This window comes from Triturus cristatus, chromosome 8 (genome assembly GCF_964204655.1).
Source record: "Triturus cristatus chromosome 8, aTriCri1.1, whole genome shotgun sequence".
In the NCBI taxonomy this organism is placed as follows: Eukaryota; Metazoa; Chordata; class Amphibia; order Caudata; family Salamandridae; genus Triturus; species Triturus cristatus.
Genome location: NC_140591.1, coordinates 570,421,719 through 570,493,807, shown reverse-complemented (window position 1 = coordinate 570,493,807; position 72,089 = coordinate 570,421,719).

Sequence of the window (72,089 nt, the reverse complement as noted above, 5' to 3'; positions counted from 1 at the left end):
TGATGTTCTTCCATTTCAGGCGCCTACCACAGTTGGATGGACACACTTCATGTGTTAATTTCCACACATGTGGGATTGGAGGAGGGGAGCTATCCTTCCACAAAGGGGACAAGGACAGAGATAGAGGGTTGTGGTCACTGTCAATGGATGGGCAGACCTCCATGTCCACTAGGAAAGACCACAAACGAAAGTTCAACATAATGTAGTCAATCCTGGTGGAATGGCCTATTATATTGAACGTGTGTGCCCCCTTTGGGTCTGATTTAGATCTGCCGTTGGTTGCTCTAAGACCATGCTCCAGACAGAGGACATTAAAATCAATTGCATTTTGGGTCCATCTCCTAATTGGAGCAATGGACAACGGCAGAATGCCTCTCCTTGCATCATCTTCCCTCGTGCCCAGGACATCATCCGCAGCAAGCGGTTCGAATGTGCAGTTAAAATCCCCAGCTAATAAGACGAGGGAATCTGGACCACAACTCTTGAGTTCCTCGTCAATACCGGTTGAGGAAAGAGTGGATGGACCACCCCTAGTACCTCTAACATATATATTAAATATTTCGAGCACTCTTCCTCCAGACGGGCCTCTCATAGATAGTCTCTGGAGGTCCGGTGAGTTAGTGGCTATACATTTGATGGAGTATCGCAGGGAGATGTTTACCCAAATGTTTACCCAAATTAACAAACCTCCAGAGGGATACGCGCGGGGATACGCCGGTAGGCGTCACCATGCGCTCTACAAACCCCTTTATTATTAGGGACGCCCCTTGCCTCCGTTCGGACGAACCGCTGGTACAAAGTAGGTGGTATAACCCAACTTATGCTGTGGTTCCAAACACCAAGTTTCCTGGAGTAAGCAAATTCCAAAAGATTCGATAAATGTGTTCCAATCGGGGATACTTATATTCCGAGCTAGACCGGCTATATTCCAGCTAGCTACCTTCAGAGGCGTGCTGGGAACCCTTCCCTGCCCCACTATTAAAGCCCTTTTAGCAGGGGTATTATCAATGGCAATGTCCATTTCGGCGACAGGTGTTGCCGCAGCATGAGAGGTTTGAAGGCCTCCAACAGGCAAGTCCCTACTAGGCTGAGGCAGCACCTGTACGCGTCCCCTAGAAGTGAATAAAGAGGAAAGGGTGGTAATGGAAGGGCTCACCTGCTGTTCTCTAGGGGGTGAGCTGTCAGTTTGGAACTCCCCGGAGGCTACAATATACAGCTTCCGTACAGGACAAATTTCCTGTCAACAACCTTGCCAAGATCGACCCTGCAGCTGGCTTGGGATATTGTTAAATAGACTAAATTTAGAGATACAACCGCGAGTTCTGCCATCCCAACCCTCCCACATATCGTTTCCGGCTTGCCTTGCAGGGGGAATTTGGGGATTAAAATAACTAAGGTCACAAGTGCCAATTGAACCCCTGCTATCTATTGAACTATGATTGTTCATAGGTCCTGTACATATATAGCTAACGATCCTTGGATCTTCGAAGTTCACTATAATACAATCCCCACTTATAGATTTTGGCCTGGTGCCAATCCATACGACTCTACGTACGTGGATGATCCGGCCTGCCCAAAACTCAGGCAAAGGTCTGTTCTCTTTGAGCCAAAATAGAGTCTTGTTAATCAATTCAATATAAGTCTCACACTTGCCTGTGCTAAGGACAGGTACCCCAGTCAACACAACTACATAGGGCTGACAATCAGGGGGGAGATTTATATTATTTTCCCTCCCACGAATAAGGCCCTCATCTGACTGCAATGCGTGGACCTTTGCAGTTTCGGCTGATTTAAAAGTTGGGATCTCAAGTGCACTATGGGCTGCTGGAGGGATGGCTATTGTAGTAGGATTTTCCTCGCTTGTAGAGACCGGGGCGGGGGGGCATGCCTTCTTTTTGCTTGGATTGTTGGTGGTGGTCTTAGGGGTTTTAGGATTCTCTGCAGGTTTAGAAAAAGAGTGAGCAGGGTTACTTAAAGTACCTACCGCCAGCACAGTGGAGTGCAAGCTCCGAATAGTCGCTTCTAATGCAACTGTTGGATTATCAACTATGGTGGCTGAACTGTTCTGGACGGTAGGCGTTACCCTGCTAGCTAGTCCACCCCCTAGATCATCATCCCTCGTTTTTAGCTGCAGTTTTATAAATGATTTTAAAGAGAAGAAATTATCTAGAGTTGTCTGCTCCATTTTGTCTACTCGCTCAGTTAGCCCTCTAATTTTATCTATTACTGGAGGAGCAGAGATTTCATCAGATTCTCCATTTTTGTAATTAGGTGAGAATCCGCGGAAAGAATCGCTACACTATCAGCAGTCTGATTATTAGGAACAGAGGTCACAAGCCCCTCAGTAGTGCCCTCTTCTTCCTCTTCCTGCACTAGGCTAGAGTCCCCCCCTGCTGCATTATTAAAATCATCCCTCTTGACACCCGGCTGCCCCTGATATTTTTTAGGCAGTCTGCGTTTCCGTATTGTGGCAGATCTTCTCCTCTTTGGGGGGGCTGGATGGATTTCCGCCTGCAACACAAAAGCCGGCGGGGAGGGCGGCATTGGGTGAGTAATAAGGTCAGGCGGATGCGAAGTAGAAATGGCTGACTTGGTTGCTCCTGGGACAGGGGCCACATGATTTTGGCCATTGAGTGCCGTAGCCATCAAATTCTCCAGCCCTTCTATGTTAGCTCTCAAGGCCACCACACAAGGGTGATCCAAGGAGGGGGAGACAGGGATGAGCGGGTCCAATGCTCGCTCCGGAGAGGGTATCAAGGCTATCGGGCCCATTGAAGATCGTCTATCACCAAATGGGTTTTGAGATAGCCGCCGCTCGGCCATGGAGATTTCTTTATCGATGACGTTGGCCACACGGGTAATAAACTGGTCCATAGTGCCAGCCATTCCCCCCTCCCTCCCCCTCAGACTTTTACCTGAGCGAGTTGACATCGTTGGTACAGGACCAGGCCATTAGAGAAATCAGACCAACCCCCTGACAGAAAATAGGGCAACAAGTTACGAAGGATACTATAAAATAAGAATAAGAAATAAACAAATATCAAAAGGGGGTCCCAGCCACAGGCAGGCGAAAAATGAATAGGGCAGCAACCGCAAACGATGTCCAGATTAGGTCCACTATACGAAAACACAGTCCAAGTCCACAACATTAAGCAATGAGCGACATAAATTAACAACAATACCTGGTATGGGGCAGGTGCACTGGTGCCAAATTTAAGAGGGAGGGCCCGGCCCAGACTCTGCCAGCCCCGGACGGCCACAGACGGCCCGCCCTTTGCCCGGACTTAGCCCGGCGCTGCCCGCGCGCGGTCCCGCGATGCGGACGGCGGGATTATTTTTCAAGCGCCTTCGGGGGCGAAATGCCGGGTGTCCGGTTCCGGTCTCTGCAGTGGGGGAGCCTGGGTAATGAAGTCCACCAATCCTTCCACCCAGCGGTCGCAGTGTATGCCTCTGCGACAGCGGGAAGGAAAAAGCAAGTGCCGCAATGAGAACTCGCCAGCCCCTGTTTAGAGTCACCAGGTACGGGAAAAACCCTTTATAAACAAGAGGCATGTGAACTGCATGGAAGCCCTGCCCGTTTGGCCCCGGCCCACACACCAGCGGTGTGCAATGTCTTCCCGCCCATTCCTCACTATGATGGACAGCTCACTCGAGGGACCCCGGCGCCCGTCGGCGCGGTGGCAGCCTTACAGACACACATGGTCACTGTAGACACCTCCTCTGGCCCTTTACGTAGCTGTAGTGAAGGAAAAGCACTATACATTTACCCAACGAGGTAGCACTTACTGATTAGCCAGCAGAATGTACTCCAGTTGAGTAGAGGTATTGCACAAAACGGGGGCATCTTCTTGGGTAAATATGCAGGGCAGTATTCACTCTGGCACGATGCTCCTGTCACATAAATTAAACCTCAACAGGAAGCACTTACAGATTTAAATAAAGCAGGTGCCCGAGTTAAAACTCAAATTCAGTAACACATTAAAATCAGCCCAAAATCTCCACGAACACGCGAAATATCGCGTGTTCGCGGAGATTTTTTGCCGTTTCGCGATATTTTGCAAAAGGCAATTTCGCAAATTCCACCCACCCTTACATACAACACAACAGCAAATCTGCTGCACCCCATCAATCTGTTAACTTTTATGGCCAAGTATTAAATCTTATCTCTATTCGGGAAATTAATCAAATCAATTGCACCATTTACTAACCCTTCCGCAATATTTAAATTTGGTTGCAAAGTCACTCAATAATTTTTGATCATGTGACTTTTCTAATCCTGCAGTTTTGGATACAGGCTTCTCCAAAACATGCAATTTTGTTTGTAGAAAATCTGTGAGTAGTATTAAGATTTCCCGATGTTCCATTTTATAAATAGCTGTAATTTCTATTATATCTTCTTTCTCCAAGTGTAGTAATTGTTCAATGAAGTTTGAGCACTCTTGAAGTTTTGGCATTAAACAAACTATAGATTTCTGTTATTTAATGAAATTGTACATTAGTTCAGCGGCTGTAATATTAGATGGAAATAGATTTTTGATAAGGCGAGTGTGAGAAGTTGGCCTGGTATATGCTGTCCACTAATTAAAGTGGGCACCTTGGCTTGTACCAGTCCAAACAACCCTTATTGATGATTAGGTTAAAGACAACCTTCATAGAAAGCTATCCTAGTGGTAGCTGTGGAGAGCAGCCTTCAGGCTAAGTCTCGAAGGAATGTAAAGCAGCTTGTTTTACCAGATCAGAACCTCCTGAATGACCAAATGAAAGGAGAACCACACAAGAGATTTATAAAATATATGTATTTATTACTAAACACTCTCTATTAACCTCTTTATGAGATTAGAGCACAAGATACACAATACTGAATCAATAGAACAATAGTAAATAGCACAATACACTGCGGGCTGTAGGGGGAGACCGGACCATATACTAAAAAAAATGGAATAATAACAACGACTTTACTAGACACAGTGCCTAGAGCATGTAGAATAGCTGGGACCCCAAGGAACCACCCAAAGTAGTAACACAGGGGACCCACGGAAGACAGGTGCAGTATGAGAACACAGACGCGAGCTTCGTACAACTCTATGGGAAAGTTGTGGTTGGAAAATTACAGTTTAAGGACACTTTGGAGAGGACTTAAAGCAAACCCTTTGGAACATAGAAGGTTCTAAGGCCATCACCCTTGTGAGTACCGAGGTACCCATGTTACCTATCCCAGAGGTGCCGGGTGCATTGGGGTCAAGTGGTGTTGTAAATTCTAGTTTTCAATGTTTTGATGTGAAGAAGTGCTGCTGCCGGGAAGATGAAAATTGTCCGGTGGAGTCCAAGCCTGGATCCGAGGTGAGAAGAACCTGAAAGCAGAGGGGACAGATTCTGGGTCACTGCAGGGTGACCAGGGGCTCAGTAGACTAATGCCCACCGATGTCGGGTGCTTCAGGTGAGAAGATTGGATGCTTGACTCTGCAGCCACGGGGACCAGGAGACGACGCCGACAACCAAAGTCCAGAGGTGAACTGTCCCACGAAGGAAGTCGAGTGCTCGGGGGTCAGTGTCCGGATCAAACACCAACAAGCCTTGGCAAAGGCAACCCACGTGTGCAGAGAAAACAGGTTACGTAAGGACCAGCAAGGTCCTGGGCACTCCCCAAGCAATGGAGGGTCAGGGCATGTCTGGATCAACCAGGCAAGCCCAAGGAAAGTCAAAGTTACCTTCACAGGGACCCACAGGCCAACGGACCAGGGATCGCAATGGGACCTCTCGCTGAATCACGAAATACCAGCACACAAAACACTCGTGGAGTGCAGGCTGAAAATCTTTTGTGGAAAACCTGCTCGGGGTCAGGACTACACGTAGTTCAAAGCACAGTCTCAGGGAGCACCAAAAATCATATGCTGCTGCAAAAGTACACGTTGAACAGGGGTTCGGTTGCATTGTCCCCACGAGGGATACTGGTCTCAGAATTGCTGAGAGAGCAGATCGACCTCAGAGATACTCGGGAACCCACCTCTTGTGTTGCAGAAATCTTTGGAGTCCTCAGGAGCTTGGGAGATGCAAACTGGTCGGATGCGTTAAGGTTCCTGCTGCTGCAGGGGAGTAACTCCTTTACTCCAAGGGAGATTCTTCTGTCGTCCAGTGAAGTGTAGATCATTGAAGTACTTGGTTTCTGCTTGCAGAGTTTAGTCCAGGTAAAATCTAAAGTCCTGTAGTCAGGGTTCCTACTTTATACACAAGGAAGGGGTTGGGTCAGGACAGAGGGGTGGCTATACCCCTGTCCTTTGTCCAGTTTCATGCCAGAGCAGGAGCAAATGGCTTCTGCAACCGGTTTGAGCTGGACTATGCACAGGGATACCAAATGTGCCCCTGGTGCAGACTTTCAGACACTCTCAGAGTGCACCCACCCAGCCCCAATACACTAAATCCTGTCTGGGAGGTGGTTGCACCTCCCAGTGACAGGAAACCTATTGTCAAGCCTTCCCCTGCTCGAGCTTAGCTCAGCAGCAGGAGGGCAGACTCGTGTCTGTGGCTGGCAGATGTCCAGGTCGAGAAAGCTGGTACCGGGTGTACAGGTGTTTCACATAAGTTACTCTAGAAGGGTGGAATCATACCTCCCCTGACAGTTACTGGTGGGGAGGTATGATTCCAAGGTGTTTGAGAGCAAACATGACATGTTTCTATGCAGCCGTTTTAAAGTTAGCATTTACCGCAAGGATATAATCACTTAAATATATATGGTTGGCTGCATCACAGACAACCCCGGAAAATAGGTTCCGAAGGCTGCAGAGGGGCTCTGCTCATGCAGGGGCACCCTCTCACATAAAACCCAGCACCCTGCCTTCAGTATTGATAAGGCCTGCCATAGGGGTGTCTGATAGGGTTGTGTGTGCAGTGATTTAGACTAGATATAGTTAACCTGTATCTAAGTAAGGGGTGGATGCACTACCTTACACAGGCTGCAGTAGCAGACCTGTGGTGCCATTTTGAATGGTCTCTCAGGGGTGGCATAATACATGTTGCAGCCCCTGGGAGGCTTCTGGGCTACCTCTGCCCTGGGTACATGGTGTACCCTATACTAGGGACTGATAAAGGTACCCCAGTGTCCAATCTGGAGTGTACCTAAAGTATATGCAATCAATTTAGAGGAGAAAGCAGATAGACTGGGTCCTGAATAGTAGGATCCCAGTCAGTCTAAGTCGAAAACAGTTATACATCAGCAAAAAGTGGGGGTAACCATAAGAAGCAGATCCTACTCTCCTACAGCGAGGTTCCAAACAATTTTCCCCTCTTTTGCATATTTTTTACTCATTCCTTGTGCTCGAAGTTTAACAAAATATTCCCATTGTCAATACTCCCCAGAATTTCTATTGTCTTTCATTATGCACAAGTATTTTGAAGACAGGTTGTCCTTTTATGGGGGTAAGTTGAGGTAGGTCACCAATTACAATATATGCTTTCCACTAAAGAACACATTGTATTTTATTCTTAAAATCTGCTTCATTATTAAGTGTATCAAAGAAAGCATTAGGTTGGATACCATGCTCACCTCATCAATGTTTAAAAGCTTCAGTTTCTTCAATACTCTTGAAACCTCATGGCAAGCTTCAACAGATAGTTTCTGGTATTGTAGTTTATTGTCTTGTTCAACAGGAAGCATTAGTAAGCATTAATAGGTGATGTAAAGGAACATATTTATTGTTATGTGCAACTAATCCTAATGGTGCTATCACTACAGATGACAAATTTGATTCTGTATACCTTCTCTACATAACCACTGAGAACTTTAATTAGGAATCTTTTTCTAGTGCAAGCGTGTCCTCTGATGTATAGTAATATTGGTTTATATGAAGAACTTTCACATGTTTCTTCTCATGGAGAAACCCACGCTATAGTTTTCCTTTAACTTCATTGTAAATTTATTTCTGTTCCCTGTTCAGTTGTTCTACTAAGGGTTCAACATCTACAATGTCCCCTCTTGATTGCTGTATTGCAGTCTCCACCTCATTCATAGCTATAGTTAGGTTTATTTTGAATAATTGGTTCTCCCAGAGGATCTTGACTCGCTGGTGCAGAACTTTAGCTGCTTTATGAACTCTCCTTGGCTATCTCAGCAGCGATATTTTATTCCTGTCCAATCTCACCTTTCAATGTTTGCAAGTAGATTGGAAAGACAACATTCATTGCTGTCTTTTACAGTGTTGAAATAGTCTTCGTAACAGTCATACTGTCCTAGTAAATCTGACTCAGCATGCCATGGCTTGCACAACTATAAAAGTGCCAAGTAGAAAAACTCTGTTTTCTCTGGAGTTTGGCAACTAAGATTTTGGTAGTTAATTAGATTCCTTTGTTGTGTCTTACAAAAAAAAGTCACATTCAAGTATTTTATATCTTCCTTCTATGTTTTCAGTTAGATTTCTCTTCTATGTGTAGTACTGAAGAACTTCACAATGAGACATGTTTTGAAGATGAGGACTCCTATATTGGTAGCATGTATCCAGCATGTTAGTTTTTAGAATGTCTCAACTTTTGGGATCAAATTCAGAAAGGTACTGTATTGCTGGGAAAGACTTTAATACTTTATTTCAACTGCTTGCAAGGCCTAGGCTTACCCACACAATTCCTCTTGACATGGAGAAACTAGCCGAGCTCAACCTGTTGGAGCATTCATAGGATCCTATTTTGCTGTGGGAAAGCATTTTCAAACTGAAACTGTCCAACTTTTTGGTAATACATCTTTCTACAGAAATCTCCTCTCACATCTCTTTCATTTCTGTCTTCTCTGATTTTGTTATATTTATAAAGTGACATAGGGGCATATTTACCACGAGGCGATAAAAAATTATCGCCGCTTTAGCGGCCGTTTTTGGCCGAAAAGAGGCAATAATTTTATCGCTATATTAGCAAGGTCACTCTAACGCGTGAAACCTTGCTTTAGCGTGGGGATTTCTAACGCCCAGCTTTGCATCTCTAATGAGATGCAAAGTGGACGTTCCTGACCTGACATGATAGGAGAAATGTCGCTAAGCGGCATTTCTCCTATCATCAAGCCCCACGCCATGAAGCATAGCGTCAGGAAAAGTAGCGATAACACCTGTTATCGCTACTTTCCTAACACCTGCTTCAGGACTGACTTAGCCATGATATCCCATGGAAGGAGGATATCATGGCTAAGTTTGTTTGTCCCTATCAACAAGCTAACGTGAGATAATCTCACGTTAGCCAGTTAGCGTGAGGATTTGTATCGCTATTGAGATAAGCGTTGCTAATAGCACGCTATCTCAGCGATAAAAATCCACGCTAGCCGGCGATAATTATCCTAGCGCTAAGTGCGCTTTGCGATAATTATCGCCGGTTGTTGTTGATATGCCCCTTAGCGAGTAACAGAGATTGAGTTGTCTGCTACAAATTGAAGCTCCATATTTGCATTACACCTCTTCAGAATCGCAGGGTTGCAATCATTGATATACTTGGAAGCATCTGTTCTTCTCAGATTGTATGTATTTTTTTGCGATTTTCGTGTCAGAGTATATCTGACTGCAGACAAAAAGGTGTTGCTGAGAAGACAGGTCGTGGGAACCCAAATTGACATCTTATGTAAAATTTCCCTTCGCATCTGTTATTTCAACAACAGTATTTCCCACATCTATGAGTTTGAAACTGTAGAACTTGTTGTCTCAAGGCCTTCGTCACCACTGTGTTTATGGATGGTGCATGTCACATAATGTTGTATGAAAGACAAGACAGAATCATCATTGTCTGCTTCAAATGGTGGGGCTTCTTTTACCCATAATACCATGTGAACATGTGGGGCACCTCTAGCTTGATACTCTTTGAGCCCAAAGGAATTCGTTACTTGGCCAAGAGGAGGATTAGCTTTGTTGTAGATGAAAGCCATCATCACTTGAAAACTGTGGTTAAAATATCAACAATCATTTGCTGAGTCCAGAGAGCAAAGTTCTCCTGGGTCCATAATATGGACGTGTCCTGTAGGGCACACTTGGCGTTTGTGCCCTCTTGGTGCACCCCCTGGGCACTTTGGTATTACAGAAGGGGCCGCAGACACTTGTGCGTCCCTTTCTCCCCTTCTGTAACGGAGGTAGCACTGGCGCACATAAAGTACCAGCACTATCATCAGAGGGTATTCCATATCCTTAACCCAGGACTCCTCATCTCTTCACAACCAGGATTAAGGTACTGTGTTCAGCAGGCCTAAGTGGGTCCCTGTAGCCGGCCCAAGCTCCATTTCAGCCAGCCTGCACTTTTGACTTTGTCCTGATCCAGCATGAACAGATAACCACACTAGTGCTGTATGCTTTTGGGTGCTATATTCCCTAAAATCTTTAAATTTGCTTATCTCTGTTTGTAGTGATTGAATTTTTCCTATTTTTGCATGATTTGTTTTTAAAATGTACAAATTTGGTGTTGGATTCTTCTTTTGTGTTGTTTTCACATTAATACTGTTTGAAATGTTGCACACAAACTTTACAAATTGCCTCTAAGTTAAGCCTGACTGCTCTATGCCAAGCTATCAGAGGGTGGATCACAGGTTAATTTGGGGTTAGCTTGTGATGACTGCACCCTGGAAGCTTGAATTTCTGCGAGCCTACTTTACGAGATCCAGCTTGGAACCGGGGAAGTTGCTGGCGCCCTCCCCTCCTACCTTTAGCCTCACCGCTGGTCACTTGGGCCCCTCTGCTGAGCGCCACCCTGCTGTCGCCGCAATCATCATCTCGCGGCCCTGTAGCGGGGGTACTACATCTCCCAGGTGCCCCAGCGCCCCGTGACGTCATCCACGCGCCCGGAGGCGCTTAAAAGAACGACGCTCCCTCGGTGGAGCGGGAAGCTTGAATTTCTGCGAGCCTACTTTACGAGATCCAGCTTGGAACCGGGGAAGTTGCTGGCGCCCTCCCCTCCTACCTTTAGCCTCACCGCTGGTCACTTGGGCCCCTCTGCTGAGCGCCACCCTGCTGTCGCCGCAATCATCATCTCGTGGCCCTGTAGCGGGGGTACTACATCTCCCAGGTGCCCTAGCGCCCCGTGACATCATCCACGCGCCCGGAGGCGCTTAAAAGAACGACGCTCCCTCCGCGTCGCGGGACGCGCGCGGGCGGACGCCGGGCTAAGCCCGGGCAAAGGGCGGGCTGTCGGTGGCCGTCCGGGGCAGGAGGAGGCAGGGCTGGGCCACACCCCTTGGCCGGACCATCGACTTCGTGTGCCGTGCTAGGATCAGTAAGTGCCCCTGAGGAATTGGTCCGTTTCATGTTATTGTTTCTGCTTCCACTGTAATTTTGCGGCCTTCTATGATGGGCAAGTCAAAATCTGCCCCCTCACACAATGTCCAGCAATCTAATAGTACTGTCCACACCTCCATCCCCACTTTGACAGCTATCGACCGAATGCTGCAAAAGACCATTGGGGGGGTTTCTTCAGCCATTGAAAGTACTGAAAGGCGCTCGTCGCTTCCTGCTGGTACGCTCCCTCCTTTCTCCACTAATATTGCTTCGCTGTTAACATCTAATTTACAGGAGTCACTATTAATTCCATCATTTATTGGGCTCCCTGAATCTCGCTCCTTGCAAAGATCGGGGGACATTTCAAAATCCCCTTCGTTGGTACAACCTGAGCCCATTTTCACGGAATCTAGACTATCTTTGTCCCCTGCTATGTTTCCTAGCGAACAACTTTCTGACCATCTTTTGGAGAACTCTATGGCTGCTGTGGGAGAAGTACCATCTACCAGTCCTATTATAATTTCTGGCTGTGAACAGACTATTAATAACGATGCAACTCGTATGACAACTAGGGGGCAAAAAGCGAAACGGAAGCAAAATCATTGTATCAAGGAGGGGAAAAACTTAACTAATACAAAGGGGAAGGGCTCCGCAAAATCATGTAATGCTACTACCAAACTTATAGGAAAAGCGAAGAAGGTCACTAATAACACATTAGTTACCCCCCATACTACCAATATTTGTGACTCATCAATGGGGGAAGGCTTTTGGATAAAAATGGAGAATTTGATAATGTCCATCGTAGAACCCATTATGGTGAAACTGTCAAACATTCAGGGTAGGATTATCCATATAGAGGGATTAAATAAAGTAGAACCACTCCCGAAGAGGCCAAACGATTCTGTTTCTCTCAACCAGCCATCCGTGGTGAGAGACGATCCTCCTATTATTTCACAGGTGGATGAAATTTGTGCACAGCAGGATCCTGTTAGATTGGAAGTCTCCAATACGCTAGGACAACAGGTATTGGGACCCCATCTATCTGCGCAAAATAATCTTCCATCTGTTTTAGGGGCAGTTGTTGATGTTAGGGAGACCGCTCTTATTTCAACTCCTAGGCTCCCCACCATAAACTTGCCCCCAGAAGCCTTACCTTACACTGTGGTACTAGCTAATGTCCCTCCCCTTCCTCCAAATGTTCAAGAGCATTGGTCAAATTTGAGAAATAAAGCTCTATACTTTTTATCAGTCAAATTTGGGTCAAATGCTGCACTTTTCTCCAACTTTAAGATGGCCAGAAGAGTAGGCTGGATTGGTTCATCTACCAAAACTTTCAGAGGGGATTGTGTGATACTTTCATTTCGATCACCCCCCCTGGTAAACGATATTTTGGGGAAATGTTACTCTGGCCAACTTTTTAATGATCATGTTAACATTGTCCCACTCGCCTATTTTTATTCTTCGCCATGGCAGGAAAGGACGCGAGGTTTTCGCCCTCTATTCCCTAATCAGGGCTATTTTGAGGAAGGGAGATTTGCTGTTCCAACTTTTAATCGATATGATACTCTCAGTGGTTTGGACAACAATGACTGACAGCAAATGAGAGCTTCACCAAATATTGGGATACCCCTATCAACCACTACTCCACTTCTTGACCACCTGGCTCCCATTAATGGTGAAATTAGTATAGCTAGTTTGCCCTCTAGAACCGATGGTAAACTGAATAACGAGGAAATGCTGGTTGATCATACTGAGGATATGAGAGGGAAGGGTCCATCCTCTTTGAGGACAGATCTCATTTCAGATCGTACCTTAGATCCCCTTATTTGCCCCGCGAGTAACACCTTGGTTTGTAATATATGTTCTTGGAATATTGCTGGTATTAAATCTAAAATTGATAACCCTTTGTGGCAAAATTTTATATACCAGCATGAACTTATTTGTTTCCAAGAAACATGGTCAGAGGACCCAGTTCATATTAATGGGTTTATAACATTCCACACTCCAGCAGTGAACTCTCCCCACGGCAGAGCTAAAGGAGGCTTGACGACCTATGTATCCAACAATCTGCTTTTATTAAAGATACTGGAGCCAGTTAAAGACCCCTACTTCCAAATTCTGATCTTGGTCTTCACCATAGCTACCCCGATTGTCCTTATCAATTTTTATAATAATTTTGTTTTGGAGGATGCCGCTAAAATACTAAATAAATTGATGACAATGGTGGCTCAACAAGAAAAAGCTTATGGACAAAATGTAATGATCCTCCTGTTGGGCGACTTTAATTGCACCCTGTGTCCTATGGCGATTGATAAGCGATGTACCGTGGGGCGTGAAGTCGGAGTGAATTTTCTACATTTTAATCACTCCCACTTAGGAGATCTATATAATGAATTCTTGGGCCACTTTGATTTGGGTTTCTTAAATGAAACTTCTAATAACCCCTTCCCTCTCCTACCAACTTTTAACGGTCGTGGTTGTTCCTCGACCATTGATTTTGCACTTTCCTCTAATAGGCATGTCGAAAGGTTTTCTGATTTTAGTATTTCTGATATGGCGCTAAGCGATCACTTTCCCCTGTGCCTAACTATGTCTATACCCAAGACGACGATTGCTAAAGATAATGACAGGGACATATTGTGGGAGAATTTGACTATTGGTAATATCAACGGGTATTCCCTCAAATGGGAGCACGTTGATCAACCTAAAGTATTAACTTCCGTTATAAACAAGTGTGCCCCAGAGTTGTCAATTTGTCTATCGGAGGATGCTGCCCCTGATAAAATTCTTGCTTCTTTTTCCTTAATTTGTGACCAAATAAAATCTGCTCCGACGAGGAAATGTAAAAACAATAGAGCACCGAGGGAAGGTTGGTTTAACTCTAGTTGCACTAGAGCATATTCATATTTAAAGAAAACACTTGCTAGCCACCCTAGGTGTATAGAGGATATACGCAAAGCAAGGTTAACATATAAACTAGCTTTAAAAGAGAGGAAAAACGAGCTAAGGAAAGAATCTTGGGAAGCGTTGCATCAGGCTTCGATTGATAATGACTGTGCAAAGTTTTGGAAAATTATCAGAAATCCCTTCCTTAGTGAAGAAGCTTCCCTTTCTATTGAGATAGCCATACCAGAGGACAAATGGATTGATTATTTCTCCAAAGTCTATGAGGGAGAGACAATGTTCTATTCTCCATGCAAACCCACGGACCATCCTCCATTGAGTAACATGCAGTTCTCTCTAAAGGAGGTTGAAAAAGCTATATCTATGAGTAAGGGAGGTAAGGCTCCTGGGCCCGACGGTGTACCTATAGATGTGTTTAAATCTTTACCGTCCTTATGGGCTCCTCTCCTGGTCCAGGTGTTAAATGCTAGTTGTAGGACGGACTTACTACCTTCTTGGGTGGAGTCGATAATAGTTCCAATTTTTAAAAAGGGGGATAGGCATGACCCGGGTTGTTATAGACCTATCTCCCTTTTAGACTCCTATACCAAAATAGTAGGACGTGTAATTTTGGACCGCCTACTTTTATGGGTCGAAAATAACTCTGTCCTATCTGATCTACAATACGGTTTCCGTTCTGGTCTAGGAACAGTAGAACAGGGTCTTAATTTTTTGATGCTGACCGGGAAGTACACCAGGGCTAAGAGGGAGAATCTGTTTGTGGCTTTTGTCGACCTCTCAGCCGCCTTTGATTGTGTGGTTCATTCTAAATTATGGACACTTCTGGAACAAATTGAGGTTGAAGATAATATTAATTATTTTCTTAAATGTTTTTATAACGAGGCATCCGCTCGCGTTCGCTATGGGCGCAAAGGACAACGCATGGGTAAAATCCCAATCAGGAGTGGTGTCAGGCAGGGATGTGTACTGGCACCACTCCTTTTTAATTTATATATCAATGGATTAGAGAAGGCCCTGTGCAGTTTAAGATCTGACCCTCCGCACGTAGCGGGTCGTCCAATACCGCTATTAATGTATGCGGATGACGCTGTGCTAATGTCTCGTACACAAGTGGGTTTACAGCGCACGGTGGAAAGTTTTGCCCTCTTCTTGAAGGATTTTGGCCTTCGAACTAACATTTCAAAAACCTTCATCATGCGCTGTGGCAGACGCCCCAAAATTAAAAAGCCTGTATATATTGAGGGTCAGCAACTATTGTGCACGAAACAATTTTCTTACCTGGGCATTTTATTTACTGAGAAGGATGCCTGGGGTGAGGCCATTTCGGCTCAAAAATTGGTTATGAACTGTACAATTGCCGCCCTTAGATCCTTCACTAGGAAACTAGGAACCAGACCCCCTACTGAATTAATTAAGATATATAAAGCAAAATGCGTCTCTGGCGCAATGTACGGCAGTGGGATCTGGGGATTTGCCGATACTTCACAGCTTCAGGTACTTGAAAATTGTTTCCTTAAATTTATGCTTGCAGTTCCGAGGAGTTCCTCTAACTATAATTGTCACTCGGAATTAGGACTCCATTTTATTTCCGATCTTATCAAGTTGGAACCGATATTGCTCTGGCATAGGGTATGGACAAATGAGGAACCCAAACTCAACAGAGACATACTGGCTGACGCTCTTAAACTTGACGGATACTTAAGGATACCATGGCTGAATTATGTACGTAAATTCTTAACTGATATTGGCAAATTGGATTATTTTTTGAAACCACAAACCATGCCTGCTATTTCTCGGAAAGAGCTTAAAAAAGAGGGTATACTCTTCCTAGAATCTTTAAGAATTACTACAGAGATTGTAAAACCCACTGTTTTAAATCATCAAATAATTTTAACATCTTTTAACATTCAACCCTATTTGATCCATGTCCTGGGTAATTATGATAGATTTTTATTAACCCGCCTAAGGTTGGGACTGTTCCACAGACTGGTTAGGTTCCCATCAGTTAATAATTGGTCTCACATATTACCGCCCTGTCCGTGCGATGGAAGCTCTCCCCAAAGTACAATACATGTTGTCCTATTCTGTAAATTTTATCATCAAATGAGGTCTGCACAATTATTGCCTTTCCTAAGAGAGCTTGGGCATCGGCAATGCCGCCCGGCTATGTATGACATTCAACGTCTAAATAATCATCTTTGTGTTGCAATAATTACAGTGTACTTAAAGAAAGTGATCTCTATTAGGAAAAGAATAACTGTATAAAAGGTAGTTCCCTCTACTAACTATGATTATGTGCTTCTTAATGATTGTGATGTTATGATGTATTTTAATGAATTGTATTGTTTTGTTATTTATACACTTTTATGATTGTTTTTACCTTACAATCGAATAAAGTTCTTTTGACTTTGACTTTGACTTTGACTGCACCGTGACAAGGATTGTAATTGCCGCTTGAGTAGAGTTTCACCTCCCTCAACCAGTAATCTAATTCCTTACACTGTCAAATCATGCAAGATTTTCAAACCCCATTTTTCATCCCATTCATGTGGGCATTCAGTGCTAAAAAAATTGAAGTGTCACAGAATCTAAAATTTCCCCTATCCTGTTTTTCATTTGCTGTTTTCCGCCACTCCATCCTTAACTGAGTACATGTAGCTCCTCATCTTAATTCAGCCCCCATGGGGTCATTGATCTTAGTTCTAAGATGTGTTTGGATTCTAGTTGGCGAAGTGCTTGCTTCCAGTCGCCACCTCCTGGTGACTTAGGGGCATTATCAATCGCATAACATTTTGTTAACTTCCAGTTACTGCTATGTTTACTCTCTATGGGACCATTTCACAAAGGTAAAACTTAGACCTGGAGACTGAGGGCCTGATTCGCAATGGTAAAGTCAGATGGAAAGTCAAAATTAGATCAAAAGTCTAACTTATCTACTTTTCTGTATTCGCAAAGTTACACCAAAAGTCAAACTTACACCAAAAGTCTAACTTTACTTGTAATAACTAACTTTGTGAATACCGCAAATTAGTAAAGTTAGACTTTTGGTCTAAGTTAGAATTTTGGTCTAACTTAACCTTAGAGAAAGACAAAGTAAGACCAAAAGTCTAACTTAGGCAAAAGTCTAACTTTACTAACTTTTAGAATTCACAGAGGTGAAGCTAGACCAAAAGTCTAACTTAAACCAAAAGTCTAATTTTACTTGTAGTAACATACCATTGTGAATACCGAAAAGTAGAAAACTTAGACTTTTGGTCTAAGTTATACTTTTGGTCTAACTTTACCTTTTCAATTCAGACACTACGTTTAGATCTGAAGTCTACGTTTAGACCTGAAGTATAAGGGCCCAATTCACAAAGGTAAACTTCCATCTGACGTCTAGGTTTAGACCTAGAGTCTAAGGTTAGACCTGAAGTCTAAGGGCCCAGGTAAACTTAGACTTCATTTAAAGTTAATCAGCTGAAAGCTTTCTGCATGGGGTGTCTGAGTTGGTTGATGTAGGTTTCCTGTGTAATGTAGTTTGTATCACATTATCCTTGATGCAGATCTCTGTATCCAGAACAACTGCACGGTGGGGACTGATGTTGTATGTGAATCATATATTACACAAATTGTTTCAAAATCATACTGAGAGCATTTCCATAGTACAAATAGGTCATCAACGATTCTCAAACACATGATTACTTTTTCCACAAAGTGTACATTTGTTGCTGATCGTGTCACTTTTTGTTCCCAGCAGCCTATCATGAGGTTAGCATAACTATGAGAAAAGGAAAACCCCTACCTGTGCTCTTCCGTTGTCTGTATATTTTCTTTTTTCTCAAAGACCAAGATATCATTTTATAGGCACCTTGCAATTATTTCCAAATGTATCTGATTATGTTCACTGAATTGGGTATTTCAGGAAGTTTTCACAAGCCTTTATTCCAAACCCATGTTAATTGCTGGTGTACAGAGCTATAACATCAGTGGTTACCAATCTATATATAACTTTCCAGGGAACATTTTGCAAATTCCTTACAAGATCTCCTGTATCCTGAGGAGATTAACTTAGATTTCTCACTAAAAGTGCTACAAAATCAATATAGCTGGACATAAGTTCAAAGAGAGATCCCTTAACTGATATTATGGGCCTCCCAGGTGGTCTATGGGCATCTTTGTGTATCTTTGGTAGAAAGTAGATCATTGGCATAATGCGATGGTCCACTGTCAGGTATTACATTTAATCTTCAGATTTAACTCTAGCCAATACCTAACTTGTCTTTGAAGGGGGCTAGCAATTCATCAGTGGGGTTTCCTTCAAGTGTTAAATAACATTCTGGGTCATCCAGTTGTCTTACAGCTTCCTTAATGTAATCTGTTGTATTTGAAATTGTGATGTTTCCCCCTTTATCAGCCGTTTTTTATCTCAATTGATGTATATTCCTGCAATGATGTGAGGGCTTGCTCTTCTTCCTTTCTTGTGAATGATTTTAATGTGCCCCAAATCCTTACTGACTTAGGTGCGCATGCAGCAACATTCCGAAAAGCGATTCCTTAATAGCGATAAATAAAGAATCGGTCGTAAGGAATCGCATTTCGGAATGCATGAACAGATTCGGTAAGTCTCAGCGATTCCTTAAAAATCGCTAATATTTACCGAATACTTAATAGCGATTTCTGAAAATAACGAATAGCAATTACCGAATTCGGTATTACCGAATTCGGTATTAGCGAGTTCGGTATAGGCGAATTCGCTAAAAACGGGTCGCTCTAGAAGCGGGCTGATGACATCACAACCAGGAAGTCAACCAGCCCCACCCTCATTCACTGCCCTGAGGCGCTCACAGGAGGAGGCAGAGCACACAGGCTGAGGCAAGAGAATTCACCCACTGAAACCATCCACCCTACCTTCATCCAGGATGGACAAGGATGCACCAGCCACTGCAGACACACCCAGGAAGAGGAAGAGAAAGTTCTCTGACAGGGAACTTGAGCACTTGATCGAGGGGGTGAGCAGCAAGCATGACAAGCTGTTTAGCAAGCTGTCACTCAAGGTGCCCGAAGCTGAGAAGAGGATTTGGCTTCTCATCAGGGAGAGGGTGAATGCTGTGGGAGTGACGCACCGCAGCATCGACGACCTAAAGAAGAGGTGGTATGACCTCAGGAAGAGAGCAAAGGAAAGAATTGCTGAAAGGGTCAAGGAGGCAGCTGGCACAGGAGGGGGGCCACAGTACCTGCAAACACTGCCCTGAAGGAGCTCGTCGAGGGGACCATTGAGCCAGAGGCGGTCGTCGGAGTAACGTAGATGGACACCTCTGGCGCAGCCACCACAGAACAAGGTAAGATGCATGCCTGCGCCCATACGCTGCATATCGTATACCCATCCCCATCCCACCAGGTCAATCACAGTGTGCAGGCAGAAGTGCATAACACATATGCCCTCACATCAGTAGTGCATCATGGGAGTCGTAGTCATGTCAGCAAAGTGTGCATGTATAGTCACAAATGCTAAATAAATGAGATCAGCAGTACAGGGCCAACAGAGAGTCAAATCATGTAATTCATTGTAGGACATAAATGCAGAATGACAAACAGATGTAGTCACAAAATAAACTAACAAGGCACTGTTTCATACACAGATGCATCTCCTGGGGATTCAGATGATAGTGAGCGCCTCATCATCTCCGAAACACCAGCAGATACCGATGTCGACACTCCGCAGGAAGGTCAATCCCCACCACCACCAGCAACAATACCACCACCAGTGACAATACCACCACAACCACCACCAACACCAGCAACAATACCACCAAGACGCAGGGCACATGTCCCCTCCCTGCAGGTGATGGATGCATGCCCGAGTCCTGCACCCACAAGTGGGCAAAGTCATACAGGTGTCACACCGCCAGCACCACCACCAGCACGTGGCAGAGTCACGCAGCGGCACAGGTCCATGTGCAGTACTGCCGAGGGAGCCGACCATGCAAGGAACATTTATGGTGGAGTCGAGGCCCAGATGCTGCGTGTTCAGCGCCTGCAGGGGAGACACATGGGGACAATGAACCTCAATATTTCACGACTCGCCAAACATATATGCACTCTAACTGACCCTGTGTGGCACATGACCACAGTTGTGGCAGAGGGCAATAGGGACATTAGTCAGAACCTCCAGGAGCTCACCCGTGCCATCCGAGCAGGACAACACAACGAGCGCCGGAGGCATAGGCAGAACTTGCTCCGTTCCACAGCATCGACCAGGGCCATCACAAAGCTCTGCAACAGCACTGCTGTGTTGTCCCGCCGCTCCGTGTCACTGCAGTGGACCTTGGACATTACTGTGGTGACATGGCGAATTGAATGCATTTCTATCGGACAAATTGTAAGTTTACATTGAGCTAATCTCCCCTCCCTTCCTTCGTTGCATCAGCTGTTCACTTTCCTCGCTGGCTCAGCTGCTCAGTGTTCTAACCCACACACCCCCTCCATTCCTTTCAGACTAAATCCGCCTGGCACCTGAATCCTTGAGGTCCCAGCAAAAATGAATTCATTACGGTTCTCAAGTAAGTCCGTATCCACTGCTTTCCCTGTCCCCTTCACCCCTAACTTCCTTTCCAATTATTTGGCTAAAAACACTCATTTTTTCCTAGGCCTCCTGCTATGACAAAGGGCCCTACTATGATGCAGTAACTTGCACTTGAAATTCCCGTGATCAATAAACACAATTCCTAGTTGATATATTCGACTCCCAACTTATATCTACACTGACAGTAAGTGTTTTTTAATTGGTGGGTCTGATGTAGAAAAACCATTGTTCATGTTGGATCACGGACTATTTGGCTGATCTGTGTTCTTTTGTCCTTTTCTATTTTTAAGATTAGGAATTATACTAGTACTTTGAACCCAATGAATCTTTCATTGATGTATACTGTGCCAAAATATTCACTATAACAATTCTATGTTATGTTTTTTCAACTCACTTTTTTATACACAGCATCACTCTATAGAGAGCAATGTGTAGGTTATATTATTTTTCTGAATGTGATGCTACTCTCAGGGACTAGATTATGTTTTACTTATACTTTGTATTCTTGCTTTCTAGATTATAAATGCTCACTTTTGTCCTGAAGATGAACTCAACTAACTGAGTTCGAAACGTCGTCGACCGCTTACAACATGAACCCCTCAGATTAAGTTTAAAAGAAAGTGGTTCAACTCTTGTTGTCAATGCGATGTCTTCTTTTAAAGTCCACTTTCACTTTTTATGTCACGCTTATTGTCACTGAATATGTGAGCACTTGAATTTACTTCATTGTATAATAAATATCTGTTATACCTTGACCTTCTTGTCCTTGTTCTATATTAATTATCGCTCTCTTTCTTCAAAATTAAGTTCAAAAAACCTTTATTTAAACGCTTACCCTTTTTAAGGTATTTCTATCCTGGACCTTTTTAGGCCATTTAGAACCATTGTGTCTCTCTTCACACTAAAAAAGTACCTGTCTTATCTTCCAGGTGCAATTGCAGGCAAAATGCATCTCTCTATCTGCACAGTGGTGCACCTTTAACTGGGCGTGCCAGGGCAGAGTATATCAGTGCATTTTATCACAATGAATTTTCTCCTCCCAGTGCAGCCACAAACTCGCACATGACCTAGGGGCTGCGCATTGCTGAAAGGCAAACTAACAGTTTGAAACCACCGTTCTCCCTATCGATGTTCAGATGGCAACCTGGCCTGAATTTGAAAGGGTAATGGCTGCAGATGTCCATTGGACCCCCTTTTCCCTCTTCCAGGTGTGACCTCAGCGGTGCACTGATAGTGCACCACTTCTTTGTGCCACAAATTCAGTGTGCCCCATATCAGCTTCTTTACCTCTGTGCCTGCGTCTATAGAATTTGTTAGTGAAGAAGCATTTCCTCATTTAAATTGGGCCACAACCCAGTACAAGGTAGGTGTCCTTTGCTCAGAAATATACTTCAATATCGAAACATATTATGTAAAATAAAACTTCCTCACATTTTGCATCATCTCACTGATTAAATGAGTAGGTATAACTGGGCAAGGTTATCAGAAGACTCTGGAGCACATCATTTAGAAATGCATGTACCCCAAATCTATACTATACTGGGGGCCTCATTTACAACATTCTGGTGCACAACCGTGCAGCAAGCCTTCCTGCTGTGCTGCCATGCATCAAAATAAAAGGACAGGAATGTGATGTATCTACTCCCCTACACTGGCACACAAACAGCAGTTGTGCTCCAGCGCTGACCCCCTTGCGTCATTTTGCAAGGGCGCTTGTGCTGAGGGGATGATTGTTTTTGTGCCCGAAGGGACACCTTCCTGCACAAATTGAAATTATTAAAGGGCTTTGCTTCTTTATATGCATGCTGCAGATGAAAAAACCAGGAGAAGTAAAAGTATTTCTCCTTGTTGCACCTCTCTATACCTTCCCTTGGGAGGCATAGTATTCTGATGCATTCCCTTCTTTACAAAATGCTGTAAATTTAAGAATGTGTCAAATTCCATTAATGTTGCGTGGAAACACACACAGCAACACCCATGGAACACCCCTTTATACAGAGTTATGCTTGAAAGGAAACCATATTTATAAGGTCATGAAAAGTCAATCTGGCTGACTTTAAATGACCTTGTAAATATGGGGAAGCCCATTGTGGTGCCGGTGCGTCAATAAAATTGACGCACCAGTGGCACATGGGCTTATACATAAGCCTCTGGATCTGCAAAAATGAGAAACCTACACCGTGACGCACACTCGTCTGCATACGCTGCTACAGCCTTAAAACAAGCAGCAAACAAAATAAGGTGAGGCAGAAAAACAATAAATATGCTCATGCACACATTATGTTCTATTAAGAAATTATATTTGCTTAAAACCAACATTAGTCCCATCTCTTCAGAATAAGGTACTCATGTATTCTACAGAAAAATAAGGTTACAGTCTACACTGGTTTTTTGCATGATGTGGTGCCTCTAGATTTCCACATGGAAATATGAATAAAAGTCAGCTTTTTATAAAGTTGTATTAGGATTTTAAGACAAACAGATTGAGCTCACATGTTATGTGCCACTTGTTTTGCTGTCTCTAAAAGATTTTAAGACTTCTATATGGTAAACAATCCTAGTCTAATTCTGAGATACCAGGCAAAAACAATGTAGCATCATGGAGATACTGATAGAAAAAGGAGATTAAATATGATCTGCAACATGCTTCCCCTCTGGAAGACGCCGAAGAAATGAATGAACGAGTACATTAACAGACCCAAGTACCAAGTAAGTGTAATCTCTGAAGCACCCACCCAGAGACTTGTTTTAAATATAGAACTCTGACATGACTCAGAATTTAAAAAACTCGATTCCTAATACACGCTTAGACTGCTGTTCTGGAAACATTAACGTAGATTTGTGATGTGAACTAGGGTCTTCTGTTCATAAATGTAAGAGATGAAAACAAATAGACCGAAAAGTTGACAAGTTCACCTACTTCCATACATGAATAAATAGTGTAATAACACAGATGGTACTTCAAATAATGCTGTCCATATTTTCTACTATTTGGAATATTTGTTGACCAAAGGTGTTAATGAGAGATTGATTTGTAAAAAAAAGTTAATTGTACTAATTTCACTTTTGTATATCTGTGATTTATACTACATGTACCCTTAATACATTTTCTATATACATTTATATTTTTCTGTAAAAAAATTATATACATGTCTTGTTTTATTGCTTTTAGGATTTATTTAAAGTGGTGAAATAGGTTTAATTCTAAAATATTTATTGGAAATTACTATTCAGGATTTCCAAAATATATAAGAACAACATCAAATCTAAGAGTTCAACAAATTCCCTTGTTGGCACATTTACCCTCTATTGTAATTTACCCAAGCCTCCAAGGGTTTATTGGGTTGCCCAATTTTTGTAAAGAAGGAGAGAGGACTTTTGAAAGTTAGCATTTTTCTGCCATAACTATTTGGTACCTGCAGCCTTTTCATGGGTCACATGACTATTTCTAGTTGATGGTTGGACTTTGTTTATTCCTTTCAGGTGGCCACACAATAGAAGGACACCTACAACTGAATAGGCTGTGCTCTGCATTCACACAAATGACTTGCCACCCATGCGTTGCTCATGCAGCCAGCCTTTAGTCAGAGTGTGAAGTCAAGAAAGTCCAAGCACTTCAAAGGACAACTTCTAGAAACTTCTCCTACTTCGAAGAAGGCAACATATATAACAAGGGTACCCTGGGAGCCTCTCTCCAGTACACCTTTGGACCTGTAGAAAACTCAGGAGGACTGCTGTGCTACTATGCAAGAAGGACTGCTACTCTGTTGCCCAGTTACATGCTGACTGCTGCCCTCCTGCCTAAGTGCAGGACTGGACCTACAACTTGAACCCAGGACCACCAGAGGGACTTCAGAGGCCAGTTTGCGGGCCTATTGATTAGATGCCTCAGGAACAGAAAGTTCTCCAACTACCTTGAACCCAGCACCTTGCCACTCTAGTCCTGGACCTTTGGAAGTAGGCTGGAGGTGGTTTGTCAGCCCAACTGTAATCCCAGCATTATGGCTGCAGCCCAACGCATTGCCTCAGAGAACTCCATATGAGAACCGCTGTATGCCGCCACATCCCGGATGCAGGACTTCCCATTGCAGCCCGGAAGCTCATCAAAACCACTGCCGCATGATGCAGGGCCTCGTAATGCAGACCACAGCACCACGGAATTGGCACAGCATGTAACATCTCCATGCAGAACCTTGCATCACTGCTGCAGATCCCAAGACTCAGCGCTGCGTGATGCCCCTCCTCAATGGACTTTGAACCACAGCCCATCGGTACTGCCACTGCGTGACACGTCTCTGATGCATGTCTCGAATCACCACTGCTATGCAATACACCCTCACCACAAGACTTCGAATTGCTCTGCAACCAGGATTTACGGTACTCTTTTCAGAGGGCCCAACTTAGCCCTTATATCAAGCTCTCATTCCATCGGGGTCAGCCTGTAACTTTGTCCTGATGCGGCACGACCAGAAAACCACAGTTGAGGCTTGGGGGTTTCCGGCACTATTTTCACCTAAATCTTAACATTTTTTGTCATTTGTCATTGTTTGGTATTTTTGTCATTTTGGTGTCAAAAAATGTATCAAAATTGACTTGTTTTTCTAAAATGGTATAGGATTTTTCTTGCATTGTGTTTTCCCTTTATTACTGTTTGTGTAGTGCATAAATACTTTATACATTGCCCTTAAGTTAAGCATGATTGATTCTGTGCCAAGCTACCAGAGGGTAAGCACAGATTAATTCAGTGACTTTTGTGGTTCACACTGATGGGGATTGTGGCTGGTGCATGCACAAAGGTTACCCCCCATTCAACCAACAACCCAAATGTTCACATGATTCAATTTCATTTACAATAAAGCAGACTGTTTGTGGGTGGCAAACCTTATTAATGGTAGATGTTGTTTTCTCTCAAGAGCTAGTATCTTAATTGCAGAAGGATTATCTGGGACCTAGGAGCATAGCTTGAAAAGGCTTATTGTGAGAAACCAGGACTTGTTTGCAGTATCCCCCCTCTTTTTGCCCCCATTTGGACTACTAGATGATGGTTTTCTGACTCTGATTGTGCCTTTGGCTCTGCTAAGCAGACCCAGGGTCTTTGCTCTGAAAAAAAGTACATAGTAATTAGGTATAATTACAATTGGTACTGACAAGCTACCTGTAACAACCTAGTATATGGTAGGACATGTAGGTCTAAAGGCCGAGTAGATTTAATGTACTTAAGTGTACACTATTGTGGTGCCTGCTGTCAATTAATAGCCAGCTCTGCCTTGCAAGCTGCTTTTAAACTTAAAGTATGTGCAAATTCAACTTTGGAATTAAAGGTACTTCCAAAGTCTCAAACTACCTTTTTATAACATATAAGTTACCCCTTAGGATTCTTCTAGGTGTCCGTGGGTAGAGTGCCTTGTAACTATAAGCAGGGACATTCTAAATGATCTTTAAAATGCCCTGGTGGGGAAAGACTGCCAATTTAATTTTTCCCCATTGTAGCGCAATGGCTTCATAGGCTAACATGGGAGTACTTTATCAAAGTATAACTCTTGAAAGAAAGGAGCTTAAAAACATACCTAATAGTATCAAAATAAGAGGGTTCCAGTTTCCTTGCGGCAACACTTGCCTACTCCTGCTGTACTTGTTCTGGCCCGGGGGGACTTCAATCTCCAGCCTGCCTTCGGCCGCACATGGCCTCCACGTCATCTTCTAGTGCCAGGAGGCGCCTGATAAGCGCACGCCGACTCCTGCAGCACGGCTTCCAGTTTCCTTGCGGCAACACTTGCCTACTCCTGCTGTGCTTGTTCTGGCCCGTGGGGACTTCAATCTTCAGCCTGTCTTCGGCCGCACACGACCTCTACGTCATCTTCTAGCACCAGGAGGCGCCTGATAAGCGTATGCCGACTCCCGCAGTGCGGGTTCCAGTTTCCTTGCGGCAACACTTGCCTACTCCTGCTGTGCTTGTTCTGGCCCGGGGGGACTTCAATCTCCAGCCTGCCTTCGGTCGCGCACGGCCACCATGACATCTTCTAGCACCAGGAGGTGCCTGATAAGCGTACGCCAACTCCTGCAGCGCGGGTTCCAGTTTCCTTGCGGCAACACTTGCCTACTCCTGCTGTGCTTGTTCTGGCCCGTGGGGACTTCAATCTTCAGCCTGCCTTCGGCCGCGCACGGCCGCCACGTCATCTTCTACCACCAGGAGGCGCCTGATAAGCGCACGCCGACTCCTGCAGTGCGGGTTCCAGTTTCCTTGCGGCAACACTTGCCTACTCCTGCTGTGCTTGTTCTGGCCCGGGGGGACTTCAATCTCCAGCCTGCCTTCAGCCGCGCACGGCCGCCACGTCATCTTCTACCACCAGGAGGTGCCTGATAAGCTCATGCCGACTCCCGCAGTGCGGGTTCCAGTTTCCTTGCGGCAACACTTGCCTACTCCTGCTGTGCTTGTTCTGGCCCGGGGGGACTTCAATCTCCAGCCTGCCTTTGGCCGCGCACGGCCGCCACGTCATCTTCTAGCACCAGGAGGCGCCTGATAAGCGCACGCTGACTCCCGCAATGTGGGACGCACGCGCAGACAGCGCCCGGACGAAGCCCGGACCTAGGGCGGGCCCGTCTGAGACTGAACGAGGCTGTGCTGGGCCATACTATTAACTTCTATTTTCGCTTGCGGACTGTGGACAGCGGGCTCTCAGCTATTTGAAAGGTATTAAGCCATTTAAAAAATCAGTATCATAGCTTGAAAGGTCTGGCTAGTATGAGTAGGCTCAGGCATGGAAATGTACAGGGGCCTGTGGGGACATTGGACGCCTTTTTATTAAGGGCTGAGTCTGTGCTGATGCACCAAATTGAATTAACTGACAGGAGACTCTCCCTTGAGCCTGTAATACATACTGATAATAGATCTCACAATAAAGCCGAACCCTCTACTGTTTCTATTGCTCCCATCTCATGTTTAACCCTGGAGGCACCTGTAACCCAAAACAATAGCTTAGGCATATTAGACCAAGTCACCGAGGACATGGAAACCCAAAAAACACGGGATAATGATGATATCTCCAGCTCTCTAACTAAGTCTAATGTGGTTACCCGGGGTCAAAAATCTAAATCTAAAACCAACCATGTGAATAGCTCCGCGCCACCTTCAAAGAAGAGAAAAGGTCAAGTTGTGGGTAAACAACAACTGCTGTTACCCAAGCTTCGGAAGAATAAATCCACTGATAAGGAGCTTATCCATGAGTTAAATATGTCCAACGATGAGGTTGTTCCATGGGGGCCAATTCCTATAGAGGTTGATTACTGGAAAAAGCTTGAAACTCCGGTAACGGCACTCCTAGACCCACTGATTCAAAAGCTGTTGACTATTGAAACTAGATTGTCGGCTCTTGAAAGAACTATGACAAATAGCAACATGATTGCGACTACTTGTAATAGAGAGGAGATTGATGTTGTTAACAGAAACATGGACAAAATCACAACTGCTAATACTGTTAATAACCAGAACAGCCTGTTATGCACAAGGGGGGAGGGGCGGTCACAGCATAGAGTGGAGGACACTCCACATGAAAGGAATTTAACCCTCACTCAAGCTCGGGTAGCAAACGCCACAAATGGTAACCAGTTATGGAGCTAACGACATCTTATCCCAAGCCCAATAGGTGGAAAGCAAAATACTTCTGAGGGTGTACCCACAAACCTTCATCTACCCCCTGAAGCCACCCCCTACACGGTAATATTAGCCAACGTTCCTCCACTGTTACCAGGTGCATTTGAGCACTGGTCTTCATTGAGGAACAAATCACTCTATTTCTTGAGGGAGAAGACGGGGATGGATGACTCACTGATTACAGATTTTAAAATGGTTCGTCGGATTGGGTGGGTTGGGCAATCTACCAAGAAATTACAGGGCGACTGTGTTGTTCTATCCTTCAGATCCCCAGGATTAGTTAAATCTATATTAGAAAGGTCTAACACCTGGTCTCTGTGTCCAAGATGAGTCTCCATCTTACCATTGGGTTTCTTCTACCAACCACCAAGAGACCTGGGGTCTGACACAGAAAGGGTGAGATTAAGACAAATTAACCAACTTCCCATGTACTCCCCATGGTATCATTCAAATCGATATGAGCCATTGAGTGATCTTGAAGATATAGACTGACCAGCTTCTAGCATTAGATGCCCACAGAAACTGGATATTATAAATAGTAACCCTAGGATAGCTTTCGATCCCCTTATTGACTCGGTGGATTGTTTACATGTAACTGATCAGGTAGATCGTTTTGACCATCCCTTACCTATAGTTTGTGAGAAGCTTAATGTGGAAATGATTACTTTGTCATTAGAATATCCCGATGTTGATGCCGGTGCGGGAGAAATGGTCATACCCACTCAAAACGCACATGTCCTAAAAGTGGCTTCATGGAACATTGCGGGTATTAGATTTAGAATCTCAGATGAGGCCTGGCTATCATATGTTAAGATGTTTGATATTATTTGTCTCCAAGAAACTTGTAATTGATGGTTTCTGCTCATCTAGTACCCAGGCAATTCCATCTGCTGCAGGGAGGGCAAAGGGTGGTATAGACACCCTAATCTCTGTAAAATAGGGAACGATAAAGATTGAGAATATTATGGACTCCCCTTGGTTTCAGATCATTTTGGTCTCAAACCTAACCGATGTCCCAATTTTACTAATTAATTGGTATTATAAAAATGACAGTGGGGTCATTATTAATTTAAAAGAGGAGATAAACAAGGCTGTAGTTAAATGCTTTCCTGTTTGTATAATTTGGTTGGGGGATTTCAATTGCACCTTATGTCAGTATAGCTCACACACGGTTTGTGGGGTGCTAGATATTGAAAATCAACCACTCTCACATTTTAAACATTTTAAACATACTGTGCAGGGTGAGGCTTTAAATGATATCGTAAATAACGACTTATGTTTTTCTTGAAACTCTGGTCTGCACTCCACTTAAACAGTATCCAACATTCCAGGGAGGGGGTAGGGCAAGTACTATAGACTTTATATTGATCTCTAGGAAATGTTCCCATTTGGTGAAAATTTTTGTGGTGGAACCCAACCCCACTAGTGATCATAACCCCCTGGTCGTTAGTTTGCGAACTAAGGTAGTAAAGGGTAATAGTGATGATCTCCCCTTAAATTATAACCCTAACCAAGGGCTGAGAGTAAATGGAGTAAAATAAACCCCGTTGAATTTGAAGAGAATATCGTACGGTCTAATATTGATAAGGTTATGGTATGTCTATCCGATGTTCTTAGCCCGGAGGAGGTCACACTGAGCTTTGAGGAAATTTGTAGAGACGTGGCTAGTAATTTGACTAGTTCTATAAAGAGAAAAGTACCACAGGATGTAAAATGGTTTAATGCTGCGTGCTCTAAGGCCCCAAAAGACCTCAAAAAAGCCCTGCACATGGTCCCCCGTGCTGGGGCTTTAATTTGGAAAGCAAGACAAACTTATAAATTAGTCATTGGGAAAAGAAAAGAAGAGTTAATAAGCCTTGCTTGGGATGTCCTGGAGAGAGCTGGTGCCCCCAAGGACTCCAGAGGTTTCTGGGAAGTCATAAATCGCCCTCTTTTTACAGATGAGGTTAGGAACATGGAATCGTTAATAACTGAAGATGCATGGGTAATGCATTTCTCAAAAAGTTTTCATTCCAAGGGTGTATCATTGCAACATCTTTTGCAACTGCAAACCAATTGAGTTTATCCATTACGGTTGGTGAGGTTGAATCTGCATTGCTGAAGGGCATTTCTGCAAAAGCCCCAGGGCCAGATGGTGTCCCTCTAGATATGTTTAAAGGTAATCCCCTAATATGGACACCGTTTCTGGCAAAAGTTTTTAGATTGGTAATAGAGGTAATCCCTGATTCTTGAAAAGAAGCTGTGGTGGTCCCAATATACAAGAATGGCAGTAGGAATGATCCCACTTGTTACAGGCCTATCTCCCTAATTGACGCAACATGCAAAGTCTTGGGGAGGGTAATTCTTGCCCGTCTGGAGAGTCTGGCCTGATATTCCATTCACAATACGGCTTCCGAAAGGGGATGGGTACGAATGAACAATGTCTCAATTTGTCCTTAGTCATGGGTAAGTACATGAAGGCCAAGCGAGGATCAATACACTTGGCCTCCATGGACTTATCCAGTGCATTTGACACAGTTAATAGGGGAAAGCTGTGGTTACTCATGGAAAAGATGGGCTTTGAAGAGGCACTTTTTACCCTTTTACGTAGGATGCATTCATCTACCTCTGTTTCTATATGTTATGGACCAGGAGGAGAAAAATCTAGATGCAACGCATCTACAGAGGATTTACGACAGGGATGTATTTTGGTCCCCTTTTTATTGCTTTTATACACAAATGGGGTGGAGAAATTCCTAATAGTGCAGCATTTGGACTATCCTACAGTAGGAGGAAATCCTGTTTCCCTGCTATCATACACAGATAACATCGTATTGATGACCTTGACGGCCAATAGTCTCCAAAAAGCCCTGATCACTTTTACTGATTTTATGGCAGAGTTGGATCTTAAGGTCAATTTTAATAAGTCTTTTATTATGGTCTGTGGCCCGAAAAACACAAAAACTAGGACATTTTTGGTAAACTGTAGAAACATTGAAAAGGTCCCTTCTTTTACATATTTAGGGAATGTTTTTAACAATAAACTAAACTGGGACCAGCAGAATCATAGAGGGCCTGTTTCACTTTGCGTCAAAAATGGGTCATAAGCCAATGGCAGAAATTCTTACCTTATATAAATCAAAATGTCGGTCAGTTACAACTTATGGGGCAGGAGTATGGGGAAGTCAAAAAACCAGTCAATTGCAAATTGTGGAAAATAAATTTATAAAAAGATTGCTGTTGGTTCCCATTAGCTCTCCGACAAAATGTTGCCATTCAGAGCTGGGACTGGATCTTGTTGAAGATAGAGTCAAAATCGCTCCCCTGATTTTATGGGGGAAAGTGTGGTCATCGGAAGAGTTAATACTTACCAGAGCGATTATAAGGGATTGTTTAAGTTTAGAAAATGTATTGTCTATTCCCTGGCTCTGTTATGTCAAAAATGCCTAAAGTAAAATTGGTCTGGGAAATTATTTTGAAAATCCAGATGGCACACCATCTAATATAAAATCAATGATTAAAAAAGCTTATTATAATGAGTTAGTTATATCTAACCTGGATGATGAGACCCCATTCTACGGGTCACCAAATATTCAACAATTTTATTTATCTTTTAGTGCCCATACACATTCCCGCTTCCTTCTGACAAGGTTTTGTCTCTGCACATTGCACTTTTTAGTGGCTTTTCCTATCCAGGTGAGTTGGTGTGAGAGACTGACTCCCTGTCCATGCAATAATTCTGCCGAACAAAGCACAATGGACTTTATGTTGTTTTTCACTTTATATAAAGATATAAGGGCACATTTTATTAGGCCCATCCTGAGGGAAATTGCTCCTTGTTCATATCAGGCTGGTTTTAATAATTTACGATCTCTGCCCAATGCCGTCATTTGTTGTGCTGTGTTAAATTTTATTAGGACTGCTTTGCAATTTAGGAAAAGATATGAATTGTGATAGGGAAATTGGGAATTAGGGCTTTAAGTAATTTTAAGTTATTTATCTATTTTGCTACCCCTGGATTAACACAAAGAAATGGGTAGTCTACAGAAAACCTTGCTTTGAAATTACATATGCTGTTTGGTTATACATAGCTTTTGCAAAATGTAATATGGAATAATTGTTATGTACTGTTTTATTATTGTAATTATGTACTTTTATGATTCGTAAGAATCGAATAAAGTTTTTCAAATGAAAAAAATGAAAAATTAGAGTTAGAATAAATCTAAAAATTTGCCACTTTTAGATTTAATACAACTATCACAGGAAATAAGTTATAGAACTTTCTATTTGTAAGCCAAAATCCAGCCTTCCCAAAATCCCTGCTCTGATTGGTCAGCGTCTGCCAGGCTGAGCCAAGCTGCCTTAGTGAGGTGTGAAGTGGCCTGATTAGAGACAAAGGATTTCCTGTGGAAGAAGAACTGCAAGCTGCAGAGCAAAGGGCAGGATGGGGCGTGGAGTGGCGAAATTGGTCTTCAAAGAGAGAATGACAGTTTAGGGCAGCACAGGCTTACCCCCACATCCTGCACCCCCAGTCAGATAGGAGCGCCAGTAATTAGATTAGTGAGGGAGATGGAAGGGGAGTGTTAGGGAATCTTAGCCAACTGCGACTTGCACATAGACTTGTACGGAGCACGCAGTCGTGTTCCCACACTGCACACGCTCTCCGTGGGGTCCCTATCTACTTACCTTGAGTGGTTCTGTGGGTCCCCAGAAATTCTACGTCCTCTTGACACTGTCTTGACTCGAGTTGTGGTTCTTATACCACTTTCTTAGTATATGGGTTGGTCCCACCCTGGGGCCACTGTGTATTTCTTGCTATTTGCTGTGTTTCTTTGCTAAAGTATTGTGTGCATTGCGTTGGAGATACTTGAACATTCTAGAGAGTATTATATAACAAATACATATTTTTATGAATACTTGGTGTGGTTCTTTTCACTTAATTTATACTATAAGATTGCATTCTGGTAAAACAAGCTGCTTTACACTCCTTCTGGACTAAGCCTGAAGGCTGCTCCCCACAGCTACCACAAGCTTTCTAAGGTTATCTAACACCTCTTAAATCACCATAAGGGTTGTCTGGACTGGTGCAAGGTTCCCACTTACATTAGTGGACATCACATACCAGGCCAGCCTCTCACATGTTACATGTGTGTTTTTTTGCTTACACAGATCCATATGTAATTTGAGTTTTCCATTGAAAGCAGCGCCAATTATGTGTGCTGATGAGTCCTTCAGATTCCTTTACCCATGGGGCAGTAGCTCATATTCATCAAATGTTTCTACACACTCCTTACTCTGATTAATATAGTCAATAAAGATGACGGCAGAGTGTTTAGGAAGTTATGCCGTGTTGAGGATTGATTACATATAACAACTGTCCTTGGACTGAAGTAGAACTAAGTGCGATGTAGTCAGTTTTGTTCGCACTGAATATTATTTTAGGGTCCTTCATTATTATTCTGCTTACTTTCTTATTCTTTATTTAAAATTGAACAATAATCAAATCAAATAATGAACATTATTAAAATATACACAACGTAGGATGCCTAGTTACATTATTATTCCAATAAATTGTGCTTTACTTCAGAACTCCGCAAGTTAAACAAGACACATTATTTGTGAAATGACATGACTCATCCACATAGTGATCATCTAACACTTTCTTCAATACTTGGTCACGTGCAACTGTCTCCTCCTTCCCGGGGTTCAAACACAGAGTTGAAACATTGTGGGATATTCAGTTTGTGTGTGTGTGTGTGTGCGTGTTTGACTTCTGACAGATGGTTTTATTTGTCATATCAACAAGTTGAACATTTCAGTGTTCACCATTTCCACATGGCTCAAGATAGACTTTGCATGTGTGAAATGTAATGCTAAAACAACTGCCACCTCAGAGGAATGGATCTGGATTTACTCATATCGACTTAGCAAATGGCTAACAGTTAATACTACTTTTTGTGTTATGAAACCACATTGGAATGCATAAGTTGACACATGTCACTGCCCCTTAGCACTCCATCATATTATGTTTGCTGGTCCCTTGAAAAACACCTGTTGCCGAGCCCACTACCGACACCTTTCTCTTTTCTTAAACAGACGCACTTTGAAAAATTAGGAGTTGGCTTCAGGCAGAGGAGACCGATTGGCCGTAGCGGGCACCAGGCAATCCCCCGGTGTGCCGCACGGGTGGGGGCCGGTTTTGGGCCCCCTGGGGGCCGTTTCTGTTACCCTACGGCCCTGTAACAAAATCGTCTGAAAACCGGCCCTGGCAAAGAGCTCGGCGGCACCCCCATCACCGGGGGAGAGGGGGGCGAGGGGGGGGGGCGGCCAAGCACTTTGTCAGGGCCGGTTTTGGTTCCGAGTCTGGCCCTGCCGAAGGGGCAGGAGACTTCAACCCCCAGTTGTCCCGGCCTGGTGGTGATGCAAGGCAAGGTGCTGGAGCACCTTAAATCAAGCACAGGCCTCCTGCTGTGCTGGCCGTGCCCGGGTGTGGCCCATGCGAAGACCATGGCCAAGAGCAGGCGGACTGTGCCCATCCACAGCCGAATGAGGCTGGTCTAGACCTGCTCTCTTGGCCCCATTGTTCGGATAATACCACCATCAGCAGAATTAATTAATGAAGGTACTGTGATATGCATGGTTGAGCTGTGATCTGGTTTCCTGGACGCTTGCAAGGTCACCTGCAGTACTATTCTTGATACTGGGATGTGCCTCTGTGTGTGCCACAGAGCATAAAAGGTAACGAGCAAGTGGACGTTTGGAGAGGGGCGCGCCACAGTGCATAAAAGGGAACGGGCACGTGGACTTTTGGAGAGGGCAACGTTCCATTGACTTTGTAGCTATGCGGAGGCATAAAAACACTTTGGCACCAACGGCTACCGTTCTACCTTAGGCGGTTTCTTGAAAAAGCAGTGGGGGCAATTTGTAAAGAAATCGAAATGGCACAAAGGAGATTATCAGTAGTTCTGCCCTCACACCCCCACTTGGAGTCAACCAGGGAACAAGCACCTATTGATGAGGAGTGCCAACCTCCGGTTCCTCTCTTACCTACAGTTAATATCAACAACATTGCAAACGATCCTATAAATGACCCTGTCAATTGTTCAAATGTTCTTTCACAAATGGTGAACGGGGTGTATGACCACACACTAATGGGGAAAAAAGAAAAAGCATAGAGGGGCTACAAAATCAAAAAGACAGTGTCTCACCCCCAAAAAGACCTACAAGACATAACACGGGCGGCTTCCACTAGGTCCAATGGCGTAGGAGAAGGGGGGATTTCTCCTGATTATGAGGTTCTTTTTACCTGTCCCAGACAACATATATCTGATGCTCTGAAGCCCATTCTAGCCTGTCTCAAGGCCATTGAAGAGCAAATGCAATTGGTGGTAAACAATTTGAAGGAGAGGGCTAGGTGTGGCTCAAGTTGCCAAATAAGGAGAGAGGTCACTGCACACACAAATAATCAAGGAGCGGTCCTTTTAAATATAGGTCATGCTACCCCACCCTCATTGGTCCCCAAGATCCCCTAACAAGAAATTGTTACTTGACATAGGAGAGAAATCAGGGAACCAGTGGCTACACAGAGAGAGCATAGCATGGGGGCGTGTGGAAGAACAGACCACGTTCAACTATCCTTGTGCGATCAGCATTTTGGTAAATTAAATGCACCTAATTAAAATCAGTCCCATCACTCTCTCCCCCACCAAGGGAAGGGGGCACAATATTGGCTGACCCTACCTCTAGATAGCACCTCATATCCCTTGCTATTAATGGGTGTTCCACCATTGCCCGCAGACCAACACAAAGACTGACAAAGTCTTATTAATAAATCAGCACACTGGTGTATTAGGCAAACAGGCTGCCACTCTAAAATGATAGAACACATCATTATGGTGTGCAGAGTTAGATGGATAGGCTATACATCGAAATCTGTGAAGGGAAATTGAGTAGTTTTAAAATTTCAAAGACCCCAGATGTGCACAATTTTTGCTTACACGCTTGAGTTATATGGCATTGGATTCTGGTAACAAAAGGGCATGTCCCCTAGGCTTTTTCTATTCTCCCCCAGCAGGACCCAGCTTTAGTCTGCTGCCAGGCTGCATTCAGCACATGCAGAATACCTAACTTTTCACCCCTATTGCCCATGTAAACCGTTTTGATGTTTTATCAGGTCTAACAGATATAGACTGACATTCGGCACCAGCACCTTTGGAAGGTGAGCATGGCCAAGTAGGTAGGATTGTTTTATTAACAAACGCCAAACAGGAAATTGACTCAGCGGGGGTGAATAAGAAAGTGACATTATCTACCCCCATCTTTACCCCTTGCGTTTCTGATGTTGAAGCGAAGGGGCATGTCAATTTGGGAAGCCTGACCACCCCTTGTAGGATACTGTAATGTAATTTTGAGGGAGTCCGCACAAAGCTGAGAAATGAGGATTAGTTAAATTAAGTCTTAGGTTTTGACTTCATTTTTTACAAGAAACTTGATCGCCTAATGTCTTTTTAATAAATGAATTTTGTTCCTTTTGTGTTCCGGCAATCCCCTCCACATCAGGAAGGGCAAGGGTGGTATAGCGGTGCTCATAGCAGTAAAATATGTGTCCGTAAAAGTCAAAATCACTTGTTCCTCCCACTGGTATCAATTACTTGTGATCACTAGATTGGGCCCAGTTGACTTGCTCCTGGTGAATTTCTGTTAGAACATCTTCAATATTGGTAATTGCCAGGTGGTAGAGGACTTACAAGATGAAATTAGCAAGGTCACAGCAATGAGACAGATGCTGTGTACTTTATGATCTGGAGATTTCAATTGTACCTTTTGCAAACACAGTAACCAACGTGTTTGTGAGATGGAATACAAGGGCGGGCAGTCTATGGCCCATTTTACTCATTCTGGCTTGTGGGAGGCCCTACATAGCATATTAACTGTACACTATTTAATTCCTCTGAATGACTGTGTCATTGATTCCATCTTGTGTTGCCCAACCTATGTAGGGGGTGGTCGTGCTAGCTTCATTGATTTTATGTTTATAACCAAGAGATACTTTAATCTTGTACAAGATTTTAAAATCTCACCAAACTGCTTGAGTGACCATGACGAGCTTATAGCTCATTTTACCATAAATCCTAGGACACAGAAAGCGGAAGATCAAGCAATCCTACACAATCCCAATAAGGGAATAAGGCTGAAATTTGACCGGGTAGATACACAAAAATTTGAGCAGGAAATTATTGTAGGTAATCCGGAGCTTACAGATAGTTGTTTGAAGCAGGATCATATCCATACAGAAGTTGCACAGGATTTTGAAGTGCTCCGCTTCAGTAATTTCCCTGGGTTTGGTAAAGAGAATTCCACCTAAAAAAGCCCCAATGGTCCGCTGGTTTAGCAACAAATACACTGCAGCTCATAAAGAACTAAAAGGGGCTCTACACACTATCCCTTGGGATAAAGAGCCAGTAAAAATCCTGAAGGGGAATTACAAATCTGTAATTGAGCAGAGGAAAAGGGAACTGAGGAAGGAGGCAAGTGAGGATCTAGTACGAGCAGGGCCCATCTTGGATACAATAACATTCTTTGACATTATGAATCGACCAATGTTCTCAGAAGACCTGAGCCATACAGACTCACTGATCCTAGGGGATGCTTGGGAAGCCCATCTCACTTATATTTTTAACCCTTTAAATAAGGTGACCGATACGGTGGCTGGGGATATGGAGATGGCCCACAATCTAAATCAAGCTCTACAGTCAATCAAGTCTATTTCAGTCCAAGAAGTAGAAGCGGCTATAGCATTGGGCAATTGTCTGAAGGCTCCTGGCCCAGATGGAGTGCCCCTTTACCTCTTTAAGGGTAACCCTATTTTGTGGGTGCCATTACTAACCAATATATTCAAAGCATCTAGTATTTACCCATTGCCCAGTTCATGGCAAGAGGCAACAAGTGGCACTTGTCTTTAAAAAGGGGGACAGAAATGGCCCTGCGTGCTACAGGTCAATTTTATTGATAGATGCAACAGTAAAGATATTAGTTAGGGTCTTTCTTGTGCGCTTAGAAGAATGGGCATCCACAAATGGTGTTCTGTCGCACACACAATAGGTTTTGGAAGGACCATGGGTATGACTGAACAATGCCTAAATCTGTCTTTGATTGTCAGTATGTACAGAAGTCCATGATGAGTTCTATACATCTGGCCTACATGGACTTATCTAGTGCCTTTGATACTGTCAATTGGGACAGATTGTGGGCAATTATGGGAGACATGGGAGCAGAGGAAGCACTGGTAGCCCTTTTACCTAGGCTACATGCAGACGCAATGGTTAGGGTAAGATATGGAAGCAAGGGAGAAAAAACACAACTAATCACTTCAACTGGGGGGTGTGGCTATGACGCGAAGCGGAATGGCTGCCTGCTGAGGGAGCTCCACATGCTGGGCTGTTTTACTCGGCAAATCCCAGTGTTTATCCCCACCTGAATGCCTGAAACTGAGTGCAGCAGCGGACAATCATCTCTAGCACGATCAGTGCTATTTGTGGAGTTCCTGGAGCCCTGGAAATTGTGTCTAGCCGAGCTGGATTTTAGACCGGATCCTGGAGAAAATGGCGGCTGCCCGCATTTCAGCCTGTGGAGGTGGGGCTGCGAATCGGTGCGAGTGAGGAGAGCCTCCGGGACGCTGAACTGCCGGAGGAGGCGTATTTGATCCCCCCCGAAGGCTGTACCGAGTCAACACCCGACTGTAAGAGGCGAGACGGTGAGATCCGTGGGCCAGGTGCAGCATCACTGTGCAGGGACCTCTGGAGACCGGACACCGATAGCTGATGTGGCGAGGCCTGCAGAGGCGACACGGCGAGGCGCTAGGTGGAGGAGTGCTGGATACCTGTGAGCTCGGAGAGGTGCGGTAGGTGGAGCGGAGCATTTGACAGTGTTGCATGCGAACTGGGGGCGCTCGACTGGGCCTGAACCCCCCGGTATAATGGTGTGGGTGAGGTCTGGGCGGGGCTGCACGGCCTGGTCGGGTGGGGGTCCGGTCCGCTGCTGCATGGCAGAGCGCTTGTCTGGTCGGCAAGTCTGTGAGCGCAGGGGTGCTTAACTGGCCATCGCAGCAGTAGTCTGGCCTGCCTAGACGGCCGGACTCAGCTGTGGTGCTGTTGGTGCTCTAGGCGAGCGGATTGAGGGCTGGCTCGGGCTATGTGTGTGGGCTGTGGTACTGCAGGTTCCTAGGAGAGCTGCTTTTCACTGAACTGCACTGGCTATCACAAGAGGATCAATCAAAGAAGAAAATACTGACAGGGCCCTTGGAACCTGACTTCCCTGCCCGATATAGCCCTGCCCGATATCGTAGTGGGTAGTGCGGTGCTGCTTAATGTGAGTTAGTGCCACACAGCGCTGGTGCAGGGGTCACATCTACCATGGACACTGTCACCGGATCTTTGGGTGTGGCGCACTGGCATCTTAAGCTGAATATACCCAGGGATCAATACTTGCACTAGCACACCTGCTGGTTACTTGAGGTGGCTCTGTCTAGCTTTATCATTTGGGATCTATGGACTTTGAGAAAATACGAGCCGTCTGATTGCCATCACTAATATACAGTTGGGGGCGGTAGTTCTGAGCTGAGTGACTTACAGTGTCTGCTTAGCTATACGCTCGTGGTGCACTCATTCATTATGGGCAAGCCTGAAACCAAACAACCGAAATTGTAATTTGAATCCAAGCGTAGCACTCGTGCAGCTGAGGCCATGGGGGATCAGAATCCGGCACAAGGTGCCCCGGTCAGTGTGGAAAATCAGGAGGACGACACCAGATTCATCCTTCTTGAATTGTGCTCAGGGCTAAAAGCTATTGATAGCAAGATTGATGCGCTCACTTCTAGCCTAGACGTAGTAAAAAAGAAAGTGGATACTCACGAACATCGCCTGGATGTTCTGGAGAACAGGTTGTCTGACACTCAGGACTCCCCGGCGGAGTCACGCACCCAGATACTACAGATGGAAAAAATCTTAGATATAATCAAAGCCAAGAATGAGGATTTGGAGGCACGGACTAGGCGCAATAACCTCCGCATAATTGGTCTGCCGGAATCCACGGCTATTTCAAAAATGGAAACATACATAGACAACCTTCTGCGTGAGCTGTTTGTTCCAGTATTGTCGTCCGTAATGATTGTGGAGAGGGCGCACCGCTCTCTAGGCCCTAGACCTAAACCGGGTGCACCACCACGCCCGATAATAGCATGTTTGCTGAATTATGCGGACAGGGACATACTGCAGGAGGCTAGAGCCAAGAGCCCCGTAATACACGGTGGGAATACACTATCTTTCTTCCCGGACTATACCCCTGCAGTGCAAGCGGCGCACAGAGAGTTTGTGCCAGTGTAAAAAGTCCTTCAATCTGCGTCTGTGCCATACACTATGCTGTACCCCGCGAACTTGAAAATATTACACGACAGCCTGAAGCTTTTTTTTAATCTGCTCTAAAATTCTCAAAACACATCTGCAAGTCCAGACCTAGCCGGAACGGACATAACAGTCCGGCGGCCCGCTCCAATCCAGAAGACTCGGACTAGATATAATGACTTTATAATATCATATGCATGATTCATGGTTCGATGCAAATGTTGGTCATAGAGGGTTTTTTTTCTTTTTTTTGAGAGCACTGTTAAATGATGACATGAATAGTTTTTCTTGCTTTTTCATTGTTCTCCTGCATAATATTAGTTATTCTACATGGGTTTACGTGGCATTTTAGATGCCACCATGATCAATGAAGGCCGTTGCATAGGTGGGCTACATAACGTCAGCCTGGCACCATCACCGCCTGCTGAGTGTACGCTGCCATTCCTTCTCCCCGAGCGGGTGTTCCCCTTTTGTGGGTTGAATGGGAGTTTGGGACAGTGAAGGGGAAGGGAGTGGGAATTGTTCTCAACCTAATTGGGAGGTTAGAGTGGGTGGGGGTACAGGAAGGGGGGGCGGAATGTTGAATTGTTTTTTGTTTGTTTGATTTGTATATCATTGACATTTAAAGCGAGAGTTGAGATCTATCATTATCTTGTTTTGTAGTACAATGTCGTTGCGTTGCTATGATGGGCTGCGCCAGTTGCTCTGAATACTGCATATGATGACACGGTAGATGGGTGATCGGTACAGACTATTGACTTGGAATGTGCGGGGCCTAAATTCTCCCAAGAAGATTCAACAGATTCTAACCTACTTATCCTGTCATGATATCCAGGTCGCTCTGCTGCAGGAAACACATTTAACAAAATACACGGAGCGGGAGGTTGCTAGCAGATGGGCGGGTTATAGACTTGCTTCTTCCTATTCGTCCTATGCCAGAGGAGTACTGATTATGATTAAGAGAGGAGTTGTGTTTACTCCGCTCCAGACACATATCGATGCAAAGGGACGCTGTGCCGGGTAAATTGGGAGGCACCCTGGTGACTATTGTGAACATGTATGGTCCGATTGTGGATGATCCTGAATGTTTTTGAGGATGTGTGGTAAGCTAAGAGAATGGCCAGATGCGGTAGTACTGTGGGGAGGGAACCTTAACACATATCTGGACCCGGATTTGGATAAATCCAACCCACTGTCGAACCGGACCCCCAGGGTGGCTCAGACTGTGCGTAATGCTATACTAGAGTTCGGACTACGAGATGTGTGGAGAATTCGCAATGCGTTGGTGAGAGAGGGTGCCCATGCTACACCTTTATATAATAGTTGGTCTAGGTTGGACTATTGGTTGCTAGGGGAGGAGGGATCTGATTGGGTGTCAGAGATTACTACTTTACCGCGCACTCTTTCGGACCATAACCGGGTGCTCCTCGACATAAACATCCCAACTGCGATACATTATCCCTTCACTTGGCGACTGCCATCGGAGGCATTACTAGATCCATTATATGAGACCACGATAAGGGAGGCGATAACACAATATTTTGAGCTTAATAGAGGATCTGTGGATAGTGCCTCCACATTGTGGGAAGCCTTTAAGGTGACTATCAGGGGAGTGTGTATCAGTACCATGGCAGGCATTCTGAAAGATCTTAGGACACAATTAGCTAGAATAGAAACTGCCCTGTGTGATTTGGAATGTGCTTATAACACCACCCCTTCGGCTGATATTCTCTGCCGTATGCACGAGCTAAAACAGGAATATGATACCATTGCTAACAATGAAGTGAGATATATGTCACGCAGATACACTGCTCGTAGATATGGTGAGGGAGGGAGACCAGGCTGCGCGTTGGCAAATAAAATAAGAGACCGTTTGGAGCAACCTCATATTGACAAGATTGCTGACTCAAGGGGAACAGAACATTACCATCCACTTACTATTACTGAACAGTTTCGTGTTTTTTATGCGGAGCTCTACACATCCGGGGGGGGAGGCCGCGGAGTCGGAAATGGAGGGATACCTAGAGGACAAGGCGTGTGCCTGGCTATCGGACGTTCACAGGAAATACTTGAGTTTACCGATTGATGCGGAAGACATTAAGACAGCAATATTAGCTATGTCTAACAGGAAGGCACTGGGTCCAGATGGGCTTACGGTGGAATTTTATAAAGCTTACGCGGATCAGGTGGTCCCCTACCTACTGGAGATGTTTGCAGAAGCCCACAAGTCTGGGATTCTGCCGCCGTCGCTTCGACAGGCAATGATAATAACACTGCTTAAAAAAGATAAGGCTCCGGGCAGATGTGAGTCGTACAGACCTCTGTCGCTGATTAATATTGATGCCAAAATTCTTGTGAAAATTTTAGCCATTAAATTACAACTGCTGATGTCATGCTTGGTGTTACTATTTTTTCCATGCTACATGTACTGGAGCCGAGCTTGCCCGCTGTGGCGGTCCTTCTAGACGCAGCAAGGCCTTCGACTCTATAGAGTGGAAATATATGTTTTTTGTGTTATGGCGCATGGGCTTTCCACAAGTGTTCATACAATGGGTTATGCTACTGTACACTGAACCCTCGGCTAGAGTGTGAGTTGGAGGCCTCACTGCAGCCCAATTCCTTATTCAGAAGGGCACTCGTCAGGGCTGCCCCTTGTCACCGCTGCTTTTCGCGATAGCACTTGAACCTTTGGCGTGTGTCATCAGACAAAGGCATAGAGAGACAGCTCTGAAATTTAATTATCGCCCGGTAGCCATTTCATTATATGCGGATGACATGGTACTGTTTATACAAGAGCCATTGCGATATCTAGCACAGTTACTACGAGAATATGTTCGATTCAGCCGGATGTCGGGACTGGCGGTGAATTGGGAAAAGTCCATTGTCATACCTCTGACAGAGATTACACATCCACCCGACATGGACTACCCAGTTGAATGGTCTGTCGATCCGCTTAAATATCTTGGGGTCTGGGTTCATCGTGATCCGGACGTAGTCATACGTGAAAACTATGGTCGGGCATGCGCTAGATTGGATCAGCAGGTGGATACCTGGGTGGCCTTGCCATTATCGCTAGCGGATCGTATTGCTTTAATAAAGATGGTGGTACTTCCGTGTTTTCTATATCTATTTTTGAACATCCCGATTGTTCTAACGAAGGTATTCTTCACTAATCTTCGCAAGGCCCTTCTTCAACTGGTCTGGGAAGGGAAGCATGCCAGCTGGTCAGTCCTTACTAGCGGGTATGAGAAGGGAGGATTTGGGGCCCCAGATTTTTATGTGTACTATTTAAGCACACAGGCTCAATATCTATACTATTAGGTGAGACCGCATGCCCACACATCACATGTTGCAGTGGAGGACGGAGACGTCAGTAGGATACCACTGCATAGTATTGTTACACACGCGAGTCGTTGAATTCCGAAAAACGAATTTAATGCGGAAGACGCGACGATTGCGGCATGGCAAGAGATTGGACGGTTAGCACGTAAATTGCCCCTCTACGCACCGGCTCTGCATATAGAATACCATGCTGCGCTATCAGTGACACATGAGGTGCCTTCAATGAGGCTTCTTAAGGAAGTAGGTCTTCAGCTCATGCAGGACTTGAATCCGGAGGGATCGTTTCACACACCAGGTACTTTGTAGTATATAAGCAATCCCACCTTGCTGTTTCGATTCGTGATACATAGACTTAGGCATGCAATCAGAGTGCATTATGTAACTTACCCCCTTGAGCCTCCTACGTTGCTATTGTTACAGTTTGCACTAAATGTTCACACCAACAAGAAATGAGTCTCCAGATTATATGGAATGATAAAATCAGAATGTGGGGATATACCTATTGGAAGTTGGGAGAGATGGAATGCCTGCTTACCCACTCCGATATTAGAAAAAGACTGGAGGTGCATATGCGGACTGACGGGCACTTTGGTCATGAATGGGAACCTGCGGACCATTCACTTTAAATTTATACACCAAACTTATTATACACCATTGAGGTTGCATAGATATGGCTTTCGTTACTCAGATTGCTGTGAGAGATGTGGGCAATGTGGCGCAGACTTTATCCATCTCGCTTGGGGATGTCGCAAAGTGGCTGAATATTGTGTTCTAATAGTACAAGATCTTGGGGAAATGACTGTGTTAAAACTGCAGTGTATCCCGACTGTCTGTTTGCTGTGTTGTGTTCCGCAGTAAAAAGGGGTGTGTGGCAGATTTGTGAGGCTGGCACTGCTTCTGACGAAACGTAGGGTGGCTATCACGTGGGGTAGCAGACGACCGCCAAAGGTTGATCACTGGCTCAAAGATCTTATATATTGCAAAGATAATATTGAAACTTATGCAGAGGAATTGCCGGCAGTTTCACGTCCAAAAGATATATGGGAGCCTCTGCGACAGTTCCTCCAAAGGAGATCTGCTGAGGCTGAGCGGAGTGACTCGGACTAGACGGTGGATTGAGCACCAGCTGGCCGGCGAGTACGGTATAGGTGTAACGATATGTGTCTATACTTGAGATTGATTAGACTCCATACTATTGATTAGGCACTTTAGGGATATGTTCTTTTTTTCTTATTGTTTTTTTTTGGGGGGGGTTATTTATTGCTTAATTTGTTTTCTATTATTGTCACTGTTATGTAATCGCTGCACTATGGACTCCTATATCCGTTTATATGCGATGGAATTGTATAAAGGTGCACAATTTTTGTTTTCATTATTGTTTCTTTGTATTATATATGGGGTTTTTTTGGTTTGTAAAATGAAAACTCAATAAAAAAAAAATAATAATAAAATAATCACTTCAACTGAGTGGGGGCTGTCAAGGTTGTATTTTAGCCCCCTTTTTATTCGTCATTTATACAAATGGATTCAAGGCTTTTTTATTGAAGCGAAGGTTGATTTCCAGAGAATTGGTTGTAATTTTGTCCCGCTGCTATCAGACAATAGAGTCCTGTTGACAAGGACAGCTATGAGCCTTCAGAAATCCCTTGTTGTTTTTACAGATTTTATGATATTTCATGATCTGAAAGTTAATTTTAATTAATCATATATTATGCTATTCTGTCCTCAGACTGCAAAAACCAAAATTCTATCATGCAGGGGAAAGTTATAGAAAAAGTTACACAAATGTCATATTTGGGTAACCTATTCAATACACAGCTGACATGGGACCCCCTGTTCACTGTAAAAGTGCAGCAGACAAGCAGGGCCTTGAATGCGCTCTTTCGGTTTGCTGCTAAACTGGGACAGAAACCAGTAAAAGACCTATTAACCCTCTATAGAGAAAAAGTCCTTTCCATCACCACGTATGGGCAGGGGTAGGGGTGCACAGCAGAAGCAATAAGGTCCAAGTTGTTGAAATCAACTTCATTTGAAAACTGCTGATGGTACCGAAAAGTGCCTCTTTATACACTTTACAATGCCAAATAGGGTCTGAAGTTTATCAAGGGCCACATTGGCCTTGCCACCCTATATCTATGGGCTAAGATATGGCTATCAGAGGATTTGTTTTTTTTCAAGAGATATCATTAGGGACTGTCTTGCCGGCTCCAGTGTCTATAAGATTCCGTGGTTAATTATTTGAAACATAGGTTCCACAAGATTAGCTTAGGTGACTTTTTCTAACATCTCAAAAATATGACCACTAAAGCAAAAGACACTATCAGGTCTGCATTTTGTACAAGGGCTAACGTGTCATATGCACCGCCGGGGACATTTAGAAACTCTGAGCCCTGCTTTGACTAGCCCTTTGAGGACACAATAACAGTTTTATTTAGTTTTTAGCACTAATATGCAAAATTTGCAAAATAGATTTTACCATACAAGATTCCGGCTAGGCACAGTGCACTTTTTGGTATCTTTCCCATGTCAAGGCAGTTAGTCGGATAAGCTTACTCCATGTTCTTGCACCGTGTACATTTTTGTGCACTTTATAACTAAGCCATTGAGAGCAAGGCTTCTGCTCCCATTACTGAGAAAGCAATGCCTGTGTACTTACAGAGAAGACTTTAGGTATCTGTATCCAATGGCCTCTAACAACATCTGTATCGCGGTCCTGAATTTTATCAGGGGTGCCGTTGCCATCAGAAAGCACTGTAGGTAAAATTTGCAATTGAATGCCAGGCATTGAAGTTCTTAGCGTTAAGATAACTGAAATGTTTTAACACCTACTGAATCAGGTATTTAATTAGGCCTGGTTCTTCATAAAAAAAATTCTACTAGCGTACTTCCCCATCAAAATGATGGTGTGCCAAACTGGGCAGAGTAATAGTTGGGAGATATGCACCAGTTTAATGATATTTATATAGAGTTTTATAGTTTTCACATTTTTTATACCTTTTATTGGCTTATGTATACTATCTTTCTATTTACTTCAGTGAATTGTTTGAGTCGCCCCCATTTGGAAATAACATAGATATCCAGGGCAACATGACATACCCTCCTGGGTTTTGATTGTAGCATTACGGCTGCATTTTATTAACTGAAGAATTGTGTTAGAAATTGATTAGTATGTAACCACTAGTATGGAATTTGATTGGATTGACTTAGTTTTATATATTGAGAATGTCTTTGCCATCTGTACTTTTATGGTTCATTGAACCGAAATAAAGTTAATATGACATGACATAAGTTTCATTTATATATTCATTCAATATACTTTATTTTGGCCACTAGGGCCATAAAGTACACATAAAAACAAATACAATACAAATATTTTAAAACAGACAGAGATAAAAATACAGTATCATTGTAATAAACCTTCTCCGTAATGGTAAAAAGTTAAAAAATGTAAGAACCATAGACAAAAAAAAACATTTAAACACCATATTAGCACTTCTAAGTGCAAGCTACAGTCGCAAGGGATATCAACTATGTTTTAAGGGAGATAAAAGCTTTCTACGCAATAGCCACATAGCCCCAAGGGCACTTAGCAACAGAAATAGCAAGGAGTAGACTAGAGTCCATCCCCAAAATACAGAGAGCGGCTAAGGGACTATGCTGGACTAATTGCCTGCAACAGGGGCTAACCAGTATCTGCGAGGATTTGCATACGCAGGACAGGCAAAAGAAGCATGGGGTACACTCTCAACCGTGGGGACAGGAGCCAATGGTCCCTGCAGACCAACACAATGGAAGAGTCCCCACTCTGAACTGAAAGTACAATTTTCTGTCTCATGTATTTACCTTCAATGTTACTGATAGATTTTTGGTGCAGTGTTGATTTTTTGCAAACCACCGCCACATCTCTTTTAAAATGACTTAGTCATGCTGTTACACATAATGTTGTCTACTCACATTTTACAATCCATTCCATTCAATAGTTATAATAAATCATCCACACAAATGTGTTCTTGTTTGTCATTTAAACGTTTTTCTCCATCTTTTTCTGTTCAGAGCAAAATTGGCTTATTTCTTTATATGGTTGTGTCATTGTTAGACCTGGCATCTTTTGGTGTGTTTCCCCTGTCTTTTTACTTTCTGGCCTCCTGCTTTCAATGGTATGTTGGACTTTGTTTTGCTGGTTTAGAACCTCCTCCCACTTTCTCACACTCACTACTGTTCAGTGTTAATATGCAAGGGCTGATACTGTAAATTATATTCATGGATAGGTGTTTCCATGTTTGGCTTATATGATTTACTACTAAATCCCTAGTATAGTGCACTGTGTGTGCCCAAGGCCCGTAAATCAAATGCTACTAGTGGACCTGCAGCACTGATTGCCCCACCCACAAAAGCAGCCTTTTCAAAGGTATCTCAGATCAACCAGTGTTTGTGCCCAGTTTTTGCTGCCATATTAGCATGGCAAGTGCCCCCACTTTGCAGGCCCTAATCTTCCCTTTTCTTACATGTAAGGCACCCCTCATGTAGGGCCAAGGTACCCCCAAAGCAGGGAGCATTGTATGTGAAAGATAGGACCTGTCCTGGTGTGTGTGACATGTTCTGATAGTGAAATACTGCTAATGTTGTTTTTCACTATTGACAAGCTATCTGTCCCACAGACTAACATGGGAGTTGCTTTGTAACATCATACGAGCCTAACTTTCCATTGGGACAAGATGGAGGTATAGAGTTTAGTATGCCTGAACTCAGGATTTAAAAATACATCTTTTAGTAAGGGTGGTTGTTATATTATGTGTTTGAAAATATCACTTTTAGAAAGTGGGTACTTTCTTGCCTAACCATTCCATGTGCCTCTGCTGGTTTGTGTATTGATTGTCTGGTTTTGGAGTGACAGGGACTGGGGATGTGCATTTACTGTAGACAGCCACAAGGGGGGTTAAAGTTTGTCTTGCCTTCCCTGGGTGACTCATAGTTGGGCTGAAAAGGCCTAGTCTGTATTTAGAGTGGTGGGGGGAGTTTTCACTAGCACCTGCATATGCAGTGTCTCCTCTGCACAATGCTGTCTTCGCCACCTGTGGTGAAGTTGGGCTAGAGAGGGCAGATGTGGTTTGGACTGGGCTCAAAGACCCTTGCCACAAAGAGAACAAAGAGACAATGTGCTATAAATGTTTGGCCCTGACCCCAGGACTTTAAAACTCTTTTGGATCAAGGAACCTGCAAAGAAGAAGAGACGGCGAATCTGTGAAGAGGAACTATCTGTGGTAGCTTCCTGTTGTGTTTAAAAATGTTCCCTTGATACCTGGTTCCTAGCTGCTTGGCCAGTGTGAGTGTTCTGTTTGGAACGTTGGTGTGATAGACATGAGTGGAATGCTTGGGTGCCTGGTGTGAGTTTAGACAGTTATAGATGGGCTGAGCAGCAGGGAAGCTGCTCCTAGTGGGGCTGCTACTGCTGATGTTATGGACTTAGTAAATAACTTACAAAGACACTACTTGGCTACGTCTACTTCATAACCTCTACGCATGGAACTTCATCACTACACTATCACTTTGCTGTGTTGGCATGCAGTAGCTGCTTCTGTCTTGGGCAGAAAAATGACTGGACTGAACTTTCTGCAACTTCTTAGTTTGAGTTTCTCCAAGGGTTTGAGCTAGAGCTTGCCCCCTCTTCAAGAAGTCTAAGGAACAGCAAAGACTTCAAGTTCATCTGCTACCAACACTGGGACCTCTGTGTTTTTTGCTGCAACCGAAGAAAAAGCTACCCACTGCATCAATAACACCACTGCCGGCTCTGTGTCCTGAAGGCACCACAGAGGGCACTGCTGCACATTACACCGCAGCCCTGGTCTCACCGATGACGACGCCCGATGCTGCCACTGAGCCGCTGCTTGCACCATTACCTGTGGGCACTGCACTTCGCACCAGCTCACTATTTATCGCCGCACTCGAATCCCCAATGATGCCACTCCACATCAACATCAACGCCACCACTTGCACCATGGTGTGAGGGCACTGCTCGTAAGTTCCATGACGCACCACCCTGTTCCACACCGCAGCCTTGACCTATCTACACCGGCACCATAGATTCCAGTTTGTTGGCCTCTGACAGCGCTTCACCAACAACAAAGCCGCTGCCTGCACCGTGACCTGCTAGCACAGCAACGAGCACCACTCCACATCACACTGCACCCCTGGTCTCACTGATGCCGCTAGATGACCATCACCAAGCTGCTGGCTGCACCGTGACCTGGGAGAACAGCATGCCGCACTGCTACACTTCACAACGCAGCCCTGACTTTGCACCCCACAGAGTTCGATCTGCAATTCATGGGACTTCAAGGGCCCGATGACTCCTGCACCGACCTCCGTAACCGGCACCTGCCGTTGCCGGTTCTTCGGAGCTCACCTTGAGGTCCCAGACATCTTACATTTCTAAAGGTACTGTTTTGCAGTTCTTCCCGACACCGTAGCTGGCCCGTGACACCATTGTTCATGACGCCATGAAAGCCTCGGATGGAGCTATCGACTTCAAGGAACGGTATTTTAAGTCTATTTTTGCATATTGATATGTATGGTGGATTTTAAATAGTTTTTTGTCTTGTTTTGCACAGATAAAATATTGGATATTTTTCTAAAACTAGTGAAGTGTTCCTTTATAGTGTTTTCACTGTATTTCTGTATGTTATATGCAAATGCTTTACACACTGCCTCTGAGATAAGCCTGACTGGTTGTGCCAAGCTACCAAGGGGGTGAGCAGTGGTTATTTTAGAGGTGTATCCCCCTGATCCTGACTAGGAAGACTAGGAAGAAGGGTCCCTACTTGGACAGGGTAACATCCTGCCAACTAGAGACCCAATTTTTAACAGTCATCTTCCTCTGTCCTGTCTTTCTTGTCTCTTTAACGATCTGCCTTTTATGCTTGCAAAGGGTTTTTAGAACAAGTAGTTGAACCAGAGGACACCTGGCTTGATTTAATATCCATGTGCTAAGTTAGGTATGGGTGACTTCATTTCAGATGATTTGAGATTAAACGGAAAGACACTTAGGCCTAACAGATCAGGGACCTGTTTGTATTTTGTTGTTCACCATCTTTAACACCGCATGTCATGCTTGTTCTTAAGTGCTGGTCTCCTGGCAGCAGAAAAACAGGATACAAAGAAAGCACTGTGGTTTTATCCTGAATAAGTTGTAACTGAAACCAATAGTGATAGCTTGATGATGTACAATGAAGCAATTAAAGAAAGAGGGACACACATCCTAGGACTCGAACTACACTTTAACTTTGCTATCAATATTAGCCCCTCCACCACATCAAATTCAGACCTATCTCTACACTGCAACACAGTCTTTGCACACAGGAGATGCCTTATTCCTCGAACACATCTTTCTAGGACCAGCAATCTTTTACATGAGCACAAAAGATTAACTCAGGACACACACTCTTAGTAAACCTGATGTCCCGATGGGGAAGCAAAACATCCTGGCAGGGTTTATAGAAGACACCTCAAAAAGTCCAATTTAGGCATATGCATGAAATATTGTTTAAATATTACACAATATTGTTCATTTCTGTTATTATCGCCTCCGATAGCATTGGTACATTACTGAGCAATTTTCCCATAATATTGCGTGTCAGAATCTAGACAGGGGCGGTCTGGCCTAAAGGGCAACCCGGCAGAGCCCTATGCTCTGACAGTCCAGTGCATGCGCCTGTTGTATGGTTTGGTGGGGCGGTTTTACTGTTGATTTCCCTGACATTAAAACAAACTTGCCTGCAACAAGCTCAAATCCATGCAGCCTTCCATACCTTTAAAAATACTTATACCGCATGTCGTTACAAGTTCAGAACTGCCTCAGTTTGCAAACATGGGTCACTTTTTAACTATCAAATTCTCTAATGGGGTAGAATTTCATTTTGATGCCTGGGCCTATTTTCTGTCTCAGTCCGACTATGAATTAAAGAATGGTATTGTCATATATTATTGTATTTTGACTTATCTCGAGTGGGGATGTTGCAATGAAGCTGGAAACAACTCTAAGACGTCATTCGATAACAGTTTGCCTCAAAGCTTGCGTCATCAAGCAGCCTAAAACGTCTGCTAAAAAGCTCCTCCCTTTGAACTGAATTTCCCGACTTTACACAGCAGACTTTACCCAAGGAGATGTTCCCACAACTTCAAATAGACACGTCTGCAAAATAATAATTTCATATGAGTCACCCTAGATGACCTAACTATGAAAAAGGCTACAGGTGGTAATTATAATGAATATCTTTATAGCAGCAACACCGTATAAAAATAAAATATCATGCAATTCGATTCACAGTTGTGTGTTGGGAAACCATTTCGCAATGTCCCCTTTCCTATGTTTGATCAAAAAGTTACTGATCAATTTCTGGAACTTGTTTTGTTAAAACATTTTAATTGCATTGTCAGTTCACTATATTTAACAAAAAAATAAATGAGCATGCCTAGAAGAGAAAAGAAAATACCCTGGCGCTGAAATTCAACCTGTGTTCAACAAGAGAAGCACTCTGAATTGTTTCTCAATGCACAAGGGTCTGATCAATATTCTATATTTTAAAATAGATATTTAAAACACTATTCCAGGATTATTAGGGGCTGAGTTTCACATAAATTGTGATTTAGAATACTTCTCAACCTTCTTTTGTTGTGCCCTGGGTTGTTGGATTCCTTTCCGGTGAAATATATACATATATATTTCAATCTGAAAAACGTCGTACAAGCAAAATGAAAACAAATGAGAGTGCTATCTCCAAAGAGACAATGCATTGTTATAAAATGAAAGCAATGTCCCACTGCATGGCTTGTGACAGGTAAAGGTGGAAATAAAATGGGAAAAATATTTAGTTAACTCTTTCAGGGAACCATAGGATTGAGCACTTTTATTGTACGGAGAAACACAGAAAGGAGATCGCATGCAGTAAGGTATGCACTCCAGTAAAAACCACAAACATTTATCAGGTTTTAGTGCTGCACACAATTGTGCAGTTGTCGACCACGTGACATAATTAGATTATTGTGAATATTCTAGAAAAATAGTCTGCATCTCGTTATTTTTTTGAAATGGCCAGTTGGTGAAAATTAAAAAGTTTCTCCTTTTACCCTTTTCTACATCAGTAATATAACTAACTACAACGGTTCCAGAATTTCCCCTTGATGAGGTATTAATGGGTTGCAAAATTAATTTTGACATCGTTCGCTTCATGATCCTTTTATTGATATGTCCTATTTCACAAACCTATGCTGCGTGTTTTCATGCGTCATGCTTCTCAATGTAGAGGCCACCTTGATGCCAAAATGGATCTTCAGTTTTCAAACAGCCGAGTGTTGAGCGCTGCATGATGGGAATTTCAGGATTAAAAATGGGCCTGACTTTCAAATCATTTTGCACTCCTAAATTTCTCTGGTGCACAGAAAAGTCCTACTTATTCCTAAAGTCTGTAAATCCAGATTGGAAATACACTCTCTCTAAAATGGAGGACGGGGAGGGGGCTCTGAAGTGAGTGCGTTTATTTGGGATATGGATCACCATTGGTGTAAATCTCTACGGAGCCTTAGCCACAGTGCTTAATTTGTGCGGGTGCTTTCCGGTGCTCAGCACTGGCACTTCATTGTCAGGGCTGGGGCTATAAATTATTTTCAGGAGGCAGTGGTGGTGAACGTAATTTAAAAAAAAAAATACATGAACAAAGGTGAGACCCTGCTGCACTCTTGTGGAGGTTTTTGTAAGGATGGATGTGATTCTGCTGTGCTCTTGTGGCGGTTGAGATGTCCGGTCAGTGGTACCTGATAGCGTTATGTTGTGGGGAGGGGTTGGGGGTTGAGTAAGGAGCCATGCATGAGATGCTCTCTGTGTTATGTACACTTCACATGTGATGTGGGGTCATGCCTATTTACTGTACATCATGTGGGGTTGCGGTTGCCTCCTGATAGGACGCCGCCTTACTATGCTAGCACATTCTAAGGGGGTGGATGTTGCGAGTTCTTGAAGAGTGCCGAGTTGCACCTTGAGGCATGGGTGATTACACAGTATAGTGGTGTTCTATGGGCCTTTGAAAAAACGGTAGGTTAGGGGGTCAAAGGGAAATTTTAAGACCTGCGCGGACAAATCCCCAAATCACTCAGACTATAACAACAACGAATCCGCGGGTCTACACCAGCCGAATTGAGACAAAAAGACAAAAGACCAGCATATTCAAACACAAAAAGTCCTCAAAAAAAGGACAAAGTCCCATTACCCACCGAAGTGGCATGCTTCATCATCTGGGACCTCCTTTAACCGCACCTGGTGCAGTTAAGGAGCTGCAACTCCCTTACTTACTATAAAAAGGAGGAGCTCACGAATGTTTTAAGTTATAACACGGAGGATAAAGAATCTCCTAGTGACAGAAGCTGCCAATAGTGTGGTGAACCTGAGTGCAGTGTATATAAAGAAAAGTGATATTTTAAAATTGACTACCAGTAGAAAAATATTTTTATTCAGTTTCTAATGGTGTCAAAGTAAAAAGCAAATCAATTGGAGGAAAACGTGTCTACATAAATTTTTGGAACACGTCCTCGACGGTCTACATGTTTCAGCCAACTAGAATCTAAACATTATGATAGTGGCTTTCTTCAGGACCAGATAGTGGAACTACTGCAAATATTGTAAGTGAAGTGAGTGTCACAACATAAATGGAACGATAAAACCTACTAATGTACCTGCTTACCTTCAGATAGGCGGAACAGTAGGGATGTAAAATAATCACCTGTTAAGAGAGATAAAAACAGGAGAAAATGTGAAAGAAAAATGCTGGTTGGAGTCAAAATGCTCAATGACTTGAAACAAATGTATAAATAGTAAACACTTGTAGTAGAGGAATCTAAATAACCTCCTTACCCGTAAACAATCAGGGATGCGTCCTACACTCCTGGTAACAACTCAGGGCGTGAGGCAACGCTCTATAGAAACAAAAACAAAGAGAAAAGAACTAGTGCCATGGGGAAAACAAGAGCTTAATTGTTCTCCATAGCAAGACCAGTAAAGCCTAATCTCAAATTGCACATAAATTAAATAAACGTACTGCAAAAGACGTATACACATCTAAAACCAAGTGTATAAACAAGGTTATACAAGTGTTGTTTTGAACTGAGACAGCGCATCACATCATAGGTCCTTACGTACTTATTCTCTGATGAAATACCATTATGATCAGAGGAGAGAACAAAAACCACTCGCCTCTCATTGAGAGCACAGTGACTATTACACCAGGTATTGTGAGTGTAAAAGGTCGTGAGACAAATAGGTCATCAGATAATACCATGAGACATGTAAACACGACCTGCAGTGACGGCGCCATTGCGCCAAGATCAAGTAATTCTAAATAAGAGGTCCTTTTTTTGAGGACTTTTTGTGTTTGAATATGCTGGTCTTTTGTCTTTTTGTCTCAATTCGGCTGGTGTAGACCCGCGGATTCGTTGTTGTTATAGTGTTCTATGGGCCGTCTATACTACAGCTGGAAAATAATTTCTTTATCGGAAATAGTATTTCACAGCTTTTTGGGGCTTCCGTTTTATGTGAGCGAGCTGGGAATTTAGTTTCACCGGTTGTTTTTCCTTCTAGTGTTGTGAAATGGCTATTTTGGTCATTGGCTGCATAATGTGTTTTCTTTTTCTTGAGTTGTAGAACTGGTCTATTTGTCTTCTGTATAAATTGTGTTTTCGTATGGCATCATCCTGTTAAGAGGAATGGGGTTGTGGGCTTTTGTTTAAGTCACAAATTTTAATCCCGGCAGGGCCACTCAGCCTTTCATCCTCCATGGTGAGTAATTGAGACCCTTTGACCTGGTAAATATTAACACCTGTTGTGTACAGATCGTAGAAAGGGGCAGAAGGGTGGTATGGAGCTTTAAACAAAACTTTATTAATAATAAAACAGCATGACTTGCAATATATGTGTTGACCCACGAAGAGTACTGTGCCCTCTAGCTTCTTTCATATGAAGTAAATATGCTCCTTAAAGAATGTCTCATGCTTCTAAGCGCTGTAACTAACAAGTATTATTCCAGTTATCAATGGTACTTGGTGGCATCTTTGCTGAGAGTGGATAAGGACATCAGGAGTCACTTGAGGCTTTGCCCTTCTTTATTGATGGCCCCTCTCCACATTTCACAGTGGAAATAAATAGCATAATACACTCGGCGCATCTGCATCAATGTTACATATATACTGCTGCAGTTTGGCCACGTTAATATAGGTTCGGACTAGAGACTGTCGTGCATGTGACTGTCACTCAGTGCCTCAGGGAAGGGACTGCCATGAGTGATCATCACTCAATGCCTCAGGGACTACCATGAATGACCATCACTTGATGTCTCAGGTGAGGAACTGCCATGAGTGACCATCACTTGATGTCTCAGGTGAGGGACTGCCATGAGTGACCATCACTTGATGCCTCAGGCGAGGGACTGCCATGAATGACCATCACTTGATGTCTCATGTGAGGGACTGCCATGAGTGCCCATCACTTGATGCCTCAGGCGAAGGACTTCCATGAATGACCATCACTTGATATCTCAGGTGAGGGACCGCCATGAATGACCATCACTTGATGTCTTAGGGAATGCCATAGGTGACCATTACTTGGTGCCTCGGGGGAGAGACTGCCATGAGTGACCATAACATGAATGACCATCACTTGATGCTTGAAGTGAGGGACTGCCATGAGTGACCAGCACATGAGTAACCATCACTTGATGGATCAGGTGAGAGACTGCCACGTGTGACCAACACTGGAAGGCTCGGATGAGGGAATGCCATGAGTGACCATCTCTTGATGCCTTAGGCAAGGGACTGCCATGTATGACCATCACTGAATATATAGGCGAGGGACTGTATGTGCATGACCAGCACTGGATGGTTCGGGTGAGGGACTCTATGTGCATGAACATCAGTGGATGGTTCGGTCTAGGGACTGTATGTGCGTGACCAGCACTGGACGGTTTGGGCTAGGGACTGTATGTGCGTGACCATCAGTGGACAGTTCGGGCGAGGGACTGTATGTGCGTGACCATCAGTAGATGGTTCGGGCAAGGGACTGTATGTGCGTGTCCATCAGTAGCTGGTTCGGGCAAGGGACTGTATGTGTGTGACCATCAGTGGATGGTTCGGGCGAGGGACTGTATGTGCGTGACCAGTGGATGGTTCGGGCTAGGGACTTATGTGCGTGACCAGCACTAGAGGGCTGAATTGAGGGCACTTTCATAAACGTAAACACTTGGTGGCCCATTGGTTTCATGTACTGGTTTCATGCCACCCTCGTCCAGGTCATTGGATCACAGCTCGGCGAGGTGAGCCAGTTGGTTTCTGTGGCTATCTTACTGCCCGGCTGGCAGGTGGCCACCCAGCAGCGTGGACCCCGCAGAGTTGATAATGCTCCTAGAGTAAGTGGGTGGAGTCAGTGAAGGAAGTGAGTGGAGCCAGGGAAAGTGGGTGTGGCCTCCTACAAACATTTGTGCACCTGGACTTCATATTTTACAAATTAAGCACTGATTAGCCATACACCCTGAGAAGCATCTCCAAAGGACACTGGAGTGAGCTGACCTGGAGCAGCCACCCTGGACCTCGCAATCTGCTGGTGGATGGCAATGACGAAGTGAGGAAGGCAATGGAGGCAACCGAACAACTGCACCTCGACAAGTAAATTAGTGACACTGCGGGCCACTTCACTTGTGTCACCGAGAGGAAGGTGCACAATCTTACTTTGTCACTGGACTAGTGTAACGCCATGAACCCTGTGATTTGTCCGAGGTGTGCTGGAAACTCTTACATTCGTCAGTAACCCTTCAGCTTGCCTGGGTCAGACTGGCTTACAAATTCACCAATGTTGGGCCCCTCCTCTTGGCTCTTGAGCACAGGTAAGTGACACAGGTGTGCCATAGAGAATAAGGGCCAAGAATAATTCATCTGTTTTGCCTGCACTACTGATCGGGGAAGGAGGGTTTTTGGAGATGTTTGGTTTGTCTCTGAAAGGCATTTTCTTGTTTTATTCTTCATTATGGGAGTCTGAACAGTACACTGAAATAGAAAGAGGACTAAGTCCTAGTCTCTGTTTGTATGCCTACTCTGCCTAACCTAACTAACACTTACAAACAACTTTGCATGACCTTATTGTTACATTGTGATAGAATGAAAACTTTAAGGTACCACATTGTAAGATATTACCATCTTTTGTGTGATGTTTCCCCATATTATCTGCCCTATCTGCATTGTTAGCTTTAGAACTCAGTGCATTTTACCCCTGCTAACCAGAGATAAAGTGCATGTTCTCCCCTTTAAACATGGTTGAATTAGGGAGCGGAGCTTGGCCGGGCTGCAAAATGGCTGCACTGTGAGCGAGATCCACTGACTGAGTCCACTATTCATTAAGAATCTAGCATTATTGGTCTGACTGACCTGAATATATATTAAGGGACTCCAGCCACTGTGGCACAAAGTGAGTGAGAGGAAGGGTGTGTGAGGGCTCCCGACCACTGAGAGAGGTGGCGGCAGGAAACAGCTCAGTGGTAGACCTGTGTGTGGCTCTGAAGCCACGGGCTGGAGTGATCGAGAGGCCGTGCCGGGGAGACTGGAGTCGTTCGGCCTTGGGAGTGAACAGTGCTGCGACAGCAGCTGCCTTGTGACTGGGAGTCTCTCATGCTAGCATAAAGAGAGCGCTGATGGCCCATTGCTAATCAGAACGCCGCAGGTGAGGAGGCACATAACAAAAAAACGCTCCCATGCATCTGCCTGCCCAATTGCCCTGCCCAGGGACGGAAGGGGGACCCGGCCAGGCCCTACATCTCCTGACACAACTGAGGTTGGCTGAGTGATGGGGAAGCTATGTTGATCCTGTGGAAGGACTCCGGAAGTGGGTTGCCCATGGGGCCCATGGTGTGCTTGAGCACCCCCACTCCTAAATTTGTGCATCAAGCCTACACCAACTCTCTGGCAGGCCGGCCGGACTGTCGGACTGCTTCAAGAGTGGTGGGTGCTCAGCCCCCCAGTCTCTTGCCCACTCTTCCACTCAATTTGAACGTTTGGGTCCCTCACTTAAAGGAATGGATTTTTATGCCCCCCAAGAACATTTCTTTGCACTATATGAAAGACGTAAGCCTGGTGTGAATGGGGCGGACCATCTTTTTGTGGCAGCAGAACTGTCTGCGGTCACCTTGCCAAGGGCGAGAAGTAGAGATGTCCTGCTGCCTGTTTCTGCTCTCGTTCGGTGGTCTGGGTGATCAGGTGAGCAATGGTGCTGTTGGATTGCTGGCCTGGCTGTGCTCCCGGTGGTGATGTGTCATACGTTGCCCCCCCGAAACAATATTGCAGATCCTGTTTGTCCCTTTGCGACGTGGCCCACCCTGCCACAGAAACTGGTTGTTATTAGTGCCTATGTATGACGCTGGATTATAATCATTATGGGAAAAAGTGATGCCATGCAGACAACGCTACAGTTTGAAAGCAGACGGAGCACCAGACAAGGCGACATGGGCTTGTTCTCAGAGATGATGCAACATTTTTTAAATTTGATTTATTCCTCATGTGCTGGATGAATTGAGCATTTATATTTTATCATCTTCATTGTTATTTAAAGTAATGAAGGGATGATGTGCTTTTACCACTTATTTTAAATCATGATGCTGTATTCGTGATTTTATGTGCATGTATGCTTTTTGTAGGGTATTTTATCCCCAAAATAAATAAATAAATATTCAGGATTGTCACTACATGAAATACTCATGGGATGTGCCCTGCAACTACCTACTGGACCTGGAAATGCACTTTTAAATATCACCAATGAGGGCGTAAGCTGATGTGATACATTCTGTCTTTCACTAGATTAGAGCTGTCACTGCCATCTCAAGTCAGGACCTGTGCTACAATTGTAGCACCAGCGATTGGGTCCTAATCAAAAAGCATGTTGGAAAGTCCTGCTTGGAGCCAACACAGTGAGGGCTATATCAGGTGATTCCAAATACTGCAAGAAATGTGGTGGTATACTTACCTGGATTCACACTTTGTGAACTCTTGGATTGAGGAGCTCACTTGATGGGGTAGTATCATTTGAGCCAGGTCTGTGGCCTAATGTGTTTGAATGTCCTGAAGGATAATAGGGGGGTGAAGTTCCTCAGAATTCCTCCTTTATCCAGCTTCCTGATATCTTGCAAAGTGGTGTGGAAGTATCCCCTGAAGACGAAGATCTGAGACCTGAGAGAGGGCATGTTGCTGAATTACCACTGGTGAAACTGCATGACCCTGGTGAAGAAGCTAGTGGGAAGAGTGAGAGACTTCAAAGGAAATATGAATGGCCAAGGAGCAGGAGACAAAGGAGGTCTAGTGTGTCAGTTGAGCGCATACTACAGACCATATTCGTAGAAACTGAATCTAGTGATATAATTGATACTGAAGAAGATCCACAGACACCTAGATGATCCAAGAAATCAAGTGTATCTTGTCACAGGTATTCAGCATCTGAATTTATTTATTATACAGATAGTGTGCCTAATCCACCAGCCTATGAACCAAATGAAGTGAGAACAGATCCACGTGAATCTACATGATATACCACTTTATCACAGCACATGATTCAAACATAAACTTGACAGTTGGCATCTGATTGATTCAATTCAATACCTGATTCTGAGATAATGTCTTGATTGGACATAGGAATATAATGTGACAATTGATATATGAACATAGCAATTATTGCTTAAGAGGAAAAAACAAAAAAAAGAAATACGAAACATTTCCTAGGGCCAAGGCTGAAGTAGAAGGTTAGGGTTGACACACTTAGTAGATGATGGAGTAGGGTTAGGGATGCCTCATAAAAATTGTTGTATGTTAACTTAATGAAAATAGTTTCAAAAACATTTTTTAACAAACAAACACAGACAAAGTTTAGCTTGCTGCTACATTGCACTGAAGGTCTGACTGCAGACAAACATGTTTCCTTACCACGGCTAGATGTAGAATAGTGATTACTGTAACCCTAAAAGTTGTTGTGCTTGCATTGGTAGTATCCTTACATGGGATGAGTAACACACCTGAGTTAGAAATACTTAGTTCTACACCTGCACCAACATCACATGTACATATAATAGAAGAGACAAAATGAAAAGCTGCAATCATAAATGCTTCAGAGGGTGTTTTCACATGAAATGTTTAGTCTAGGTTAGTTCAAGAATACACACATGCTTTGGACACTGAAGATTGCTAAGTTTGTGCACACTTACCTGCTTCAACCACTAAGGATGTGACATATCATTATATTCCACTTTCCTACACCGTTAAATAAAGTATATTGCTTAGTTGTTTTTTTATAGACAGGGCCATTGTGAATATTATTTTTTAAATTATGACTTTATCTTTTCTGTCCATCTTCACAAAAGAATGAATCCTCACTAACAGGCTAAACATGACAGCAAGTTGTTTTTTCTTTAAATTCCCTAAAATAATAGACGCTGTTAACGAATATAAACTAAATTTAACATGGTCAGCGAAAACTGTAGAAAAGAAAATGAATCAAAGCATTAGAGGAAAGGAGAGCTCACATATTTCATGAGGCAACAAAGCAAGAAGATGTTTTAAAGAATGTGTGGAAAGAAGAGGAAGATGAGTATAAAGATAAAAGGCTATATCGCAAATTTAAATTATGCAGATGACAGAAAGGGAAACCATGCTTTTACAAAGGAAGAAATCACAATAGAACCAGACACATGGGGATAAGTAGCTGTGAACATACATTTGAAGTTCTTGGAGGACCCATTCTAATATTAACTAGAGAGGAACCCATTATTCCCGGAGCACATTTTATATGTGGGCAAGATGCATTTGTCCAATTAACTGCCGATTGGGAAGGTGTCTGCTATTGATCCATTTCCAAAAATGGATCATGCGAATAACATAGAAGCTGTAACATTGAATCCACCTCACAGGCAATTGTGAAATGTTAACGACGGGGCACAATTATTTGGGGTTATTTTTAAGGCAATAATTAATCTAAAAGTAGTAGTCCTAAATGATGAGAACATTTGAAGGTTATCTACTGTATTAGATAAGTTAGCCACTAGTACACCTGGTGCATTGCCAGCAGTCAATACAGCATTATTAGCTATTTGAGCAATGGTTTTGCAAGACCGATTAGCTCTGGACATATTAATCGCAGAAAAGGGTATGATCTGTAAGAAGTTGAAGTCACAACACTGCTGTTTATATATACACCAGATAAAAGCAAGACGATAGAAGAATTTGCAATGAACATTTCTGAGCTAAAACCTAAACTGGCCTGGTGGGGTTATGATCAGCACCTCAAACTGAATGCATAAATCAGCTGAGACACTAAGTCACTGTGGAACTGGGCCAGTTTAGAAATGAAGCCAATGGGTACATGGACTATATTTTTCATCACATTCAAAAGAGCAACCAGAGGGTAAGATTGTGCGCACCGCCCACCTGGGTAATCTGGGTCCTGGGACAGGTCTGCTGATAACATAGTGCCCGCACACACTGTAGACTGGGAAAGAGGCCTGCATGTGGTTGCTTTCGAAATTGGGGCCTGCATGAAATCAAAGCTACTCCCTGAGAAACATAAAAGGCAACACTAGTCATTCATATGACATATGGTAAGCCAAACTGTGTGGCATATGGGCCCTTTTATCAGATGATTACTGAGACCTGAGGGTCTCTAGCAAAACACACAAGATGATGAACGGAATGTTGCACATTGGCAAAACAAATCAATAGCGCTATCCTTCGTAAAGGGGCGTCCCCCAATAGCACTCAAAAATAATGTAAACACATACAATAAAGTTCTTCTATGAATTTATTGTTGAATGTAGTTGAATTAGTTCAATTTTTCATCATTCTGACTTTTGTTTGTCAATGAATTAAATCCATATTCACAAAAACGTAATTGGATTTATCTGAGAGTAGTCCAGATATATGATTGAACACAGATTCCATTTACTGTACAGTGACCCAATGCATTTCGGGCCGTAGCCCTTCCTCAGGGGTCGTATATCTGTGAAAGTTAAAGAAGTGTTTGTATCAGTCAAGGCATGATTTGTGATGGGAAATAATAGTGTGCGCTACAAAAAATGTGCATCTAAATAAAACACATATAGACATGGCCATATGCAAATCAGTCTTGACCCTGAGCCTCATGGGAACAGTCCAGTCCGAACTGCCAAGCCATGTCTTCCCTGGACCGGAATCAAGCATCCTAGGACTGGTTTCGGGGTTTCACCCCTCTTCAGCCAGGATAGCTTGACCACAGTGTCATAGTGAGCACGGGACCCACGTCTGGGCATACCCTTCCCACATAGGGCGAACAGCAATACACACAAGATGATGGACGGAATGTTGCACATTGGCAAAATATTCACCCCTGGTCCTAGGATACTTGTTTCCAGTCCAGGGAGGACCTGGCTTGGCAGTTCGGGCTGGACTGTTCCCATGAGGCACAGGGTCAAGGCTGATTTGCATATGGCTGGGTTCAAACTGGAACGGCATTGTGAGCAAAAAAACGATGGATTTAGGCCCAGATCTCTGTACTGGGGTGAATGTATGACATTGTTCTGCATTCTGTCCATCTACTGTTGTTTTTGCAACTGAGGGTCTCTCACATGAAGACAACCTGATCCTGCAATCCCTTCCTCTCTCTTTACATGTAGGCCTAGGGGCTGGCAGTGGGTACCTCAGCTTTTCATCCAGCACACTGATATTATAAGTACTGAGACTACCACCTTGTCAGGCACACATGCATGGAGAGCAGGACACATGCACAGCACAACAGTCTAATTATAGCTGACCAGGTTTCTGTGAAGGATAATTTTCTTGTGATCCATAACTCTGGATACTCCTTTGCGGCATAATTAAGTTGTGCTTGAAAACTATACAATATTAATAACTGCTATTGTTAATATCTGTCAAATGCTGTTTGCTGTGTTGAAATAAGCTTCCATACAACTCAATAGACTTTGCCTCAAGCAGCATCCTTCTCACTTTGGCATGTCTGTGGCACTTAGATGGATTTAGGGAGTGGTGTATAGTTGTACCGTAAGCTGAATACACATGTTAGTCATGAAAGACCTGAACACCATCTGTGATTGTGCCGACTGTAATATGTCACAAACCAAGGAAGCATTGCATCTAAGAACTGATGATCTCTACCATACAAAGCATCTTAAAATGCATACCACTGTACCATTTGCTATAACCTCTCCTGGCTATATCTATGAAGCTTGATGGGCAACTCTCATTCTCTGAGGCATTAACAGTTGAATCAAGGCTGAACCCCCCAAAGCAATGGATATCAACGTGATGGAGATCAAAGTGGACACTTGTTAGAAAGTGAGTTTCTGGTTTGCAGAGGTATGCACCTGTCCAAGCAAGAACCACAATCCTAATCAGGGCAAGTCACAAACACATCCTAAATTATTTTATGCTCACCCCTTTGGTAGGTTGGCACAGAGAAGTCAGGCTTAACTTAAGAATCAAAGTGTAAAGTATTTGTGCAACACTTCAAACAGTAAAAGAGTGAAAACACCACACAAAAATATACCACACCTGGTTAGAAAGATAAGCGCATATGTACAAAATTCCAGAATTGTGATTTCCAAATAGTGAATCCCTAGAAATCACTATTTGGGAATCATACATTGGAAGAAATGTAACGTGCGATTTATGAATAGCGATTCACATTCGCTGTTAGAAAATCGCTAGCTAGGAAATTGATAGATTGTGATTTCCTTGTAGCAAATCACAATCTTTGCAATTGTGCTTCCTGGTGCAGAACGATGATGTCAGACCAGGAAGTCAATGTATATATATCTAGGGTTTAATGAAGGGGGTTGGGAGCACATAGCTTCACCTCCCAGCACAGTTGACCCCTTAGCATTGTGGTAAATGCAGTTCATGGTAAATGCTCACTTGAATATTTACTGAAGTATTTCACCAAAGTTGGTGCAGGTTAGTGCTGTAAATCTCTAGACACGTGTTTCTGGATATCATCCATCATCAGTGGAGATAAAAACACATTTTAATAAGGGGTTGCTGAGAAGGCTGCCACAATCCTCTCAGGTCATCTCACAGGCGCGCAGGTGCATCACCAAAAGCTCGTCAGCTCAATGACTCAAGGGAGTCTTTTCAAAATGAAGGGGGTTGGGAGCACACCGCTTCACCTCCCAGCACAGTTTACCCCTTGGCATTATGGTAAATGCAGTTCAGGGTAAATGCTTACTTGAATATTTACTGAAGTATTTCACCAAAGTCGGTGCAGGTTGGTGCTGTAAATCTCTAGACACGTGTTTCTGGATATCATCCGTCATCAGTAGAGATAAAAACAAATTTTAATCAGGGGTTTGCTGAGAAGGCTGCCGCAATTCTCTCAGGTCACAGTACCTCTCACAGGCGCGCAGGTATATCACCAAAAGCTCATCATCTCAATGACTCAAGGGAGTCTTTTCAAAATGAAGGTGGTTGGGAGCACACTGCTTCACCTCCCAGCACAGTTCACCCCTCGGCATTATGGTAAATGCAGTTCATGTTAAATTCTTACTTGAATATTTACTGGAGTATTTCACCAAAGTTGGTGCAGGTTAGTGCTGTAAATCTCTAGACACGTGTTTCTGGATATCCTCCGTCATCAGTAGAGATAAAAACAAATTTTAATCAACGGTTGCTGAGAAGGCTGCCACAATCCTCTGCAGTCTCAGTACCCCTCACAGCTCGTTAGCTCAATCACTCAAGGGAGTGTTTTCAAATTGAAGCAACCCCAGATACATTTTGTTTTTTATCTCTACTGATGAAGGATAATATCCAGAAACACGTGTCTAGAAATTGACAGCACTAACCTGCACCACCTTTGGTGAAACACTCCAGCAAAAACTCAAGTAAGCATTTAAAATGAACTGCATTTGCCATAATGTTAAGGGGTGAACTGTGCTGGGAGATGAAACAGTGTGCTTCCATCCCCCTTCTGTTTGAAAAGGCTCCCTTGAGTCATTGAGCTGACAAACTTTTGGAGATGCGCCTTTAAGAGGTACTGTGACCTGAAAGTATTGTGGCAGCTATCTCAGCAACCCCAGATACATTTTGTTTTTTATCTCTACTCATGAAGGATATTATCCAGAAACATATGTGTCTAGAGATTGACAGCACTATCCTGCACCAACTTTGGTGAAACACTCCAGCAAAAACTCAAGTAAGCATTTAAAATGTACTGCATTTACCATAATTCTAAGGGTTGAACTGTGCTGGGAGGTGAAGCAGTGTGCTCCCATCCTCCTTCTATATTTAGGGTGTGTTCACAGCCCAGAGGTCTAGGCTGGAAGTAAAAAGTGCTCCAGCGGCACCACTGTCACTGAACAACACAATCCCAGGAGAAGACCATTGACACAGATGGTGGGAGCAAGGACTCAGGGTCCAGAAAGCGGAAAGTTAAGTTTACTGGGAAGGAGCTGGAGCTCCTGACAGAGGAATGTGTGACAATAACAACAAGAGGGTGAGGGAAAATCACTCTTAATCCCCCTGGTTCATAATAAGTCAACAACAAAAGAGTGAACTAAGTAAGGAGCAAACTAAGAGAAACAGCGTGGGCAAAAACCAAAAAGTGTTTTAAAAGAACCCTCACTCACCAACCTAGTTGGTGCCATGCTTCATCATCGGGTTCCCACCAGAGAGGCCGAATGCCTCTCTGGTGTGCTGCAACGCCTGAATTACAGCGGAGCTGGTTGTGAAAGAACGGGAAGTGAAAATTTAAAAGGTGAATGGTTTTAACCAATAACCAATTTAATCTTGGCAAACCAAAAACCGAATAAAAACAAGTGAGTCGGACAAGAGCCGGCCTATTAGGTGGGACAAGGCTCGTCCTAATTACGGGTAGGTCAACATGTTTCTGCTTTACATGCCTAGTTGGCTAAGAATTCGTCAGGACCATGGGGAACACCACGGCGGTATGCACACGTTAACTTGTCACAAACACATGAAACAGAGATACAATAAAATTGTGGGAAAACCTTAACCATTTATTTACTCTAACTATGTACATGCATTTACACAGATCACAGCCTGGAAGTGGCAGGAAGCATTGCAGACAAAGAGCTTACTGACATGGATGTGGTCTTTCAGGACACACCACCAACCCTCTACACATCACCCCAACTCCAACTGGTAGGAGAGCAACCATCTTACCGCTGCCAGAGCTTTTGACAGTGATGAGAGTCAATCACAGAGCAGGAACCCCACAACATCAGAGGCCACGACACACACATCAGCAGTCTATACTGGGAGCATGTCTGATGTAATGTCGGATAGTGCTCTGTGTATGGTAAGTTGGACAGGTCCATCTTCTCTGTACAGTGCCTACAGACAAAACAAATATGGACTGTGAGTAGGCATCTGCAATATATCACTAAGTCCGTGCACAACTTGGAGAAAGGCCACGACCGATGGCTAGTGGCAATGGAGAGGGAGCACTGTGTGCAGAAACAGAGGCAAAGGCAGTACCTGGAAGGGTTTGATTCCTTCACCCAATCCATCAACATCCTGGCAGTAGCCACAACAGTGCTAGCAAGGTGGACTGTAAACATTCAGACTGACATTGGGCATTGCTGTCAGGACGTTGCACGTTGGATCCTGCAAGTGACCATAGCCCTAGAAAACATCAGACCCACAACCTCAGTGTCTCCAGCATCCTGCTCCCACCTGAGAGCAAAGAGGGCTCTAGCTTCAGTGCCACATCCATTCAGGAGACATGCAGTGCCAGGCATTCTTCCAGACACACTTCTGGTACTTACATGTCTCCAGTCCCACAGCCCAATGTCGCTGACAAAGTGCCCAACCCAATGGCCGAAAGAAGTGAAACCCTGTACACTCATAGAATTGATTTGGCTTTGTTTTGTTTGCCATTAGTTACTTTGTTGCTAATTTTCCAACAATGTTACCTCCACAAGGATACAGGTTGAGTGTAACAATGTTGTTGCTATCTGAATAAAAGGTGGTGTCTCAGTTATGCACCAAGCTTTACCATCATGTATGATGTCTCATTATTTGATATTCTAATTTCTCTTACCTCAGAAATAGGTGTTGGTGATCTCTGTGCATCATGCATGTGCATCTGCTGCACGTGTGCCCTCCGGCTGCATCTGTAGTGGTGATAACCGGTTGTCAGAATCTGGTTCTATGGGGATGTCGTGCAGACCCTTACTCATTGCAAGGCTGTGCAGTATGGCACAAATGGGGATGATATTGCAGCATGTTTCCAGTCTGTATTATAGTGCCCCGCTGGAGACAACGAAAGCAGGACTTTAGGATCCCAAAGGTCCGCTCAATGGTGGAGCGCATTGTCCTGTATGCCCATTTGTATTGCCTATCAATGCTTATCCTCGGAGTCAGGTACAGTGTGAGAAGCCACGGACGTAAGACATATGCACTGTCACCTTACGAGCATGAGAAATAAAACCATTAGGTCACATTACACACACTGCGCTGGTCAATCTATTCATTGAGTCCGCGATTCTCTTACCAAGTAGGAAACCATTGACAAATTCACCATGTGTCAGTCAGTTCTGTATTCCACTGTGGGGGAACATGAATGAGTTGAGTGTGCTACCTGGGAATCTGTTAGAAGGTCATTTATGATACAGGAGGCATCACACACTACCTGCGCATTAAGATTTTCCTGTTCCTACATATGTATTTGGTTGCTAAGAGGGTACATATGGCAATAGGTATTCCATCTACACATCCAGTGACATTGGGGAACTGTGCTACCCTGTAGAACATGAATTTGGTTTGCTACAATGATTTTGGGGATTATTGGGGAACAAGATAGATTTGGTTGGCCTAGTCACCATGATCTTAAGGAACTGGTGAAATAACCTGGAAAAGAAATATTGTGACACTGTTATAACCCCCTGGTAACTCCCTGATGCTAAGAAGTGTAAGCAGCACAATACCTGCACATGTGGTATTGCATTGTTTCTGAATTTTGAGTCTTGTAGCTGAGGTTGCAACTCAGCTATTAAATCAAGTATTATCTGGCTACTCAATCTGCACCTATCAATACTCTCCTTCTCTGTCTGTTCAAACAGGGTGACTATCATCCTAAATATCTTCTCCTGTCTCCTCCTCATTCTCTGCATCATCTGCAAAATACTCATCCTCTTTGTAAAAATATACAGGGCCGCCATTCTGAAAGAGCCTATTGCTTTTTCTTTTTGGGTGCCTTTTAAGTTTGCACCTGGTTACCACTTGATCTGATACAGTGGTTATTGAATTTCCTAAATGCCCATTTTGTGACTAGTCACAGTTAGGAAATGCTATGTACATGCGGTCACCGATTTGTGAATGGGAAATGCCTATTTTGCAACTTCCTATTTTGTAAATCACAAAATGTGATTTCGACTGGGTAGAAATCGCATTTTGCGACGCCGCACATGCTATTCACACATACCGAAAGGCAGTTTTGAATTTCTTACTGGCCCAAAATAGTGATTCGGACCATTAAGGAATGCAAAGTCAATACGTAAATATTGGCCATAAAGCTTAATTTAATTAATGAAGCAAGACCAAACAACTAAAATCCAACAAGTAGAACTGAAGTTATGGTATTTTAAAGAATAAACTGTAAAAAAGGGCTTAGAAACATAAAGCACCAAACGGGGATAGCTGGTCACACTGGACGGGGACAAAGTCAAAAGTTCAGGATGACCACGATGGAGCGTGGGTCTGATACAGGGACCAGGTTTTGCCTGCTTAAAAAGTACCTTGGTTCATGGTGTATTTAGGGAGATGTGGAGTGCAGGAAAAGCAAAGCTCGGATGACAGTCCACACAGGGGAAGCGATGCATCAGTTCTGAGTTGTGTAGCGGCGAAGATGCATCTGCAATGGGGTAGATGAGCTGCAGTAATCCTTTCAAGAGCAGGGATTCAAATGCAGTGGTGGAGATGCATCGGTTCCGAGCTCTGCGTTGACAGCAATGCATGGATTCTGCTTGGGCAGCGCTGTAAAGACCACTTCCAAGGGTCCAGGAATGGGGAGGCACCACTTGACAGAGCAGTCTTGCAGATGGCAGAGTCCCTGTGTATATGCAGGTGAGCTGGAAGTCTTTTATATACATTGGACTGTTGTCCCCCTCATATTCTTCGGGAAGCCTTTACCATATGCCCAGACCCGCCCGATCATTTCTGAATAACTCGCTTGAGCATGGCATTGTTTCAGATTCTTTTAAAAGGGCTGAAATGATTCCAATCTTGAAGAAACCGGGCGCCGACTCGTCGGCTCTCAGCAACTATCGCCCTATTTCCTTGCTGCCCTATCTGGGAAATGTTTTAGAGACCAATGTAGCTAACTGCCTCAGTTCTTTTGTTGAACACTTCCAGGTCTTAGACACTCACCAGGCCGGCATTAGACCTGCACACTCGACCGAGTCAGTCATCCTTACTGTTATGGATGTGCTCAGAGGGGTGGCGGATATAGGCACCACCCAGGCCCTGATTCTCCTGGATCTTTCGGCAGCTTTTGACACGGTCGATCATGGTATCTTGATCGACCGTGTCAGCAATGCCGGAAGTCAGGGTCTGGCCTTGAAGTGGCTTTCCTCCTTTCTGAGCAATTGGTCCCAAGCGGTGCCCCTTGCCAATTTTTCTTCCAACAAAAGAGATATTACCTGTGGGGTTCCTCAGGGCTCTTCTCTTTCTCCACTCCTTTTTAATCTTTATATTCTTCCTTTAATGCATTCATTGAGGGAAAGGAATGTTGGAATTTTTAACTACGCAGACGATCTTCAACTGGTGTTTAATGTTAATTCTTGTGCTTCATCTGAGTCCAACGTACAAGACACAATGGTTTTTATAAGTGACTGGATGAACAACAACCAGTTGAAGCTGACGCCGGAGAAAACCGAGCTGATTCTTACAGGTGGGTCAGCAAAACCATGGCAGTCCAATTTCTGGCCCCCTAAATTTGGTAATCCCCCTGTGCCAGCTGCCTCGTCTAAGAGTCTGGGGATCATTATCAGTAATGATTTGTCCATGAAGGCTCAGATCAGCTCAGTAGTCTCTGCTGGTTTCTTTCAGCTGCGTAGAATAAAGAAGATCAGTCGATTCTTGAGCAGGAAAGCTATGATTTTGGCCATTCTAGCCCTAGTGATCTCTCGCTTGGATTATGCCAATTCATTGTAGACTTTTGAGTGTTAGATTCTTGTTTTCACATCGTTGGGGACACAGTGAGGGTGGCTAAGGGTGGGGATTTTCGTAGCTTTAAAGGGATGACAATTTTTGTTTTTGAATCATTAAGTCTATCACGTTGGAGTGGATGGCTAAGAGCATGCTTTTAATCTTTTACAGTAACCCCTGACGAAGAACCTTATTGGTTCGAAATGCATTGGGTCACATGGAAAATTGCAAAATTGCACACGTTTATGTTAAAGCTTGGATGAGCTGCAGAAAACGTTTGAAAATGCATAAATAAACATCAAGTGAACTTCAGCTGTCTCCGGATTGACTCTACATATTGATTAAGATGATGATGAGTACAACAGGTTTAATTAGATTAGTTCACTTTGGATTACTTGGTTTAAAAATGAAAAATTGGATTATATGGAAGACTTTTTATCCTTTGCAGCAGTGCAACAGCAGTGGTCTCAATCCGCGTCACTTTCTCAGTGTCTAATTCATTGTATGTTGGCGTTCCGGCATACCAACGGAGGCACCTCCAACTAGTTCAAAACCAGGCGGCCAGGCTGATCTTTCATCAGCCTAAATGGCATCATGTCAGACCATTAATGAAAAGCCTCCATTGGCTTCCAGTGAGTAAGCACTGTGCTTTTAAGATGGGTTGCACCATTTTTAAAGCACTACATTGCAATGGTCCGGCTTTTATTTCAGCCCGCTTGCACCGCTACACTCCCTCTCGTAATCTTAGATCCTCCCACTTTAATCTGTTGGAAACTCCTTCAGCCAAACGGAAGAAGTATGGCGGACGA